Below are 72,089 nucleotides of genomic sequence, written 5' to 3'. Positions count from 1 at the left end.
ATTGACAGGTGGACTTCAACTACTAATTATTCTAAGTGGGCAGTTAGTCTTCTTAGCTCTTCTTAGAACAACAATGGGAAAGAACACTCAAGTTTATAAGAAAAGAAAAAGCTGTGATGTCTCATATTTGTACTTGTTCAAGTTCTGTGCCATCTAACAGTATCAGCTTTGTGTTTAAAAAGACCAGTTAACCAGCCTAACCTCAGGGTGGGCATGCAGTTCACTGTGAACATCCCTACAAACATGGTTTAACAAATGTTCTCCACTCAAGCTGAACAGATGGAAGAAAAAATACTCTAAGCATAAATTTTATGGATGCTTAGCAATAAGAGTGCTCAGGCTCAGGAGGATAGAAGTTGCTATAAAACTGACTTGCTTACTTGGGCATGCCAACCAAGGCCTTCTCCACCCTAAGGAACTACAGACTAGCAATGCAACTCCCATATTTTTGGGGTATACAGAGCCTTATTGGTAATTTCTAAAATATCTCTTGCTGAAGGGAATTCTATATCAGTATCAAAGAAGATTAACAAATCACAAAGGCTCTGATTGTGCTACACCCCTGTACAGTTTATTTTAATGTTTAAAACGTTAAAAGTGTAATTCTAACTGAGATCCAATCCTGTAAATAGATCTAAACTGACCTCCTAGAATCACATCAGTGAAAAGTTTTGTTCACTTGCAATAACTTCTCATAAATAGATGTTCTTACCACATATTACTGACAGTTTATAACATGCACCAATGCAAAGGCTTTAGAAGCAAGTATGGAAGCACATTAGTTCAGTTAATTTTGTATATATGCTTTACAATACTGGCTTTATTTGATTTCTTAAGGCAATGTTTAAGTGATTCTTTTGACTTGCAATGGTCACCTAAATGGTCACCTAATGGTCAGCTTTTGGGATTACATGTGGGAAATTTCAAGCAATCCCAGCAAGGCTGCTGTTCAACAATATTGTCTAACAGGATCGCTAGCTAGATTATGCAGTAAGAATACCCACAAGACATAATTAAAGCAAAAAAATACAACAGCTCTCCATGCCCAGAAGGTGTATCTTCTCACTGAATTTAAGAATTTGAACAATCTGAGTAATTTTTGCATAGAGGAGGTGGTACACTGGTCAAATAACTTGAGGCAGATAGTTTGCTGAAGGGCAGCTTAGAGAAACATAAAACTCAGCTGCAACTGGGGCTAGGCTCTTTTTTTTTTTTTTAAACAGTGTGATTTGCCTTCTAGAATGACCAGTTCCTGAGACATTTTGCTAAGGAAAGATAAAAATGGGGAAAAAAGGCAAAACAAAACAAACTCCCAGAAAAACTGTTGTTTCATTTGCATTTCTTAGAGCTCTCTGAAGCATCGGCTACCCAGAAAAGATAACACAGGGCATTATGGAGTTTTATCCATCTTTCAAGCTAACATATGAAAAAAAGAGAAACAAATATATTTTCTGAAAAGCCATACCAATCTTCCTTGTGGACTGTTGTAGAGGTCCTAGTTGTTGGTTAGCAGCATCTTTTAGCAAAGACAATACAGCAGCGAGGGTGGGCAACTCAGATAGCGAAAAGCTCAGTAGCAATCCATAGGAAGAGAGAAAAAGAAGTTTTTCACAGATTCTGAGATTACATGCCTATCAGTAATTCTGAGTACACAGGAAAGGTTACTGCACTAGGGATTCATATATTTATCAGTTAATCTGTCCCAAAGCCATGGAAGGTAATTAATGAAAAAGATAGTCAGGCATGGCTTCAGGCAGTAATTCAATATTACTCTAAATCTCTGCATGAGCAAACCTGTGAACCAAAGAGGAAATGCATACTGTACAAGGACACTTGTGTTCTGAAATGTGATCCCCTGTGGAGTTTTCAGATGAAGCACTTTTCCAGTGATTAACTCAGCACATTTGAATTTCATTACTTAATGTTTTAGGTGACTGGTTATTTGTGGTGCAGTGAGAGGAAAACAAGTTTTCCATGAATAAAATCAGAGCAAAAGGCAGATAACAACTAAGCCATCTCAGGTCATTCAAATTCCCATTGCTCCTTGCTGAGCTAGTAGGACATTCAGCATGTGTTCTTACAGTTGGGTTTTTTAATAATTACGCCTTATTTTTTTCAATCCTGGTGGCAAAATATCCATGCTAAGATAGAGAGCACTTATTTTCCATACTGGTAGACACTGTTCCACTGTTCTTAATGAACCAGTAGTGAGAATCATTTGGGCTCTTCAGAGCTTTTCAGTGTGCTCTGAAAATGTCCCAGTTACACCAGCTTCTACAGTGGCACTGCAGTCTTCTGCTCCCGGGCCCTGCACATCGAGCCAGCCAGGCAATTGAGCTCTCATCATTTTTATAAACTATGGGAGCCCTCAAAGCTGCCTCCCAGGTGAGGCAAGGAATATGGTTGGCACACATCTCTCCACAACTTGGAGACAGGCAGAACGTTATTTATCTCTCTGCCCATTTATTCCTAAGCAAGAATCGGCTGAGAGAATCTGAGGTGTTCTTCAAATCAAAAGATCTCTGCAGAGAAGCCCACTGGATATGTACACTCTTTGCCAACAAAATTATTTCTTCTGCCATACTTCTTGGGAAAGAAAATACCAATTACTGGATAATGAGACTGGAAATCCAGCAAAGAAATTCAGATAAGGGTTAGATTAAAAATGAAATCAAATTTCAGAGCTTTGAAATTGTCCCTTTACTGCAGCATCAGTCTCCCTGCTAAACTCACTGGGCCCTACATTTTGTGGGACACACTCCATCAGAAAGTAGTATTTTAAGCCTGCTTATGTTCTTTTAGTTCAAGAGTATTTTCATGGGCTGCCTTTCTCTTTTAGAGATCAAAGACAGAATTCAGACTGCACTGACAAACTCAATTCTGGATTACATATGGATATGAAGTGGTGTTTCTGCACCATGAAATTTTTTCAGCTTTCAAGGAAAATATCTTCCTGTTCCCTGTTGGGATGAAAAAGAAGGCCTGAAAAAGTTTTATGCAAAAAACCAGAAACTCAGGGGAGACTGATGTAGTCCCAGTTAAAAACCTGGTGGTCAGTGTTCTCATCTTTCTGATTTGGACTACAGACTTGACTAAGTTTCCACAGATGAGGGAACACTGGTGAATAAAGGACTTCTGAAATCTCAATCAGTGTAAATTCTGACGTAGAACAGAAAGGCCCTGGTAAAAGTCTAATCAAAATTAAAATCATCACATTTGTATAAAAATACAAATGAAGGAAATTAAGGACAAATTCAGTCAAATGATGCCAGTTTTCATAATTGTCCTCACCAGAAGCAAAACAGACATTCATTACAGATGATGAGATACTTGAAAACAAAATAAAACAAAGGAAAATCCCCTCAAATCCAGAAAGGCAACAGCTACACCTATTTCTACCTCTTCTGGTATTCTGATCTGCAATACCCTTGACTTCTTAGCTTAATAAATTACCAGACAGTAGTGGTTATATTTTCAAATGTTATCTATAAAGATTTTCAGATTTTGGGCATGAAGATTTCACAGCATTATCAACTTAACTAAAGGCTTTCAAAGGTTGGCACTTAACCTACTTTCTGCACAAACAAACCAAAAAATACCTGCCTTTCTGACCTTAACTCCCTAGAAGGTCAGGACTGGAGCAGCACCTCTGCCCTCCACCCAGAAATCCCCAACAGAGAGCCCCTACCTAGGGTTGGTTTTGCCACCAGTGCATTAATGCAGCACCACAGAGATGCCTCTGTAGGATACTGGTCCCCAGGGAGATGAAGGTGAGGCAGCCCAGACAGCAAGGCCCTTGCAAGAGCTGCACCTGTGTTTAACAAGGTGGTGCAGAGCGATGTGTTTGTGTGCTGCACTGCCACTGTCCCAGGTGAGGTGGGACACAGCCCACCCCAGGGGTGCATGCAGGTGATCCTGATGTCCATGTGCAGCCCCAGTGTATGGCACAGCTGTGCCCAAGCCAGGAGTGCAGGAGCCCTCTGCAAGGAGGGCACTCATCACAGCAGCAGGGATTGGGAAAGCTTGTTCCATCTACACTATACTGAAAGCTGGCATCTGTCACAAGGACTAGATGGTGACTTTTGGTTGGCAAAAGATACCCAGAGTGATGAAATCTTTGAGATGCTCTGACAGTTCCATTTAGTTAATTTAAAAAAAAAATTAGATATATATACAACAAGAGTTCTATTTGTCTTCTTTTTAAGGAAAGCCAGGATATGGCACCAGGGATCTAAGGCCCCCTATGACTTATTCCAGAGCTGGAAACACCGAGCAGAACCTTTTTTTAATGTGCAAGTGATGACCAATATCACTCTGTATCATTCAAACTCTAAATAAGACTCATCATAATTTAATAAGAAAATTCATTAAAGTACTGCTACAATTTTAAGAAAGGTATTGTTTTAATAAAAAAAGCTAAATGTCAGAGTGTAACTATTGTGATGACTGTACATTTTCCACATTATAAATAAAATACATGTGTTTTCGAACAAAGAGTAGAGCATGCTTCAAATATTTCTTCAGTTGTTGCCTAACATATCTGGAATATATTAAAAAGTCCTATTCAGCTGTAACTCAAGCAATGCACACAAGCCATGAAATACACACGCTTTGTACAGAGGAGTAGTGTGCACTCACTTGTGCACTTTTTCTAAGGGACACAATTGCTGTGTGAGTGACACAGAACCCAGCACAGACACACCAAACTGCATGTTCAACTCCTGCATTAGGTGAGAATTCCTCTCCAAATTTCAAATTTCTTGGCTGAGTTCTCATTCCAAATATTCTCTTTAAAGAGTAAGGTTTGCTAGCAGCACAGTTTGCTTTTTCTACTCTGTTATGACAGCTTTACTCAACCTGAGGTTAATGGCGCAAAACCGGAACGACGGAATTTCTGTAAAATAACGACAGTAAGTTTCCCTTGTTCACAGGCTGTTCATTCATACCCTTCCAAGTCAATGACAAAGATTCCACTGATTTTAGCAGTGACAAACCCCTACCCATAGGAAACACAGGTTTTGACCCCATCTTTAGAATTCATATACATTCTTGGAGTTACATATTTCTCAATAAAACTTTGGAAAACAGACTATATCAAACTACAGAAAAATATCTGTATTTATCTCTCTGGGGAAATCACTTAGATGCACAGAGAAACACAGAGACTGTAGGGATTTGCTTATTTGTACACAGAGATGTTTGTCCTCAAATTCAACACACAAACAAATCACAAATCTAAAAGGCAGTGAGATAGCAATGTGATTAATCATATCTTGTTTATCTTTAGTGCATCCTGGGAACACAGACCAGCAACACGTTCCCCTTCAGGCTTCATTCAGCCTCCTTTGAAAATCAATGAGAGATGCCAAAGACTTCAGTGATGAGTTGAAATTGGACATACAATTTCTGAGATGCAGCTAAGAAGTCAGGGCTTCAGATAGGGTTTGTTTATTAAATAAATATTTGTACTAAAATAAAATCTGACTTCCACTATATTTAAGCTAAGAACGCCTTCAGTGTTCAGTCCAGGGAGACTGTTTATAGTTGATCAGAATAATCCACATACTCACAAATAAGATGTTGCAGAGAATAATTCTCTGATTTTTATCAAGAAGAAAGACTAAAACTGCTGCAGACTTTGGAAGTCTGACATAAACATTTATTTGTTTCTTTCAACAGTTTTATTACTTCCTTGCTATTTAACTGCAAGTTTCTTTAACAAAGGGAGAAAATACTAAAGTGCTTTTGTAATAAGTGCAAACTTTTAACATTAAATTGGCAGAGACAATCCATTTTTAATAAGTCTGTCTTGGTAACCTTGTATTTTGACCCAAGGTGAAAGGTGAAGATTAAATCTCTTCCACCTTTCTGAATGCAGCTGCTGTGCACACAGACTTTAATTGATGTGAGACTCAGCTTTGTAACCCAAGCCCATCTCCCGCCTGCAGCACTGAAAACGTGCGATTCAAGGCTCAGTTACTGCTGATAGCAGGGCCCTCTCAGCTGACGGTGTGGACAGGAGAATAAAGTCTTTGTCACTATCTATTCTCCATCAGAGTGACTTTTTTCTTCTTCATAACTCCAGTATTCAGGTCAGGCCTATAATGGTGGCCTCTCAGCAAGCAACGATCTAAAGTGAAGCAAACTGAAAAACGAGACAAACAACTCCTGGGTGAGCACAGTGGTGGTGCTGAGCACAGACCCACCTGACACAGCCTAGGCAATGTGTGCATGACTTTTTGTGGGAAGAGGGGTTTGGACAAATATAATTCCTTTTTCTTGCAATTCTCTTTTGCACCTGAGTGCAAAGATATTCCAAATCTGAGTTCCTTCTTTTTCTCTTAAGTACAAATACATTTGGGTACATTAGGGATGGTGCTGGTAGCCTTAGAATCATGGGAGATCTAGCAAAGTAATTCTTTAGGTTTTTTAACCATAGCCTTAACTGCTTGAACAACATTAGTATCCTGAGTGCTGGCTTAGAAATGTCTCTCTGAAACCAGGGACCAAATCAAGACACAATAACAGAAACTGACGAAACAGGGAAGGTTACTTGAGCCTTTTCTAAACTTAAACCACATCTACTGATATGCAAGAGTATCTAAAAGCATCAGGAGCTAATCAAAACCATTTTAGAAGTCTGACTTGAATTTGAATAAACTATACATACATGAGGGTCTAGTCCCAAAGTAGCATCTCTAACACATGGCAACCAAACACACTTGCTAAGTTTAGAGTGGAGGACCAGTATGTCGTACACACATTGCACTTATTACCTTAAAATAAGAAGAAATTGATTTTTTTTGATGTGTCCTGGCAAACATGAAAATTCTGCAAAAATATTCCCATAATACCACATTCACCTTTTAGATAGGAGACTTTAAACTTAAGATGTAATATATATCCATGATATAAACAATCTGCATTGTTTGCACTTGGAAAAGAAAGAATTAAACAAACAAACAAACAAAAAACTGGACAGCAAAACCACAGACCAGAACCAAAGAACAGCATGTGCTTTCAGTCTAGTGTTCCAAGTCATATCTTTCTGGCAGGTCAACTTATTCTAGAGAACCTTGGCTTCTATCACTGTGATTTTAATTCCAGCATTTGGCAAAATTTAGTCTTCTAATCACTGGCTGAGTTCACAGGTCCAAATTACAAAAGGGAAGACTTTTTCCCACCTCCTGCCAGGGCCAGGTGACAGCCGTGGGTCTGCTCTGGGGTTTCCAGAACACCCAACCCTATCTGTAACTAGACAGCATCATGTTTAAAGGCCAGCGTAGTATAAACTATGTTTGAATTAGGGGACATTTCTGAGGAGTCTTAAACCACTCCAGTAATCCCCTGAGACTGCAGATTCTTTCACAGAGCAGCATTTCCAGAGGATCACCAAATGCTCCGAGGTTTAGTGTAGGCAGTTCAGAGAGTGACTGGTTTTTTTCCCTCCACTCTGAACAGAACCATTTAATGTGAGAATTATGAGCATTTTAAGATAAATCACTCTCCAATTATGCCTTATTATTCATTATACATCTCAAAAGACAAACAATGAAAACTGAATGTCACACTCTGAGAGTTAAAATTACGAGACAAGAAAATTAGGATGCCTAAGGATGCTGAGCTTTTGTTGTACACTGATGGATTCAGCAATGTCTTTAAGGGCCCTAGGCAATCAGTTTGGTCAGTGAATTTGTTAACACTTGCCTCTTTTTTGGACAGTGGCAGGAGCTGTGCCACTTAAGAACCTGGAAGACCTCAGAGAAAGGTCTGAAACACTGATGGAGTGTTTGTAAAACGTCATTCCCATGCAGCTGGCAGGTATGCACCAGCAGCAGCTTGCAGACACAGCTGGAGCCTAGCCTCTCCCTGCTGTCCGCTGCTAGTTAGATGATCATAATTATGACATCAAAGTTATCACTCCATGAGATTTTTTTTTTCCAAAGGCTGTGGCATTTTGTGCACTACAATTATTCCCACAGCCTCCTCAGAGCTAATTGCCAATCAGTACCTGATTTTACATGGCACAGTTTTGGGTTTTTTAAAGGCAGAAAAATATCTTTCTAAGGGGCTCTCTAAGAAGAGTTATATGAAATATAACTTACTGTATAGCTGATTCCAAATGACTTGCTAATTAAGCACCAAGTCATCTGTTAATAGAAGTAATTACAGACGGTTCAAGAGACCTTGAATCATATTACTATTCACAGCCTGAAATCTGCTATCCTGCTATGTTATGAAATTGATGACGTACTGTCTACAGAGGCCAGAGATGGAGGTGAAGCGACAAACTTAACACCACTAACCTAGTCCTAAATTACCTCTTGAGTCATTACCAGCATCAGCTACTATCTGAAAAAAAGACAGGAGGAAGAGACAAGAACAAAACCACTAGGAATAACTCCTATTTTAATAAAAAAACCTGATTCAGGAAATAGGCTGAGGTTGTGGGGCATTAATCCATTATTGTACTGAACTCAAGGTTAAAAGGCAGCCAGTTATAGAAAAAGAATTACGTACCTATAGGGTATAATATGGTCCATTTGTCAGAGAAGTTTTGCATTTACAGCCATAGACCACTATAGACAGTGCTGTTATAGGGCATAAACTAGCTTTATTCAGACCAAAAACTCCTTATCCCTTTTCTTTTCCTAGAGATGTAATATGCTACAGGACAGGATTTAATTCACAAGGGTCCTACGAAAATGAGGTGTGTAAAATCAGAAAGAATCAACCCACTCCTTTCTCTCCACTCCTTACACTAAAAGGGCAGCTTCTGGTTTGCTCCACAGGGTATTATCTTTAGGGAGGAAAAAATTCTTGAGGAAAAAAGCATAAATGGACCCACCATCTTTTTACTACAGAAATATTGAATTAAATGAGGAGGTGGGAATATTTTTACAATTCTACTTGTACTAACTGCACTAAATTGAGCCTTGCTTTAGTTTCCATGGACTTATTCAATTCCATTTTTCTTGATAAGGGGATCCAGCAAGGTTCACCATCAGTTTGTATATGGGCACTATATGTTACTGAAGAGAAAAATCCTATATGTCTTAAATACAATTTTCTTGTTATACCTGCTTGTCTGTTGGTTTATTTCACTGAGAAAAAGTGATTTTTCTTGTACTGCAGATGGTTTTGAGCAGTCCACACCTCCTCTGAACACCAAGGTCTAAGGCAGTATAATGAGGCAACAGTTGTGAGAACACTGGCCTTGTTCTCTCCAAACTTCCGAGCCCTTTTTCTGATGTAAGTTTGCTCCACTGCCTGTACACCAGAAGGAAAAGGCATTGCTGGCCAGAGTACTCTCAATCACCGTACGACCCTTGCATTTCCCAGGGCAGCAGACGGTGCCGCCTCCCAGGCACTGATGTTGAACATTGCCCGCAGACAGGAGTGTTTGGACCTGGCTGTTCACTCGTGGTACCTCTGCAACAGCAAGGGCAGGGGATACTGAGACAAGAGGGAGGGTGCCAAGTGCCATCCTCTCAGCTGCCTCACCACACCAGGCTGCTAGGGGAGACCTCTTTAAGGCTTGGGCAATAAACAGGGTGATAAAGACATTTCGGACAGAGACTTCCACTGGGGTGACACCAAGGCAAGTGCAGAAGAAATTGCCAAGGGGAAGGTTAATCATGCATCTTAGGGAGCTGTTATTGGGTTTGATAGACTAGAAGCAGAATTTGAGGCCCTTCCAACCCACTGAACAATGTGTTCTCAAGAAGGCTTAATTGAATAGGATTTGAGATTAGTATTGAAGAATCTTCTACTGGACCTTACTGCTTCACACATCCTACAAGGGGTTAAAAGGACTCAAAAGAAGATGACTGCAATCAAGGGCACTTACTAATGATTGAGATAGCACAAGTTGATCATGAGGCTTGAGTGGGATTCTCAGGTAATAAGAAATAAAAATGTAAATTTTAATCTCTTTTGCAGATTCAAAGTTACTTTTGAGGCAGATAGAAGCAATTACATACCCTCTTTTCCCAGGAACAAACAATTGTCACTGAATGAAAAAAGGAAGTAAATGTAAAGAACAGATGTTATCCATAAATGTGGCTCTGTATGATTTCAAATCTCTCAGTTTAACTTAATAAAAAGCACTTTTTAGAATTTCTTAACCCTGAGATAAAACATGTGTGATACAGACTGTGGAAACTTCAAACCAATAAACATTAATAAATTTCTGGTATCAAATTCATTTGGCTACATAATCATTTGCCAGGCAATACAGAGTGAAAGACACACTATTCATGCCATGGACCCAGCCTGCAGATTAATTTAAATGCTTGTCTCTCAGTGGGAGTTGTCTGTTTAAAGTAGTTTCGAGGGTCTGGGCTACAGCTCTCAGCTCTTCATTGGCTTAAAAAATGTGGTGTGGCTGCTTTATGCAGAAAGGGACTTTAACCCAAAACAGCATCTTTGTAAGAGGATTAGAAAAATTCCATTCTTTTAATGACTGGCTAGATGTTTGCTCTCCTTTACTTAATACTCTTTGTCTGTTATTCTTAATTATCAATATAAATGCTTTCAACCAGTGTTGTAAGTAATCTGTCATTTTAGCCAAGTTTTTGTTGAACGTTTCTTTTGAAATGATCTGATTATTGATTTCTGTAGGACACCATTCAGCTAAATTCCCATGCCTGCCCATATAACAGCCCCTCTGCTGCTTTTGGGAAACTCCTCTAAGATCGTGGTGGTGAGTTTAGGTTAGTGTTAGCCCAGGCAAATCAGGAACTTCACTGGACAGGAAAGATATGCTTCGTTCTGCCAGTAAATACTGGCACAAAACCTTTTTTTTAATGTCAGTAATAATACCTAGCAATTTGTGCCACTTTTTTCTTTTTTTGTTTTTTTGTTCCAAACATTAATGTTTTCACAGTGCTTTGATAAAGATGGGAACTTTTCCCCCCAAAATCTTGTATACCAATCAACTCCCTTGGATCCTAAATTACCTAAAACGAATATTAGACATCAGCAACTATTATAGCTCCTTAAAAATTCCTGGCTGAAGACTAAATTTCACACCACTAATATAGCCCTATGTTATGGGATACTGTGTGATAACAGAACTCCTAAAACAGCCAAGATATATTTTGCAATTTAGAAAATTACTCTGAGGAACCATTTGACAGTTTAATGAAAATCTGAAACTACAGGTTTGCATAATAGAATTAATTGTAATGGCTCTGCTGGAATGATTTCTTTCAGATGGGTTATTTGAAGGATTGAAAGAGGGATTTCACAGCTAAAAGAAAGAAAGGATTTATCCTAAGACCCATGTAAGCAAAACACGTTTAAATTTCATAATACAGTGCCTTTGACTCTGTGGGACTATTGTTTTCACGTGTCTTGAGATGCAGGAGATACTTCTATTCACAAGTCTGTTCAAGAATATCTTGAAAGAATTCCATGCCCTCCTAATGCAGGTGTTCTTCACTCACAGATGGCAAAGGAGTCAGTGCATTTACTTATTACATGGTGACCTTATAGAGTTACAAAGAGTCACACGGGGTTGTGTCACATCCCTGCCAAGACAGAGCTATAGAGTAAAGAGAAAATTTATTTCTAAGACAGAGGAAAGGTTCAGGTCTCAAAAAGGAGAGACAGATGCAAAAATATATTTAAAAAAATACATAGCTCAGAGTGACAGCACTGTCACACAGAAAGCTGCCAGGAATCATCAGTCTCTAAATTTAAAACATCATTTCACAACAGGGGAGATGACCCTATGGGAGAAAATAAGTCTTGATAATCCCCATGTGTAAGTGTGCTGCCTAAGTCTTCAAATTAGCATCATTACTAGCAGCAACTCACACCCGTTCACCACTCAATATTAACTTCAGAACTCAATGTGTGTGTATGTGTATGGTGCTGGGGGGATTTACAAAAGTTTGGGTTGGGGCTCCCCCTACCCATATGATCGTTCCCTTTCAGTTCTTCAAAGAGAAGGTAATTTCCATTCCTCATTTTATTTCTTTCACTGCAGCTCGAATGGTTTTGTCAACCATTTGGTGGGGAACAAAACCATATTCTATCTTGATAATCCAAGAACATCCCAATGCCAGGTCCATGTTAACAACAGACTGCAAAAAGTGTTATGAAGCAAATATTATTATGAAGCACTAAAACAGAAGAACTCAATTCCACACAGCTTCTGCTCTCACCAGCAACTTTTTGGCCAGTGAGCTGTGCCCGTGACTGGAGAGTGGCACTTAACAGACAGGAACAAATTATATGGACACAGATGCAACAGCACGTCTGATGCACTGAGAAAAGGAGCAGGTGGGATGATGGTCCCAAAGCTCTGCCCAAAATTGCAGCAAATAAACAGCAACAGTAGGTAGAGTGACATGTGTAAAGGGCGAGAGGCAGCGCAGTTTGACATCTCTGCCATAAGGGCTAGCTGGGCCAAGTGACAGCTCACATCCTGGCCTCTCACAGCTGCAGTTACCATATTGAACCCATTCTTCTCCTAAAATACTGCTGAGTAGTCAATATGCAAACATTGCTGTTTGGATTCATGGCAAGAAGTACTTTTTAGAGCACAGACTACCAAAGGATATTGAAATACAAGTTCTGTTATTGTTATGGGACTAATTCCCTACCCCTTGAATCGAAACCTTCTCCATGTTACATAGACTTTGATTGTACTATACAAATATATTTTCAGGATGTGCAGTGTTGCTCTCTGGCCTGTTGTAATGAAAGTGCCAATGTGTAAAGTAAGGTGTTTACTTGCCTTCTGCTACTTGGGCTATAATTTTCTCTGGGGGGAAAAAGAAGATTAAACCACATTTCTGAACTAGAAGTCTAAAGTGTTATTATGGTCACAGCCATAGCAACACTAGAACTATAAGAAATGTAGCTACCTCCACTATATGATTTAAAATAAAAACATAATTATCATTGTCATCTGGCAGCTAGGTAGAAAATTATGCATTGCATTTGTGCCACTTGTAATTCTACACAATTTGCTCCAAATCTGTTATTTGACGAGGGTAGGAAAGCACAGCCAGTGGCTGGTATGCAAGGGAGTGTCTTGGGAACTGCCATAAGGCAAATAGATGTTAGTGAGTCCCTGGCCCCAAAGGCCTCTCTGCAGAAGCTGAGCAGTGTTAAACACAGCACACTTGCCAACCTGTGAGCCACCTGCAGCTTCCTCCCTCTGAGGCAAACAGCAGTGCTCAGCAGACCCCAGCTGCATGGGAAGTATGCTTATGCCCAACCTGTTTTCCCAGAAGGGTACAAAATACTGATTTGAAGCAGCTTAACAACAAGGCAACTATAATAATAGGACATTATCCTCCTTAGCACAGTTCTGCAGCTAGAGAGTGAATTTTTGGTTCAGCTGCCTTCTATAGGAAAAAAAAGGTCACCTCTTAGATTACAATTTACCCTGTATTGCTTTGTTTATAACATTTCTCCACCCTCCATGCCACCCAGAGTGAAAGAGAGTTCATGACACTTTTGATGTGTATTTTACAAAAGACTGAATTTTAAACAAGCCCGGGAGGTTAACTCAAGATCCTTTAATCCCAGCATATATCTTTGTTAAGGAAACATAGACCAACCCATTGAAAACCCGTCAGAAAACAGGTTTGAGAAAATCCCTCACCCTGGAAAAAAAAAACAAAAAACAAACTCAGACCAAATTTAGTGATGTACACTCAGTCATTCAGATCCTTTCTGCAGAAAACCCCTTGGTGGTGGCCAAGGGGACAGAGGGACAGTGCCCCAGCCAACAAGGGCTGTTGCTCTCCTGCCCCAGCAGCAGCCTGGCACGGCAGAATTGGATGCTGTGCCCTCACAGGTTTGCAGAGCTTTGGGGGTGCCTCAGGTGACCCCTCAGCTTCATTCTGTCCCCAAGAAGCTCCCAGCATGCTGCCTTACAGAGGAGGCCATGGGATCTTGGGAGCAGCTCAAGGTCTGACAGGAGAGCATCCCACACCCCTCGGGCAGCTCTCTGACAGGAAAACTTGCAAAGATGAACAGGTATCTCTGATCAAGACTGACTGAAATTAATTAGCCTGTCCCTCCTCCCTGCTTTTTTTTTTTTTTTTTTTTTTTTTGTACTCTAATGTTTTTTCACTTAAAGGATACCAATATTTATGAATATAAGTAGGCGTTGCCCTAGGTTGATGTTGACCCCAAGCCATGGAAAAACGACCCATTTTGATACAAATGACCTCCCTTACCTTCACTGACAGCTAAATCTATGTCTTCTATTCATGAAGTGAAAATGACTGGGCTAATGGGCTGGCACTGTTGTGTCCATGTCGGAAGAAGGTTTTTTTGGGCCACCACACAGCCTAGTCCAGTTAAAATGCTCCCCAAGACCTTCTGAAGCCTCAGCGCCTCTTCCTTCTGTATTTGCCTCTATTTTGGAACTATCAGTCCCAGGGAAGAGCAGGACATAACTGCACAGCAAACTGAAATGCTTTGAGTCTCCAGTTTAGTTTTTCTGCGACGTTTCTTTTTTACTAAAGTACCATAAAGACTGAAACTAGTAGTGCACATTGCATGGGAATAAACACCTTCTCATACAAAGAACCACAAAAAATTATGGTCAGCCTTGGGAAAAGAGGAGTGTTTTCTCTGTTTGACAAAAATGAAAACAAATCGATTTGGGAGGAATGAAGAAGAGAATTCCTCACTATTTTTAACCAAATCCTAAAATGTTTCAACAGAAATATCACTTTACTAATAGAATTGTTTGTTTTCTGTAAAATGATCCAAACTCAGTTTTACTATCATTGATTTGTGATGTTTTCTCCTTAGCATGGGCTTGCTTATTTTTCTCTGAACTCTAGTGAAGACTCATCAAAGTAAATATATCACAAGCCAGAATTGGATCTAGTGATCCAGCACAACCAAACTAACATTTCATAAAAGGTTTCCAAGCCTTTTTAATAAAGACCATTTCTAATCAATAATATTTCTTTTTTGTTCTTTTAATGTCAGCCTGGGAAGAAAACCAGCATGGAGAAAGCAGTAAATAAAACAAGCAGTATATAAAATATGATAAAAGATATAATAGAGGAACTTATCCTCTTTTGGAAAATGAGCTTGGCTAAAGTAAACTGCAGTCTCTACAGGCTAAAATACTTGAATTCCTAGAAATATTTGCATGCCTAGAGGTAAGCCCTTACCCTTTGCTTTGGGTTTGGTAATTTTTTCCACCACAAATGATATGCTGTCAAGATAAGATAATAAATTTTCAGTATAGCTTTTGTGCACTGCTCATTCAATCTTTGATTAATTAAAATGTTTTAGCAACTTAATTTATATTTCACTGGAAATGCAGCTTGCTCTTTTTGGGTCTCCTAAGAAGTGTCACTGGCTTGCTGTGTCTTATCTTTTTGGAATCAGGATGCAATTTCTAACAAGTTTTTCTTTCCAGTAACTTTGCATTATCGCTATTTTGCGGTTTTCCAGAACTGATGGGAAGTGTTTACAGTAAAGAAACACTACCCACTTAAAGTAGCTTTGTCTGTCTGGAAGTTGTGCACTACACCACTTTCAGCCCTGAAGGTTAGCAAGGGCCAGACTCCTTGCAAGAGCCAGGAAACCCAGGAGCAGCTCAGGGTGATGATTTCTGGCACGTTGTCCTCCTGCCAGGTGTGCAGCAGAGAAAAAAAACCGTAATAACTTTCTCAGGGTTGCAGATTACTTGCTGCTGTTTGCCAGAAGCATTTACTAATGGCATCACAGTTTCTCCCATAAACTGAATTAACCTGCCAGCAAAGCAGCTTACAGGAAGGGCTCAGAAATACCAAACACCAGAAATATACAGTGGGGCAGAGTACCTCAGTTTCAAAATGCAGTAACAGCAACAAAAATGGACCTCAAAAATCTCACCTAGAGTAAGAACTTTCCTTCCTCTCCCTTCTCAGCCCTGGCTCAGCCGTTGGCAGAACACATACTTGGGGAAAAGCAAGTAAAATCAAAATACCAAAAGCCCCAGAAAGGGTTATTTAGAGATCTGTTTTTCCCTGCTGCCAACTAGGCAGTTTTAGGAATGAAGCACAGTGGTGACACTAAGTTGAGGATTTTTGGACCCACATCTGAAACAACTGGAAGAGCCACAGGACAGGATAACTCCACAAAAGGGAAACAGCAGAGGCAGGGAATGGATTACGTAATTTTGATATTAGTGTGATTTTTGACAGCCACTTGTACTAAATTTGAATGAATTTCCTCTGATACAGCACCACTGGAGGGATGGCTCTCTGATAAGTTGGGATGGATAAAAAAGACTAAAAATGAAATTATCTGCATCTCTCGCCACAGAACCTGAATGTTTTTTGCATTTGTAGGCACGCCACAGTCTAGGTTCCAGTGTCCCTGGGTCTGTTGGCAAGTCCTAGGTCACACAGGTCCTATGTGTGTTGGACAACCCTGTAGCTGAGAAAATCCTACTGGAATTTGGCCTTTGCAATATCTGCCTAGAACCTCTCAACGTCTGAATCATTGGATCAAATGTACATCCCGTATCAAGTGATGAAGAAACCCCTCCCCACCCTCGATTTCATTTAGTGCTTGGGGTTCAATAAACTTCCTTTTGTAGGAAAAAATGTTCTCAGAAGTCCCATAAGCAAGACTAAACCCAAAGCTTTCAAAACAGCATTTGCCAGGAGCATTTGCTTTCCTTCGTTATTACTGTACCTCTACTTTTAACTGGAAGTCTGTGTGTGGCCTTCATTTAAATTCTGCCTTTAAGGATAAAAAATAGAATTTTAAATATTTATTCGTTAAGGGCCCCAACTGCCTTTTAAAAACATAAATACACATATCCTCTGCAGAAAAATGACAAATTCATGTTTGCATAGATGATTTTCCTTCCCGCTGTGTCCCCTCTCCCCCAGTCCTTCAAGGAATATTGTCTAAATACTCTCCAAGGGTTTTCCCTGCTCCTGGCATGCATATGAATCTCCTATTAGTGTCAGTGAGAGTTATGTCTGCATATTGTAAGAAGAATAGATAGCTAAATAATTCATTAGACCCTACACATAAGTATGGTTGCCTTGATGAACAGTTACTATCAACATTCGTGGAAAGGCCCATTTCTAAATATTTTTTAAAACTGACCAAGTGTTTCAGGTATTAAGACTCTGCTTACAATGTAAGTGATTTAAGGCAGAGAAGTGTGGGCAGCACAGATTCCTGAGGATTTTCTACACCAGCATCAGTTACTGCTGCTGACACAGGAAAAATACGGGGGAAAAGGCAATCAATGGGGCTACATTTTTGACTTGACTTAATTCATTAATATTTGAAAACAAGTAAGTCTGGTTTGCCCCAGGGATCGGTAATAGGATACAAGCCTTTCACCTCTGGGTCAGCAGTTCAAAGCCAACTTTGGGCAGTACTGACTGAAAGTCATTACTATCTATCCGAACACTCTTCAAGAGTGTATGTAAAATAAGTTGGTGGTCTCTGTTTATTTCCTAATGGCTAAGGCCCTGATTCAGCAAAGCTCTTAAGCATGTACTTAATGAGAAGCAGATGTTCAAATCCTTTTGAATTTAAACATCTGAATACAGTTAAGCACGTTCTAAGCAGCCTCACCAGCATGGGCAGGCTGGAGCGTACACAGAGGAAGGTTTGCTAAATGAGACCCTCAGTGTCAGTTGTTTGTGCACACACACACAGAGGGAACAAGCAAGCCAGACCATTTCCCCTTCCCCCAAATAATACTGCCCACATGCTGCACTGTATGCTAATAATGGCACAGCACAAGAATGAGACTGTCAGCCACAGAAAAGTTCCCCCTTTCACTCACCCGTACTAATGAGACCAGGTGGGGAAAAAATGTTTGCATTGCCACTATAAAGCAGAATATAAGGCCACAGAACTGTATTGCCTTTCTTGCTCCCCAGCCCATCAGCTTTCACGAGCGTGGAATGTGCTTTAAAAAGGAGTGGAATAGGAACGTGGTATTTACATAACCTTCCTGCTGCTTATTCATGCATGTGCTGTGCTAAAAAATGTGTGTATATATGAATCCAGTCTGGAAGAATGCAAGCCTCATAGCCCAACCACAGGCAGTATTTATCTACAGGTAAAGGCCATTTCTTAAAAGTTAAGGCTTTTCAAGAAGGAGGTGGGGGTAACATACTTGGGAATTTAATGATTTGAGTGCTTATTTGTGCTTGAAAATCATTAGGACTGGCATATGAGTAGAAGTTTTTAAGCACTCCTGTTAAAGCCGTCACCTCACTGCTAGATTAAATACCTTCTAAGATTACCAGTGGATCAGATTTGTTTTGCTTCTTTTAAAGAGAATTGTATTCTGGGACTTTTCCATGGTGTTGCTGTTTATTGTCTTGCACGATCAAGGTCAACTGTTGTGAAATTAAAGCTAGTGTTTCAAACCACAGCAGGCTGAGAAAACCACCATTTCAATACCATGACTGTGTGTTAGTAAGGCAAGTAGAATTTCATCAGCTACAAGTGCTGCTCCCTGTCCCTACAGACCTCTGAAATGGTGTTAGCTGTACAGCCCAGTAAGTCCTCTCACAAAGGAGAGATGGTCCCAGTACTGCAGTACTGCTGTCCTTCAGCTGAAATCAGTGGAGTGAATTATGTCATGGGACTGAGATCAACATCCCGAGCAGCATTTGGTAAATCTTCTGGCTGGTTTGTGCTTGAGCTGCAAAGAGATAGCCAGCAATCAAATCAGTTCATAATGAAATGATCACACCCAATTTCCTGCAGCTTAAGCAACAGTTTTCCAAATATGTAATCTCAGAAGATTTCCATCTCACAGTACTTTGGGTAAAGTTTTAATAAACAACCTTTACTAAAATGCATGAAACCGCTGGCCTCTATTAAATTTGCCCATTGCTAGTGGAAAATCAACATAAAAAGTCATAATAATCAAACCTTTGGCATGACTAAGAACTCCTCAGCTTGCAGGAATTCTCAGAAAACACTTCCTACAGCATGGATGATCAGTCTTCTTCTGGAACAATCGAGAAAAGCTACTTCAAAAACTCATTCTTCACTCAGTAACAGGATGCTTCATGCTGATTCCTGTTTTGGGACTCTTTAGTACTTTGTTAAGGCTCTCCAAGACAAGCTCTGAGCTCTTGTGTTTCAGATGAATGCACAGAATTCACCCACTTCTTTCTTTAATCATAAGGTACCTACAGTTTTGATTACGATGACTATATTTTTACACAGATGTGGTAATTTCAAACTGAATGATTTCGAAACAACTTACATTGGCTGGTTTTTGATCATCTCAAATTGATCAGTTTTTGTTCTTTGCAGCCTGTGATCAACCACTGACTTTCACAAAAGTCCAACACAGCAATTAAATAGAACACAAAGTGCCTGCCACTCTGACTGAACTGAGAAACAAATCACTATTCAGCCAAGTGATGCTATGGCTCTTCTCTCATTTTGCACAGTTCTGTGCTAGGAGAGCCCCATAACTCTGTGAGCAGAGTTCATGTTTATCTGGGATGTTGTTGCTGAGCTCTCAGGCCAGAGCTCTGCTTCTGCTCCTTTATTCCAGGAACTTTTTTGTTTTATTAGTCATAGTAGCCACAGGAAATTACAAGTACCACCAAGACACACTGATGATAAATAAAGGTTTGGAGCTGCCTTTCCTTTCCCTTTCCCGTTTATGGGAGAGCTTTATCTACTATGACAGTAACCGCCAGGAGAATCAGCTTCACTCCAGTCCTATATTGTATGTTAGACTTTCCTGAGAACAAAGAGGAGGTCCTGGTTCATTATTCAAAAATGCTGTGACTGCAACTCAAAATAGAAAAGAAAGTATAACAATAGGTGCTCAATGAAGGAAACACCTGCTTTCAATTTTCCTGTAGTGTTTAAACGAAGCAAATTAGATAACTTAATTGAGGACAAAACTTTAAATCCAGGTTAGAAATCAGAGCTATGTTACACTGCCTCAGACTGACAAACAGGGTGAATGCTTTATTTAATTTAATTTAATTTTGGGGAGTTCTTGATTAAGTTTAAGAACTTGAATGGAAAATATGCTATTACCCATCACAGTCCCATGACAGAACTTCTGGTATCTCTCTGCAAGCGTGTCACACCAAGACACTTGTATAACAGAGCCACCCCTTACCCTAGAGGGGGCGGCTTGCAGGGTCAGTGTCCTCCTTGAAGGGGTGTGTGGCACTGGGCAGACCTGCAGGAGACACCCAAGCAGACACCCCGGGAGAGGCACAGGCACGGTTCTGGCACACAGTTTGGCCTAACCAGCCGTGATCAGCTATAGCCTGGGGCAAGCAGCTCCCCAGGAACAGGCTTAGCCATGTAGACAGCCTTCAGTGAGATAGGAGCAAGATCCTTGCCTCGGGGAATTCCAGCATCCTTAAACACTTAAAATCGTCTAATAATGCCAAAATACCTCTGAGGCCTCAAATTTTAAAATATGAGTAAATAAGACAAATAAAGCTCTAGATGAAAACACATTCAAGCACACACACAGGAGTCAAGGGGCTGAAGAACAAAGGAGCCACATTTCCATGACTTCCAAGCCAGTGAATGGACCACTGGGGCAATCGAGCTCTGATGCTATTTCCTCCAAATTCCATCCAGCCCCTACCCCAAAAGCTGATCACTAGGCTGGAAACAGGGAGAAGCCATATGCAGGAGCCTCCTCAGCCCGTGGAGCAACACTGGGGGCCCTGTGCAGCTGGTCACAGCACTCCTGCAACCACAGCAGTGCCATCACAGCCACCAGTGAATTAACCCAGCAGCTGGACCACTTGTGTCACCAGCAGTTGCTCCCCACAAGCCATAAGAGGTCCCACGGTCCCCATGGCTCTGGGATTTGCAGTGTGGTAGGGGCAGGCAGGGAGGTGTCTGAAGCCCCCCAGAGCCAGAGGCTGATGCCACTTCCTCACCAAGGGAGGAGAAAGGGGCACACTGAAGCACAGCACTGTGGAACTGGTGCAAATCCCACAGAAACCTCAGTTCTCAGGGGTTGGATGCTGCACAGCATGAAAGTTGCACGTTTATGGGCTAATCCTTCACTGTTCACTGATGTAGATTAATGTTCTCCATGTTTTCCTTTCTGCTAAGTGGGAAATGGGGGGAAAGATTAATTTGACTTCAGATGTGTATTTTTCATGTTTTGGAGGGGACATCCAAAACTGGAAAATTTCCAACTAAAAAAATGTATGTGTATCAGTAGTTGTCCTTCCCCTTCCTCATAACTTGGACCATTTTCAAATTTATAATGAAATGTGGAAAAGATTTAAATGTGAGCAGTTTTGCCTTTCACTAGGAATATCCTGAATGACATTAGCTGGGAATAACACAGGTCTGTGTGTTTTTCTTGGAAAGCCAAAATTCATTTACTACAGACCTTTGAAAACAACACCTGTGCACTCTCCCATCTCACTCCTTCAGTAGCCTCCAAAAGTCCCCAGACCCCAAATTCCTCTTTTGGGTGTTTTCAGCAGGGTTTCTGTGACCCACTTAGAGAGGGACCCCCCTTTTGAGGAACTGTGGAGGGTTGGCTGGCATGCAGGAATTACTGCCAAGGCGTTAAAAAAACATCAAGCCAATCTTGCAAGGACAGACTTGTTCTCTGATAAGAACCATTTTGTTAAGCAGAAGGGCACTTATGAAAAAGATACTTTCTATGCAAATTTTCTATTTAAACACCTAAGCACTTTAACCAAATTTGCAAAAAGGCACTTGTAACTTAAGCTGACAGCCGGGGTTTGGAAAGAAACTTCTCTTTCATCTGTTTTTACCCGTCTTTCAAGTCATATCTGCAAACAGAGCATGGAGAAAAAATGTTTCTAAAGGTTTTATTTTGAAGCTCTTGCCTTCCTCCTGCCTGTTGCATCATCTTCACTATGAAATCAGACTGAATGCTCAGTGACTGTCAGTACTGTGAGCCAGAGTTACCATACGTGCCCATAAACCTGAATTTTGCTTTGAATATAACAACAAAGAATGGTAACTCTGTTAAAGAAAAGAAACTCTAAAAACCCTGTGAAAACACAGCATTAGATTCCATTCTCCAGGTTCTCAGAAAGCAACAGCATGGATGCATTACCAAATTCAAAGATCCTCACCAGGCACACTTAGTGTTCTACACTATCAGAAATCTCTACACGGACCAGCTGTGGGGCTGGAATCAGCTCAAGGGATACAGGAAGGTATGATTACACAAGATTTCTAATTCAACTTTGAAGATTCGGTAGGGATCTGATCCAAAGCCTACTGAAGTAAATGGAAAAAAATAGACTTATATCTTAGTTTAGACCTATTCAAGCTGGATATAGTTCAGAGAAGTACTCATACTTGGCAGCTGATGTAAACTAAACACATTAACCTATCATTAGAAAAAAAAGGTGCCAGAATAGATCTATATAAGGACAAATCTGTGAAGTATTGCTTTATGATCTGTCTAGGCATTCCAGGATTCCAGCACCTTAGCAGAGAGGTAAAACAAACTTTTGGTCTATTTATAAATGTGAAGATCAAGGATCTGATCCTGCCCCTTTGTCAATTATTGCCACAGATAAACGCAAGTCTACAAATAAGTAAGGACTTTTTGTGAAATTAGTGCTACTCCCAACACTACTTTCCATTAACTGCTATTCCTTGATACTTTCCTTCCATGTGTGAAGGAATAAATAATTTATCACATCAATGAGATAAAACTCCATGAAATCGTTCATAGTTTACTTATATATTTGTATTTTAGCAGCAAAGTATTATAGAAATTGACTCTTAAACCATAGCAGAGTATTAATTGCTAATTAGTTTACCATTATGACTGGAATGCCTTCTAGCATTCTAAGTTTTAATCCATATAAACAGCTAAGGAATGCTCTATCTCAAAACATGTAATTATGGGGGATTATATTACACCTCCAGCATTTTGGCAAAAGCTTGCAATGGCAAAAGATATGAAGTAATACCAGTCTTCTTGTGATTTCATAGAAACAGGAAAAAAATCCTCTCTATCACTACAGCACATTTGCTGTTTAGTGGCTCCCATTTTATTTTTAAATTCAGAGACAGAGGCTTTCTGTCCTTCACAAAGTTTTTCATTTACATTGTCTTTTGTTCATGTCACTCCTAAAACAGAAAATCTAGCAGAGCTGGAATTTATTCTCAAAATTTCTAAGACAATTCCTCTATATCCCCACCATACATGCTACATTCTTATAAATAAGAAAAATGAAAATCCAAACAAATCAACAACACAGACCTTTGTTTTTTGCCAAGAATTAAGTGGCTGTTTCAGGCACTGTCTGCTGGTTAAGAGACAGCAGATTTAAGTCCAAATCATACTTACAAGTGCCATGGTTCTTTTAGACAGAGCTCAATTTAAATCAAAGTATCTAGCTCATGGACATTTAACTTTGTTTCTGAAGCATTTATTGTAAGGGGTCTAAACCACAGAGATATAAAAGAGCAGGAGACAAACTTTACTTCCCCTTCTCAGGATCATTTACTGGCTTGACAAAAGAGATATCTGCTCAAATATCTGAAATATTTAGGTCCTGGGCAACTCTCTCCCTTTCCACAGAGTAGAACCCTCACAAGTGGGCACTCCACAAGAGTGAGATGAGACAGGGAGAGTGGCCACTGGGGAACAGCAGGAAGGAGAACTCCCCATCCCCTTTGTCCTCCGTTCAACCCACTCCTTTAAGATTTGTAGTTTCCCATCAATTTGAGCCCTGGATTTTCCTCAGCAGGATGTGAATGCAGGAGTTCATGGCCCTGCTGCCAGGTCATCCCTCCCTGGCACTGGTGGCCCTCCCAGCTGTAGGCAGCAGCACACAGTGCTCTGCCTGTGAACATCTCTTCCCTGCACACCTGCATCTCCCCAGCTCCTGCCCTGCCCAGGGCTCACATCATTTCTTGATTCTGTTTCTTGCCTGTAGCAACCAACCAGTGTAGTTCTTGCTTCTTCCCAAAAGGCAGAAATTCTGTTTTCAAAGGGTTGGAGGCTTTGCCCATGTTAGCAGCAAGAGACCCTGCTGTCCTTTGATGGTTGTCAGCTGCACCCGTGGGCCACAGAAGTGTCCCCTCACTTCCTGGCTGCCTTTGGACCTTCTTGAAATTAAGTGATAAGCTTGATTGTCCTTCTCCCCAGCCAACCCTTAGCCTTCTCATTGACTGTACTAATGAAAGCCCTGATTTTCAGCATCTGGGTTACAGCCCTCCAAGAGGCTTCTCTTTCTTTTCAACCCATTCAGAAGGGGTGCATTTGACAAGATATACCAACATTTTGCAATAAATCGATATAGTCAGCTTTTCCTATTACTTGACCAGTGAATGAACAGAGCTTTTATGAATTTTAGGCCCTGTTTTCTCCTTTTCACTTTAACTGAAGCCATGGAAAAACTCCCAGACGGATGGCTTGAAATGGATTTCTGGTGGACATGTTTTTAAATCCAAGTCTTTTGCACTTTGGCAACACAGTGTCATTTTCACTTAATTTTCCTGACAACCTGCCAATAAAGCCAAAACTCTGTTTAGCAAAAGTGAATTAAAGTGCACCTTTCTCATCTGAAGAAATAACATCTGCTGTTCTAAAGATAACTTGTTATTTCTCATGGAAACAAGATATTTAATATCTGAATCTTGTTTGTTTTCATCAAAACCTGGAAAAATAACAATAAACTGACTTATTTGGAAAAAGAAGTTTGTTTTTGAAGCACATGCTTTAAGAAATGTAAGATCCTGCCCTTCCTGCTCTGCTTGTCACAGAAGTTTTAATTTTGAATCTTTCAGTATTCCAGTATTAAACCTGAAGAGTTTGATTCCAAGTGTAAGAAAGTTCTTTCATCCCGTGAGTCATTCAGCTTCTCTCTGGATGGGAGTTTTACTGATTCAAAGTTTTCTGTTTCATAAACAAGCCCATCATTTTTCTGTGGAAAATCATCACCTTACAAATAGATCTTGCAAGGGCTCTCTGCCAGCTGACCAGTATCCTGCCCCCAAAAATTACAACAGTTTAGGTGATTTTTTTCTTAAATCCATTAAGTTAACCTAGAAGAAAATCCTTACAATCTAAACCAGTGGAGATTTAATGGAAGTCTGTAAATTTAGCTGGAAAGATTTTTTTTTAGCATTTGGCAGATTAAATTTCTCAATATCAACAAACCTCTAATGTCACTTAAGTCCTGGAAATAGGGTTTATTTGTTTTATGGATGAATAAACCTCTCTCTCTCAAGCACTGGATTTCATTCTTTGTGAAGCCAGTGTCTTATGCAGCACTGAGTGGATAACAAGGCATGCATTTAATACATAAAAATCAGAGTCATGAGACACTGAAAGTTAATTATAATGTAGCAGAGTTTAAGGGTCAGGATTAGCAGGCTAAGATTACTTGTCAGTTGGAGTAAAAAGACCAGCGAAGAAGAGGGCCATCGCAGTAAGGTAATAGGAGAGGGCATTAAAAGGACATTTTTGGAGACTATTTGTTTTGTTGCTGGGGGGCTTTGGGGGTCTTTTTGTTTGTTGGGTTTGTGGTTTTTTTAAAATGAAAAATCTGCATTTGAAAATTGGTCCCAGGTATCCAGAAACTGGAGGAAGTTATTTGATTTTTGAACTTTAAACTTTGTGTTCTTTAAATCAAAAGCTTTAACTTTGTATACTTTTCTTTTCCTGGCATTGGTGCAGCACACTTTTCCTCTCATATTATTTCCATTCCAGCCTTGTGCTATGAAAGGAAAAACCTTATGGAAAGAACATAGTGCCTTGATTGTCCCTACATTCCACATAAATAAAAAAACTAAACAAGCTGAGTAGCATTTAAGACTAGATACATATTAAATAGATGCTACAATGAGAAACAGACTGTACCAACTATAGGCTGAAGTGACATTTCACTTTCAGATGCATTCCACTTCCATGTCACTTTAGCAGCATTTATCACATCAATTGCTAAAAATTAGATTTGTCTGGCAAAGAAAAAGGTACAGAAGAAAGGTATTTGTCTTGGCTTATCCAGAAACCTTCAGCTGTTTGTATTTAGGGGGTAGAACTATTTAACATGGGCCTGGTCTTTAAGACTGTCCTCAGTTTTATATTCACTCCCTACTCTGGAAAACTTTCCAGTTGACTCCAGTGGGTATTTTGCCGAGGTTTAAATTTAACAGAGAGCTAGTGCAGAAAGCTCTTCCTCACGTGAATACTGCTGGTAATCGACCTCCTTAAAGTCAATGAGAGTATTTACTTGCATTGTCTTAAGCGTTCTTTGTAACTTTAAACAAAATTTTTTGCCATGAGGTCAAGAGCCTTTGATAATTCACCAAAGAAGAAAAAATGTATCCTTCAGAAACCTTCACAGACAATTAAAAATATTACAAAAAAACCCAACAAAACAAACAAACAAAAAACCCAAAAAAACCCAAACAAACAAACAAAAACCCCAAAAAAAAACCCCAAACAAACAAAATTTTTTTTTCCTCTTTCAAACAAATCAAATGTAATTGGCTGTGCACTGGCTACTTAAAATAGCTGACAGGGTGTCCTTGAGATACGTGGGACCAGTGACAGCCTTAAAAAACAAACCTTCCTTGCATACACGAGACATACAGAATTTCTGGGATTTGTTGCAATTTTGTCCAACTGTTCTCTGAAGTGCACACATGCCACTATTCCTATTCGTAGCCTTTGTGGTTAGATTGCCTCTAGCCAAGTTTCCAAAATAAAACCTGTAGTTCCTACAACAGACAAAAGTGTCCGGTAACACGGTGCAGTATAGTTAGAGATTAGACTAGCTGGTAAATAAAATAATACATCACTTATTAGTTGCAGGCTGGGGGAAGCCAAGCCCAGGAGGTGGGGAGGATCAGCACAGGCTGCCAGACACCGCTGAGCCGGCACAGAGCGCTAAGTAGGGCAGCAGCAGCCGAAATCAAAGGCTCACAAATTGGCAGGACACATTCTTTTGTTGCACGGTCACTGGTGTTTGAAGGGTGAAATCCAAGCTGTGCTGAAGTCACCAGGAAAAGTCTCTGTGAGCCAGGACATCACCTTAATGGAAAGTAATTAACCTCGCTGTTCCTGCCAAGAGTTTGGGTCTGTGGGCATCAACCCATTAAGCCCTGAAACTCCCCTGTGCTACAAGAGCAGTCGTTGCAAAAATGTGCAGAGCACGGCAGGAAGAAAGGTTGCCCTGGCAAGGTTTGCACACTGTGGTGCTTGCATGATTATATAGGAGAGAGTCTCCTTTTCCAAGCCAATATCAATGATAATCAGCAGTGATGTGAAAAGAGATGATGAAAAATTACAAGAGGGCATTTCAAATTCAGTTTTGGCAGTAGGCAAAACTCACAGCTTCCAACAGCTCTGTCTGCAGTATGGAAAGCAGCCCAACTCTGTGCCCTGGGATCTGAGAATGGCTTAAACTTGTGCCCACATTTTAGGCACCACATTTCTCCCCTGGTGGAAAAAAACCCAGTAAAAGCTGAGTTATCATATTGAACATTTTGTTTACTTCAAGATCATGTCTCTCTTTGTTAGGACAGGAGACCTTTCATTGTTCCTGCACAGAACCCAGAGGTTTTCTGGAACTGCTCCTCCAGCATCCAGTAACAAGGATAACACTGAGCACTCCTATGCACCATTACTTTATACTGAGTCAGGCTAGAATAACTGAAATTGGTAAGGAAATCCATTCAGTGAGGAAGAGGTCTTGACTCATTACCATGGGAAAGACCACAATCGAGCAGATTAAAAACAGTATGTGTTCTAAAGCATGAAACAAGGTGTTGTCTCCTCTGTCACTGAATAACATCTCCAAAAGGAGCGGTCCGAAGTCTTTGTCTGGAGGGAGGGATAACAGAAGCATTTTGAAAACATGGCAGTTTTTATTTCCAAGTTTACAGAAAATATTGTCCCTTCCTGTCAGATGAGCATCTGGCCATAGCGAGCCAAATAACTGTTGATTATCATAATTCTCTGTCTCTGGAGCTGAATGTGAACATCACACATTTCCAGCTTCCAGAAAATGCCCTTTCTCCCCCTCTCCCAGCAGAGACCACTACATTTCCACCAGGCCCACATTCCACTGGCATTCATCCAGCTTCCTCATGTCAGTGGGGCTATGCAGTGTTGCATTTCATTGCAGCCCTCAGGCTGCTGTTTGTCTTAGAAACACACTCTGCTCAAGGGCACTATGAAACCTGAACTCCTGTGATACACACTGGATCGCAAAACCCGGGAGAAAGTACACAGAAACAGCAGAGAAAGCTTTTCTGACTCACTGAAATCACTCCTCAAAGAAGGTCACAGACAGGCTCCGGCCACTCAGAGGAGACGACAAAACTTTCCCCTCTTCTCCCCTCCCCTTTACAACCAGAAAAGTAAACAGCAACCAATCAAAGTAAACTTTAAAAAAAATTAATTATTTTAAAAGACAATTTTAAAAGACAATCACTACTGAAAAACTAAAAATCCATCCCAAACGCCAACTCTCTGCTAAACAGAATTTTAACCCTGAGAACACTCCTGTATGAAAAGTTCAGACTGCAGCAGGGGTTTTGTCAGTAAGGCAGACAGGATGTAAGTGTGTATTAGCACAGAGAGCAGATACTCATTACAGTGGGGGCTTGGGTATGGTTCTGCTTTTGCAATCACAGTTACTGCTGTGAAAGCACAGCCTTCTTTGGGCCCTGTATTAGGATGTCAAATAATGTTCTCCAAAGTCAGTAATGTCTAGGACCATATGGAAACCCTGAAACTCTTATCAGCACTATTATGAATGTGTTTAACTCCTAAAGTTTCCCTTAGTTCAGACAAACATGCTACAAATTATTTTCTCTGAAGGGGATGTGTGAAACTGTTTTTATTCCTGTTCAGAAAGGGTTCTGATGTTAGGATTCAGTGATTAGAAGCAATAAATATTCATAATAGACTTTTTCTGGTACAATAACTACAGATTATAAAGGATATAGTCAAGTGAACATTACTGAAATTGGCCTGATATTAGACACCCAGAGCATGTTTTCAGACTTGTTGGTTCTGATGTTAAATGAGCTTGTCTTCCATTTTAACTACAGTTCATTTCCAGGGAGCAATTTCTACTGTTTTAAAACCAGTCTGTACATGTTGTACCTAAAAGCAAATTAAGAACATTCAAAGGTGGGAAGCAGTATGTGTATATTTCCAGAGGAAACAGCCATTTCAGCAGAAAACCATGCCTGACAGTAAATACTTGACCATAAGCAGCCTGGCAGCACTTACATGCCACGGTGATGTATCTCCAAAAGATTAACCTGATTGATAAAAATTACCTAAGAATCTTATTTTCCTTTGGGTTTACAGGCAGTTTCAGAGAGTGTAAATCCTTCTTGGACTGAAAAAAATCTAAAAAAACCCCCAATGAAGTCAAGAAGGTCTTTTAATAATGCAGCAGTGTCCATGTATTTTCACACGTCTTCCAGATAAAAAAATATTCTAAAACACCTTCTCTGTGTTTCTGCATGAGCAGAACTATTTCTTGGGTTACTCACATCATGCTTGCAATATCCCAATTCCACCTGTTTTATAACTTACTGTCACTTCTTTTATCCATAACAAGGGTGCAACGCCCACCTGAGACCTGATCTGCTCCCTTCTGCCTTTGATGTTCCTCACTCAGTGCCAGGGGTCACAGTGCTGGCAGACATGCCATGGGGTATGAGTGATTTAAAGCAACAGGTGAAAGTCCTTAAATGAGTGTATTTACCAGCACCTTTCAAGGACTCTGTATCAGCTATGCTTGATCATATTCCATGAGCGTTCTCAGATGCACTCTCCTTTGTGTTGCTGTTTAGTGGCATGGTCACATTTCGTGTAAGTTTGCTATTCTGTGAATATCACATGTTCATCTTGTAAAGCTGGACTTGTGTTGATGGTTAATCTCCAGGGCTTTCATCACTCAATAAGGGACAGATGCACTTCAGTGTTAAGCAAACTATTAATATTTCCTACATTTCCCATGAAAATACATCTGCCTGCGTCTCATCCACTTACACTTTGTCTTTTACAGTCACTTCTGCTGCCTCCTCTTACAGCAAGTCTGAAGTCTCCTATGCCCTAAACAATTTGCTAGTTTCCCTAGCTTCCGTCAAATTTTTTTCTTAAAAAACACTTCTGGAGCTACATTATCCCACAAAGCTTTGACGGCTCATCACCCCCTGAGGCATGGCACGACCTTTAGCTAGAATTCCAGCACTGAGCTATGATCATATGCTCCTCTTTTGCACAACTGCAAATTAGAAGATTCCCTACTCTTATCTTCAAATGCTTCCCAAGATGTTACATTTACATGACAGGTGTAATGATTGCAGACTTAATTGTGAAAAAAAAATTAAACAAATCAGATGCAAAAGCTGCCAAGTCCCCTAATGCAAGGAAAAAGATACTGAAGACTATAAAGTGGAAAGAATGTCATTAGAGGTCATCTGTAAATATTGCTCTGTCCACTAAAATAACAGACACAAAAGCAACTGTGAGAACATGCACCCCTGATCTCAGGGTTTCAGTACTGAAAATATCTATATTCAGTAAGGTAATAAAAAAATTCTCCCTTTCTTTCTTGCTCTGCTTTCATTTATCTCATAGCAATATAAATGTGCCTATCATGCAAAGTAAAGACTAAACAAAAGTTATTCCCAGATAAGAGAATTACTCCCAGTCAGTCAGGATTTCCTTTCTAGACAACAAGATATTTACTGTACATAGAACAGCAAGATTGCCTCCTGATGCTGATAATAGAAGCAATGCTGATAAAAGGCTGGAGAACAGATCAGGAACCAGGAACAGTCTGTTTTAATCCATGCTACGCCACTGTTTAGTCACAATGCTGACCGGAATGTTACACAACTCAACACCTCTTCCCACTACAATGAGCTTCTAGTATGTAGCTTTAATGCTGTAAATAATTCTTTAGTAGTTCCAGTAGCCTCAAAGAGAAAGATGAAGGGACCACTCATACGTGTCCTTGAGCTCTTAGCAGCATCCTGTAGCACATCAAGAACTTAATGTTTTCAGGTGTTTAAATATAGGTGAATTATGTTTAAATTAAAGATTTTTAATAAAAAATAAATAATTAAAAGCTGCAGAAATTAAACACGCACTCTTGGCTTCAGACCCCATTTGCAGATTGATAATGATCAGCACCTATAAATCCTCATGGGCAGTGAAATGCTGGAAGGGAGAGAGAATGTTTTCAACAATAGCTGATGTCTGCATCAGCAACAAAAACAGTCTCTGAGCCCTGGCATCAAGGAGCATTTGATGTGAACAAAGTGACATCTTGTTTCATCAAAGGTTAATGAGTACAGCAGCTCTGTCAGCAATACATTAAGACAGCAGTGTCACTGTTGGTCATACTTGGTGAGTTCAAGGCAGACTGCAAGCATCACCATTCGCCGATTTGTGGGGATTTCTGTTCTCTCCCGGCTCAGTAAGTTTAATGTGACAAGTTAGAATTTCCCCATAAGCAACTCTGTAGGCTGTTTTTCTGTGGAGCAAAAGTGTTTTTGTAAGTCTGGTACTTGTTCTGACTGGAAAACTAGAGGCTTTTCTCAGTAAATTTAGTTAAACTAGAAAGTATTAGAGAAGATGTTATAAAACATTATTAACCTTTTCTTTTGTTTTACAGTTTTCTGATAAAAACCTGCTGATGGATTTTTTTGAAAATGTAATATTGCTGAGTCCTTTCCAAGTAAATATATTTGTGTAAAACTTAAAGCTTGGATATTTATGCATAAAAATGAATGGAAAAGTATATATCAGCATTAATGGGGAGACAAAAAAAACCAAGCAGCAGTGAATTGCTGAAGAGCCAAATTTCAGGACTATGCACAAATTCTACTGCTAGATCCAGTGTCACTGGGCAGTGCACAAAGATATTACAACTGACTTCTGGGATGGTAGTGATTTATGTCAGTACCTCAGGAAACTATTATGGGGCTGAGCAAGCACCTGTCTACAGGGAAGATTAAATAAGACTGCATGTGTGAGTAATGTGTGAGTTTGGGATCAGAACCTTTGATGCAATAGCACTTGTTGAATTCTGTCTTCCAAGCTCACAACAGTGACTTGTTTCCCTGATGGATAATGCCTTTCTCTAATACTAAAGGCTTTGGTTCTCCCTCCTCTGAGAGCTGAGTGACTCACTTAGGACAGTGTTTCTATTAGCAACTTTGCTTTGCATAAGACAAACTTTCAACTCTGTCAGTCTCCAGCTAGACAAACCTCAACAGCTTAGTGCACAAAGGTCTTGTTTGCATCTTTGCATACCTGTGTTTCACAAGACAACCTGTACTTTATGGGACAATCATAGAAAAGGTGGTTCAAATGGAGCTCAGGAGGCCTTGCAGTTATCAGGTATTCTTATGTAATTCCTGACAGACACTTGCATAATCCTGTTCTAAAAACCAGAGGTTTTTATAACAGAGGTTGTAGAGGTCCCACTTAATCCATTCAACCTTTGCATCAGAAAGGTTCCCTCTCTCCCATAAAATATCTACCTGCTGCTAAGGCTTGATTTAGTCACTGTGAACAGGAAAGTCAGACTGTTGCTCTCCTTCCTGCTGCCCCTTGTAAAGCTAACCAGATATTCTTTCATCTTCTCTGCATAGCTACACAGAACTAGGAGTCCGATACATAACTTTTCCCATTTCCTCTGTAGGAAGCTGTAGCAGCTTTACTGAATGAGATTATGCAGTGATAAGGATTTTAATTTGTAACTCACCTGTTCTATTCATGCACAAAGCAGTCCCATTTGTGTTCTAAGTCTTACTCTTTTTGGCTAGAATTCCATCCCATTTGCTAAGGATAGGGATAGCTTCAAGTATGGAGATATTCTTTTGGCAAGCCCTTTCTACAGTTTTCAAAGCAGAGGGCATGAAGGCAGGCATGACTTTTGCCCTGGTTTCCTAAGGATAAGAGACCTACAGAACCATGCTACACAAGACTCTCTGTCCACTCATCCCACCCCCATAACAACTTCTGATCCTTTTAGGTCACGTCACCCTGATTTGACAGGAATGAAGGGTTCAAAGACTGAGTTTCTGCAAGACTTGGAGGGAAGGAGGGAAAAAAAAAGGGGGCAACAAAGCAAGAACAAGACTATGAAACAGAATAAAGAGATAACATTTGAGATATCCTTTTAGGAGAGAAACTTATAAAATATCTGTTTTTCAGGACAAGTTTCCCTTGAAGAGCTGGAGTAGCCTAGAGCACATATTGGGCTTCCTGGTTATAGTACTCCTGAATCCATTTGCACTAACATGGAAAATATGTTTGAAAATAAGACATTAAATTCTCTGTGAATAGGGTTATTATTTCTGTGAAGCACCTTTCATCAACAGATCTGAAAGCATGTGACAAAAGAAGGCCTTGAGCATTATCTCTGGTTCATGAAGAACTGAGAGGTGATGCAACTTGCCTGAGGTCACTAGATCAATGGAGAACCCAGGTGCCCCTGGAGCAGTTTTCCATACTGCTGCAGGAACACCTCAAATAGAATCAGGTTATTTTTATTTTGCTATTCTATTTTTCCCTCTGTAGACTTTACACTCACATGGGAGAGCAATCTAAGTTATTTTTATTTTTACCTAGCAGACACAAACCAACAGAAAATAGTACATCTCAGATTTCGACAACTGTATTCAAGTGAGTATCCAAATGTTGAAGCATTCCAACAAAGTTGCTTTTAAAAATTAAGTTATCACTGTCCAAATTAAGCAAGATAGCTCCAAAATCATCTTCAGCCCCAGATGACTGAGGGCAGAAACTCTTGCTGAATTCTGGGTTGGGTTTACTACATTTGTCTAGAGAAGAACTATTTGCTTCCATATAAAAATCATGTGATCCTTGTGTCCTCCTAATCTCAACGTATAATTTGCTTACCTTTAGATATAGTCTAGGATATTATATAGCCTTAACAGTTGTATTCAGCTATCCTAAATCTGTTCCACAATCAATATCCATCCACAAGCGGTTTCTAAAAATCATTCTGTCTGAAAGAATGTCACACTGAAAATGAAATTTCATGGGGCATCCATACTCATTTTATCAGAACTTCTTTTATTATTCTAGACAAATCCATTCACTATCAAAGATTGAGGATAAAACACAAAACAGTGTCCTCCTGCTAAATACTAGCATCAAAGAACAATTCATTGGAAAAAAAGCTTTCCATTTGCAATTCCATCCAAATAGCTAAACAAATGATTTGCTAAAAGCACTGAATCCCAATGATGTCTCTAAGATATCAAGAAGGGAAGAAAAGCTAGCTCTTACCATACAACTGCATTTAAAATTGAATTACCCAGCAGCCTCCCCTACCCATCACAAGTGGTCCTTCTCCTATCTTCACTTCAACTATGCAGCTATGAAGAACCTTAAAATGGTAGGAGATGGCCATTGAGGAGAGCTGATAACAGTAAGTGGTACTTGAGTTTTAAATCTAGTTAGAGAAACGTTATTCTGGCCATACCAAGATCTTGGCATGCCTGTGCCTTCATCAACACAAGTACAGCAATGCTAATGTTGGGATTACTGCCCTGAGCCCCAGTGAAGCAGGCAGCCCTTCTCTCCAAGAGAAGAATTCACCTCTGTGACTGGCAGGCAGAGCTGGCCAAGCGGAATCCTGACTATAACTGAGAGGCTGCATCACAGCTATTCCAAATATATTTTATGCTTATACACTTACCTGCATCTGATTGGATGTTTTTATTTGAATTTGCTTTTTTAATTGTAGTTTTGGGCATTGTTTCACTAAGATACTTTAGCAAGTGTTTAATTTTCACCATGTAAGTAACAGAGCCATCTTGTACAAAGCGGGGCTTCCACAACATAGTCTTTTTCCATCTTACATGCAAAAAGGACTGAAATGTGTTTATGACTTATGTTGTTGACCTGGAAACATTATTCTAGGGGCAGAAGCAGAGCTACTGGCAGCAGTCACCATCCCAATACTGCTGCATCACTGGAACTCACACCTGATCTTGAAAGGTCCTTTCATTCAACTCCTGTGCCCTTTACTAAGGGCATCACCAGTAGTTTTGAAAAGGGCACTTCTCTTTTTGAATCCTCTGCTTCAGTTCCCTATCACACACAGATTTTAAACCAGTACACACACACAGTGTTAAAATGAGTACAGATACAGGAGAAAGAAAAAAGGAGAAAAATAAGATTTGTTTTGTGTCAGAGGCATCTTTAGTCTAATGTGGTGTCTCTGAAATTAAAGTCATGGACCAGAATAATATTCTGAAAATGACAGCACACAACGAGAATCTCCATTGATATGTAATATATAGAAATGTTCAGATTTCAATAAAGAACATACACTGTTAATTAAGTTTGAGTTGAAAATAATATCAAAGACTCTGTGGGGATTAGAACAAAGACTGTGAGCTTGCACTTACACTGAGGGTGATTTTAGTCAGTTTTTCTGTGGGTTAAAATTAATGAAAGGAGAGAAAGAGCCAACGGAAAATGAATAGAAACTAAATTATTTCATTAATCCAAGTGAGTTTTAGATGTATAATCAATTTCAGAGCCTAACACTTTCTGCTTTCAATAGCTGTTTGAAACATTACTTGGTATGTTAAGGATTATGTGCATGCTTGAATGAAAGCAGGAATTTGGGATTTGGATGATTTCTTTGATCATTTAGGGAATGGCATCGCTGCCCCACATGTGCATATCTAAATGGGACGGCTCACATGAGTAAGGCTGGTCGTGTGCATGTGTGGTGCCACAGCCTGCACACACAGCAGGGAGCTTCAGGGTGAAAGCATCAATCTGCAAGTTTGGTTGAAGTGAGGGACTCCCAGGATGGGAATTGTTACAACTCAAACAATCTGTCTCAAATAATCAAGCACAGAGACGGTGTTGCCAAATACTGGGTTTTACAAGTTTCCAAACCTGTGCTTCTAATGCACACAAGAGATATTCTTCACATTTTATTTCCAGGCCTGGGTGCCACCCTGGAAATCATCTGATGTCAGCAGATGAGCATAGTTGATGTCTAAAAAGAGGTGCACAAGATACAGAAGTCTTTACGTCAAATTTTGCCTGCTTTCATGGCGTGAAAATGTCAAAATCAGTTTAGAATTCAACTGATCCATGGATAATATACCAGTTCCACAAAACTATAAGGTAAAAGTATACTACATAAACCCTCAGCATCAAATAATCCACTAATATAAATGTACAACATATCCACCTTCTTGTCTAGTTTCTGTACATTTTCCACAAATATGTGTAATGGAGACTTTCTTTAAATAATGAACACTGATTCGAATCATGTAATCCAATTTTTACTTTGAAAACTAACCAACATGTAGGCAGCGACATTGCTATTTTCTCTCTGAGCTCCCTTCCAGATTTTCATGCATTGAAAAGATTATAGCACCATGTAACAAGCTACCTGTATCTCCATGCTATCTGACCTCACTCGCCTATACACACACACCCCTAAAATAATGAGTAGCTGTGTGTTCCGATATCTCAGTCTGACTTTCTAGCAATAACTCAACCAATCTTTTCACTAGGAGTCCTCACCACCTCACCTCCTTCTCCCCAGTCTGAACAGATACTTCCTGTGTCCTCACAAACGCTACAGAACCATGAAAGGTGAGATGGAGGATTGTTCCTCAAACCCAGCACATATATTCCCAGATTTACTCCAGTATACCACAAATGGGAAAAAATAAAAAACAAATCAAACCCAAACCAACCAACCAATCAAAGAAAAAACAACATTCCCAACTCTACAAAAAGGTTTTTTAATTGCCAGTTTCAAGTGCCATTATAAGAAGGACAGATTTTGTAGTTACCCCATCAAGATAACATTAAAGTGTTTGGGTCCTCCTTTACCCTGGATTTATCTGTGTTACACACTTCCAAATCAGGTCAGAGTGCTTCAAGCACATATGGCATGAAATAGAAGCTGACTAGTAAGATTTATACAAGCTCAGTACATTCCTTTTAGATGGGTGAATACTGAATATGAATCAGAATGTCCATGATGAAAATACAAGAATGCACAAAACTACACAATAGCCTGCAGAAATGAAGAGTGGTTATTAGCAATCTGAGCTTGCTTCTAGGTCTGCTTGTGACTTTGCATGCTGAATTCTATACAGACACTTGAGATGTTTTACCAACATTACATTTCCATCTGAGCCCTTTCACAGTACAGGAGAAGGAAACAATTTTTCTCATTCTCTTTGAAAGGCTGATGTGATACCATGCTTGCAAATTGCGTGCAATGAGGCCAAAGACAGTCTGAGATGGTAATTTTGTTTGTAACAGTGCTTGAAGAGAAATTTCAATTGGTCAAACTCAGTAACTGCAGTTTCAACAGCATCAGTTTGCTCATGTTCCTCTTAAAAAGAGTCAGCATCAGCAAGGACACATTGATCTCACCCACTAACAGAACATTCTTTCAGCAACTGCTGAGAGGAGAATTTAGGGTTGAGTTCTTTTTTTGTGTGTATGCATCTCTTACTAACTGTTGCTGTCTTCCAGGTTTTCCTGTAGTGCTCCTGTTTGTCTATTGACATTGCCTGCCTCTCATATATTTTTCCCCATGACTTGCTCTGGGACAGGCTCATCTTGCTTGCACAAAGTTTAGCACAGCTGAGTCCTGACCCATGATGCAGGCTCTGAGTGCTGAATATCGTTAAGAAAGAGTCAAAAACTTTCAGGTGCTATTCCCTTACCATTGACCAGTTTTGAAGTATCAGAGAAGTCACTGCAGCAGTTCTAAAAATAGGATACCCACCAACATTTTTAGAGCAATGACAACTACTTGTTTGATAGTCTGCATTTTAGACCTGCAAAATAGCTAGAGGAATCAATTCTTACTAAAAAATTATTTTTTTATCACTGTAGATGCCAAAGGAAATAAATGCTGACCAGGAGAGAGAAGATAGATGGATTATTCAGACAAGACAGATATCTCCAAATGAAAAAGCTTTCATGAAATCTGCTCTTGACCAATTCAGGAACAGAGTGGTGTTTAAACTTTTGAGAGTGCACAGAGGACAGGAACTAGACGAAAAGGGGAAGAAGGGATCACAGAGGGATTGCTGAAATCACAGTCCACTCAAATCTTGGAAAGGTTCTAGAGCAAATGATAAGAAAATCAACTTTCAACCCCTGAAATATAACAGTGACAAGAAGAGCTAGAAAAGGAACATGATAAGTCAGCTCAATTTCTGTCTTTGATAGATTACTAGGTTCAGTAGGTAACAGGAAAGCAGTAGATGTATTTCAGCTTGAATAAGAGCTTTGACATGTAGCACACAACTGTATAAAAAATTAATGAAAGAAATAGTTTAAATGAAAACATCACAAAGTATGTTCAGAGCTGAAGAACATTGATTGATGGTTCACTGCTAAAACAATTTCTACAGAGGAAGAGGTATCTGAAGTATCCTTGAAGCATTTGTACTGGAAATAATTTTGTTTAATAAATAACAACTCATTATATTTCCTCTACAATTGAAAAGGAATGGCAAAAATTGTGTAGATAGCAATCAAGAAAGGAGATACTGCATGCAGATTCATGACCTGATCCTGTACTCTAGAACCCTTGACTAGTATAGAAATAGTGGGATATAATAAGGTGATAAAACACTCCAGAGCAGTCAGTGAGTCCAAAACTAGAAGATGAACATTGCTAAAAATTGCTTTGAAATATTACAGTTGGGGGAAAACAAGTCACAGGTGCCAAGACAACCAGCAAGAGAAACACATGGTCTTCCTTTTCCCTAGTGGCAATTTTAAGCAACTGTGTTAATGGCAATTGCAAAAATTGCAAACCGTGAGTTTGGAGGTACTATATAGATACAGTAATGACAGTCTATTGGCCAGCACAGCTTCAGAGATGGTTGCACAGAACACAAAAATGCTCCAGCCAGTCACATCTAAGAAGGTGTTATGCTGGCGAATCCTGAGAAAGCACTTCCCAATGCACCACCTGGCATGAAAGCACCAGCTAGAGAAACATAACCAAGACACCCAGCAGGGCATATAGGAAGGAAACTTTTTACAACGATTAAATTCATTCACTTAAAGACCCATTCGACACTGTGAGGGGAACAAAAAATCCACCTAAAAACCCCCACAAGGTAAACTTCCTACACAATTAGGTTTTGTTTTCTCTGTTTGGATGTGCAATCTGTCATCACAATGTCTTTGAAATCTTGTTCACAATGAAGACAGGTTACAATGAAGCAAAGGAGATAAAAGTTGGTGACAGACAAGGTCCAGAAAGGATTTTTATAAGCTGAAGTCAATTTTATCAAGGAAATCAGGGCAGAATCATACTGCAAACTAATTCAAACCACATATATTTCTTTTTTTCAAACATTACTGAATATTTTGGAATAAAGGGAATAGTTCTGGCCAATACAACTAAATTGAAATTATATTCAGAATTTACAGGAGCACTCAAAAATTATTTCTTTTGCTATTTTCCAAATAGTTTGCTGAAGTTTCTTCTCAGATATGCATTGCCATGTGGCAGGAGAAAAACCAAGGCTGACTGGAATTTGGAACACAGGGTTGTTTGTGAAGCCACATGTGAGAAATATAGGTAACGCTATGCTTTGCTTTTGGCATCTAAGAAAATTGTCTGAGTGAACATACCTGCCAGAAGTTACATTAGCAACAAGGTATCTTGTGTCTGTGCCAACACATTTCCCTTCAAACATGGAAATAACTCACCCCGCGTGTCTGGCCTCCACTGATGCTTTGAAAGTCAAAATATATCTGCTGCAAATTAATATGAGTTTTTGCTTTGGATGAAGGGACCAGACTGCTGACTTGCTGGTATTCGGGGCACAAGGTGAGAGACTGAGAGAACTGGATTTGTCCTGACTGCAGAAGGCAAAATGAGTACTTATGATTTTATTCGTCTATATAACATGTGCTTCTAGAGAAGACAGCCAAACTTCTGGAGGTGCACAAAAAAGAGGCAATAAACACAGGCTGCAACCAAGGAAATTCCAATTAGGTTTTAGAATTTTTTTTTTCATCATCAGAGTCACAGACTCAAACAGGTGTGCAGGGGGACAAGGAGTCTCCATTCTTGCAGGTGTTTAAAACCCAACTGGATGCAGCCAAAGTTATCTTTGTAGCTGGATCTAATTTCAAAGTTGGATCTGCTCTAAACATGCCTGTTGGACCAGGCAGGTTCCAAGGACGAGTTTCTCCCAACAGAGAGAGCTGCTGCAAAGGCTGCTCTGCTCTATTAGAAAAGTGCCTCATAAGAAACAGGCCCTGATCTTAACAGCATCAACAACAAAGCATCAACTTTTAGATGCTTCTCTCTGGCCCCATATGCCAGCAGGTTATTAAGAAGGGTTATTGGATTGCAGATATGTCCCAGAATGTGGTGTGCATTCTATCAATGTATAAAAACTTTCTGTAGTTGTATTTTCTCAAATGGGAGTTGTTCCATCATGAGCACAGCTTCAAACATCTTACAAGAAAAGAGATGTGTAGGACTTGTTTTTTTACCTTGTACTGGCAGAAGAGAGACCTCCTCCCGTTATGCTTGCACTAGAATACAACAACTCTGAGTTGGTTTTATTTTTCTGTGTGTATGTTTGCTTTTGTTTTTGACATCCCTAAAAGCTTCCTAGTGTTAGAACTAAAAACAAGCAAACAAACAAAAAACCCAAACAGGATCTAGCTTCATGTTACATTTGTATCCAGCATCTGCAATCTGATCTCAACAAAACAAGGGGTTTGTTTAGAATGAGTCTGGATTCTAAACAGACAAGTGAAGAGTTAGAAGATACTTTTAAAGCACATACAAACCATACATTAAATAGACACTGCACAGGACTTGGAGATTTTGCTTTAATCTGCACACAAAAGTTCTGCACAAAAACTCTAAAGGAACTTGGCCAAGATATTTTGTTTTTCTCTGTCTCGCTTGTCTCTGATAAAAAGGAAACTGTTATCACCTTTTTGCCACTCTTTGCCTTTCTAAATACACAGGGCTGAAAACCCACGAGAGGAGCTCTGTCCTACTACACTATGAACTCACCAGTAGTCAAGTTACTAAAAAAAAAAAAAAAAAAAAAAAAAAAAAAAAAAAAAAAAAAAAAAAAGAAGTAACATATGGTGAACAGAAAGAGAAAGAAAGAAAAAGAGCAAGCACTCCCTTGCAAGTATATAATTGCTTTGGCTTAACTGAAAGACTTATGACTCTTGGAGGGTGAAGGCTTTTCCCACATCCTTATGCAGCACCGTCTGTCTGTTGTGCCATCGAGATTGTGTCCGTAAGTCGACAACAAGAGTGTCCCTCCAGGAAGGATACCTTCTTCTACAAGAAATAACACTTCCCACTGAGATCCAGATCTAGAAACACAATCCCCTAGGATCTGTGTGAGGAATCTGATGGAATCTAAGCCGGTGGCACAGAAAGCAGACACCTGACACACGAGGACAAGACACGGTGTCATGCGGAGCTGCATCGTCAGTTTGTCTCATCTGTTTGCACAAATCTGCAGAGCTGGCTTTGGGTTCTAAGCCAAAATGCCACATGCATGTAACGCTTTGCAGATCCTAAATGTAAGCATTTAAATTTATATGAAAGGTAGAGCAGGCCTCACTGCTGTTTTGGTTCCCAGAGTTCTTGAGAACATTCACTCTCAAGGCCCTATGGTGAAGTGGTTCTCCAATTTCCCCTCAAAGGAAGCCTTGCCTGTCTGTACATTCCCAGACATCTCATAATCCAGCTCTCACACACACTATCTGGAAGCAATGGCCACAGAGAGGGCCCTCAAGCCAGTGTGTCCTGCCTAACAGAAGAGAACAAGTCCTTCATTGTTGCCCAAGCATCTTATGTCAATACAATAAAATCATTGTTTCTCATCTCAATGTTACATTTGTTTATGATTACAATGTTTATTTCTTGCTGTGAGACTATAACTCTGCACGTTTTCTTCTGTTAAGATACATCTTATCACCCCCACCCTGTAATCCTTTTCCTGCCCCTCACCCGCTTCCCAACTTGTTGCTGGAGCAGGAAAATTCTCTTACGCATATGCAAAATAATATCATGTTTCTTTTATAGAAGTATTAATAATTGGGTTACAATGGCATGCCTGTGGTGACAACATTAAAAAAAAAAAAGTATTTATGTACTTGTATTACATAACTTTAAGGAACTTAGGCAAAACCAATGTGAACAACTGTATTATTTTTACCACATTGGGATAATAGTGAAAGCACCACAAAGGCCAGGAGACAGAGGCTTTATCCCAGCTTCTCTCCCTTGCCCTATAAATCTGCAGCAAGTCTGTTTTCCTACTCATGCCTTACAATCCAAGACAGAAAACACCCTGTGATTTTTTTTCCAAAGTGCTCTGAAACACAAGGATGGATCAACTCAAATACATCGTCGGTGTAGATTAAGGCAGCTGTGGTGCTCCAAAGTTTGCAGTGCACTTAAAGGACAAGGTCTGCATGGGAGAACAACTTCACTTCCAGGTTTCCACCAGTGAGCCTTTTCACAATTCAGTGGTACCTATCAGAGCCCTGCAGACAGGAACAGCAGAGGAAGCTGCAGAAACCTTCCTCCATGGCTTGCTCTGCCCAGCCCACAGACCTGCTCCCGTCCTTGAGCTTGTGCTCCACTGGGAGAGAGGATGTGGCTGCAATCTCACTGCTGACTAAGAATTATTTTCCTCTAGGTAAAACAATTCCATAACACAAAAGTGAGGCAAAGCAGACACTCTGGTGCCTGTAACAGAGTTAATGCAGTAAGAAGTGCTCTCTAGCAAAATCAGCTGCTCCACAAAGGATGCGGGATGCAGTGCTGTCAACACCTGTACCAGTAAAAATCTACCTTCCATTAGACTCCTCCAGAGCAATAATAAAGTTTTCTGTCATTTCCCATGGGAGTGATAAGCCTTGCCTCCCTGGAGAGGTTTGTGATAAAAGTCTGACTGGGGTTGGGATGAAAGTAGCCGCCAGGTTCTAGCTGCTCTCACACTATAGACTTTGTCTAATGTGTCATAGAGCAATACAACCTACAATATATCTAAAATAAATATTTGGCTAGTTCAATAATTATACTGAAAGGCTCTCTATATTTATTATACCAGAAAGAAATGCATAAATCACCTCATATTATATCTCTGAAGAAACTTCCTTTAGCTGGGGCACCGGGAGATGATTCACAGTTGTGAGCTGGAGTAAAGGGGAGGAAGAAAAGGCTGTAAAGTAATTTAAAAAAACCCAGCAAAACTAAAAACCCCAAACAACAAGCAATAAACCCAAAGAAGCTACAAAATTGTTTGCTGATACAAAACTGTTTGCTGATGCCACAAAGCTTTCTAAGAGGTAAAATGAAATGCAATTGCATATGAAAGGACAGGTGCACAGATGCATCACAGCTCCAAGGGATCTTCTAATAAAGATAACATCTTTACTAGAAAGGACAAAGTTCATCCTTTCCTGTTAAAGGTGCCCATGCAATACCAGTGCAACTTAAATAATCACGGCTAAATATTGACTATTTGTGGAACAGCTTTCATTCCTGAACTGTGCAAGAGTAATTCATGTAACTGCCCCACACCAGTTTTCAGACATGAATCTTTATGGAGAAACAGGGTAAAATTGTGGATTCTTGTCTGCCTTGGCTTTTTCTGCCTCCATTGGCAAGGAAAAGTCTAATCACAGTTTAAAAGAAGACTAGCCTCTGGAGAATTTGCTTGGATATGGGTAAGAAAATGCTCAGCAGCTAAATATTTCTATTTTTTCTGCCTAGCTCTTGATGTAAAACTTATTAATGAGGACATGTTAGAAAAACAAACAAACAAACAAAAACAAACAAACAAACAAAAAACCCCAAAAAACCCGCACAAAACCACATAAGACTGACCCAAGCAGCTTGAAGGCTTTGTGAACAATAAAACATCCAATATTTGAATTTAGAAATGTTAAACTCCTATGTGGCAAGGAAACTGTGACTTGTACAGACATTGATACTAATTCACAACCACCTTGTCTGGTAAAATTGTACTGATCATGCAGTTAAATTCACATCTAGAAAGACATAAACCTAGATACGTAAGAAGTCACATGAATCCAGACTTACAAAAGGTTGGAATAAATAACCTTACTGCACTAGAAAACAAAACAAGGAGCACAACACACTAAGCACAACTTTTACTTGTCACAAACAACTAGATGTATTCTTAACGTAGTCTCATTCCCATATTTTAATTTTCCAGCCTGGGTTTCTTATTTTCAAGTATAATTTACTGTCCTGATGTTTGCTGTTCTGATTTTTAAAACTATCTTTGAAATAAATCTTCTCCAAGTTTAATTTTCATGAGTCATTTATTATTTTGGCTGGTCTTTCTGATATTTTCAATTCTGTGTTGTTACATATTTAATGCCTCATGAGCAGTCTTGAGCCATCCTATCTTTCATGTGCTCTTGCTTTGTCTTGTGCAGGACTGCAGTTTTTGTATGGAACTGTTCTGCCTACTACTTTTTTATGTTTCACAATGAGTCAAACTAAGAGTTAAAAACTTTTCTAGCTTTAGGTTAGTGAAATTTCATCTTCTGTTTGCATTTTTAAGGTTCAGTTTGTTGAGGTTTTATGTTGTTTTTTTTTAATCCAACATACTCTTGGACTCCAGTGTCATACAAATATTTTCAATAACCATACAGTGCACATTTATTAATCTAATAACTGAAAAATCCCTCCTCTAGAGGAAACTGTGTCAAGAGCAACCTACAGGATTACTGACAGGATTTGTTCTGTTGCAGCGATCTGGAGATTACATATCTTAGCTGAGGAACTTGAGCACTAGCCTCTCTAATTTTCCAGGACAATGCTGGGCAAAGTTAACCATAAGGAAGTCATATTCTAACCCACTGCTTTGAACCACCAGATATTTGGCCAATAGTTCCTTTTGTCAGCATTGTGACTGGTCAGAAGCATCAATGTTATATTGTAGCTCTCAGTGAAAGGCAGTGAAAAAGCAAACTATGCCTTTTGCTTATATGTTACTGGAGAGAGCTTCCATGCAATCAGCCTGGGCAACAGAAGGGTAAGCAAAGTCACCAAAGGCACACAAATTAAGACCAGAGTCACAGCACATAAGCAGAGAAGTGGGTCAGAGGTGTTTGTGGGCCCCTTACTCATAGATTGTACCATCTCTAAATAATGGAAATATGGTTAAAAGATGGATGCAAATAACTGGACATGAAAAGCATGGCTTTGTTTCAAATAGAACAGAGATTCTCTTCCTCTGTTGAAATTCAGTTCATTCACACTACTGTATTTGAACTCACTGTTTGACTGGAGGACCGTGGTGGGATCTATTGGCCACTGTTCCCCTTACACAGCCTTTTTGTAAGTATGGGCACCACATCAAAGCTGGGGGCAGGAAAAGAGTGCCATTGAAAGAAAAGGATTTCAACATACATATAAGGATTGTTCTCATGTAAAATCAGAGAATAATTAGTTTGAAAAGCTAGAGGGAAAAGGTCCCTTCAATTTTCCAGCATCATCTAAGAGGCACCCTCCAGCCCTCATTAGACCACAATCAGGGTCATGTAACTGCAGGCCATTTACAAAAGCACTGAGTCAGGAGTTCTATTACAAAAGAAACAACATTGGAATGGAAAATAATTAGTTTATGGACTTAATTCAAAATTTTTCAACCCTCTTTATTTTGGGAAAAAAAGTATGGAAATGTATTTAACAGAAACAAAATGCATTAACCACGAACATCAGATGCGACTTTTCTGTGCAGGAAAAATACAACCTCTAGTTTACAATTTGAGAAAACTCATAGATCATTTACATATAGCAAACATACTGTCAGGAGGAACTGAGGATGCTCTTAATAAGATGGAAATTTCTTGGCACTTATTAAAAGTTCTTGTCTTAGTTTATCCCACTCTAGCCAAGAACTGGAGCCATTTGAAGCCTCATACTAGAATCACATCACACAGTAGTCACTTGCTCCTCTTATCTTTGTGTTGTAATTAATAAATGTAGAACTGTTGAGGTTTCAGAACATCCAACAATTTTCATTATTAACACAGCAAATAATTAGGAAACAATTACAAAGACAAACAACAGGGAAGAAAAAAAAGGAAAAAGCAAGCAAGTGTAAGTCTATTACTGATGGTTGCAGAGACACATTTTTAATGTTTGCACTCAGTCTGTTCCCCAACCACTCATGTATTTGACATGTCTTTTGAGAATTTATCGAGCTGATGGATTATGACTTTCTGATGTTGAAACAATTGATTATTTTCTACATTTTGATGAACTCTCTTAAGTTCTTGCCAACATCTTACAAGGCATACTACATCCTAAAACGAATTAGCATTTACAACGTTGTTTGTTTATTAAGAACAATGTTCTTAAGTTTAGAAATCTGCAAAAGGCTGATCTATGGTAATCATTTCCATAAAGTCGCTCTGCACATTAGAGAAAGGAGAAATCAGTGGGAACTAACTGAAAGAAGGGCCAACTTGTATTCTAATAGACCTCAATGTAAATCAGTCCTCTGATTCAAGGTTTCACATCTTTACTCCACACAGCTGAGTGCCTAGAAACTAGCAAGTCTCACCTAAAGGATTTTTTTAAAATTTGAAAACATGTGGAGTTTAAAGCATACAGGTATGACCAGGTTAGATCACTTCCTCTCAAATAAAATACATATAAAATAAAATACATAAAATAAAATCCATATAAAATCCATATAAAATACAATACAATAAAATAAAATAAAATACACTTTTCATGAAAGTGCCCATGGTAGCTTTTTTCAGGTACCAAAAAGAGAAGGTTTGAGAGGCAAACAGTCCAGCTGTTATGAATAATTATAGAATAGTTCAATCCAGAAGCTTAAAGACCTTGGATTAAATTTCAAAGGTAGGTATTGTAACTACTCTCAGTGTATATATATATATAAAACAGGGATATAGAAATGAAAATTTTCCTTTCACTTGTTAACATCTCTGTGTTTAACTTCTGCATTGTGCAATACCAGTCTACACATTTGATACAATGTTGGAGCTCCTATGTGGCTACTAAGCAGAGGAAAAAAAAAATTACTTAATTTCACTGATATTATCAGCAAATTGCAAAGGAAAAATTGAGCCTCTATTTCAATTATCATCTACCCAGTTGGAAGATAAACCAAACTCTTGTTATTGTTTAAATGGCATTTTATACGGAATACATTACACGCAATTCCTGCGGCTGCATGAGCCAAAGCAGGTGTTTCTGGTGGAATCCAGGAGAGCTCCTACCACCAGCCACTCAAGTGCAGACATAACCTATCAAATAAAAATTTGATCAATATATTCTCAAGGCGATAATACTTTTCTCAAATAGGACTTTGTTTCTTCCATAATTGAACAGCATACTGCATAAGCAGGTCCAATATCAGCTTTCCCATTTTAGTAGAAATTCTAACTAAGCTTATGTAATTTAGGAGGTCGCATGAAGCAATTGAACATATTGAGTCTGTTTCAGTGAAGTACTTGCCTGGTAATTTTATTTCCCCATGTTGCAAAAACAGGCTTGCTTTGCAAAAATTTAATTGCAGCAGAGTTGCCCACAGAAGTACACCCACCATGCTTTACTCTATATTCCCACGCTTTTTAATATTTGTCATATTTCATCTTTTAATGCAGTCCTAATGAGAGCATATTGGAACACCACAGAACCAGGCTCATAAGAATGTGGTCTTGAAATAAAACGTAGAACAGAAGGAGCATTGTACTGCAGCCTCTGTTAATGTTTTAATGGCTGAGAGATTTCCAACATGTTGGCAGTGTCAGGACAAACCAATTTAATAAATTATTAACACTAATCAAACATTTTTATGATGGCAGTCAAAACTTCCTTGGCAGTTAAGGTTAATTCTGTTGAAGTTTGACAAAGATGTTACTGTTTGATGGAAACCGCGTTTGAAACTATAGCCTCCTTCAAATCAAAACCTCGCAGTGCCCTGAGCAGAAATGGTTAAGCAGCACGTCCTGAAGTGCACAGAGGAGCCCTGAGGGCAGGGCTGCAGCCTCTACTGGCAGCGCAGCAGCACCAGAGCTGAGGAATGATAGCGAAATGTAAATTGATTGCAGCGTGTATAATTTGCCTGCCACTACTTGGGAAAGGGGATGGAGAGACTGTTATCGGGAAGAGATAAAGCTTGGGCTCTTGAGGGGAGAGCGCTAAATCAATATACAAAGAAAATCTAGGAATTCCAGGCACTTGACAAGGGGGACAGAGAGGAAAATAAAGAATCCTGCCAGTTTTGATGTATTAAACTTTGGAGAAAAGGTATTTTAAAACATCCTTTCATTCAAAAGGCAACCAAGAGTAACAACGCCAGACAACGCCACATTCTCCCTCCAGCTCCTCTAGCTTTGCCAGCGAGTTGAAATCCAGCACAGCAGAGGCTAATGAGGGGTGTGGATTAACAACACAATGTTTCTCAGGCCTTTCTTGAGTCTCCCCTGGGGCACCCACAGTCTATACATCATCAATCTACTGCAAATTGATGTAGTCAGCCTGTGACAAGGGTCAGGTTTCCAGGACCAGCTACGAGGCATGATCTAGTCATTTTGAGTTATCAAGGCAAAGCTCTGTTCTGCTGAGCTCTGGCCATATAAAATCCACAGTTCTACAGTTTTTCAGTGAGATGAAATCAAACCACAGAGCCCGCTCTGTTCTCCTCTATGCCTGCTGAGAAACCACCTCACCTTTCTGAAGCGCCACCACTGTCATTATTTTGTGCTCTCTTACAGATCATGTTCACAAACAAGAAAAACATGTGCTAAGCTACCAGTTTCTTAATAATAATAATATTTACTGTTCCTTTTTACTATATGCTAATTATAAAAATAATAACCAGAATGCACATACATATATGCCAACAGTATATATATATATATATATATGTATGTATGTATGTATGTATAACAGTATTTATATGTATATATATCAAGTATATATATGCCTACAGTTCAGTATATGCCAACAATGAAGAAAAATGTGTTTGCTGATGCATGTTTCTAAGTAAGAATTAAGGTTTATTAGAGTATCAAAACCTTTTGTTCGTCCACAGTATTTTTTCCTGGATAATCACATGTGGGATCTTGCTTTTATCCAACAGCTCAGGTGCCACAGATTGTCCAAATACTCTGTGGATTAGTTTTACCCATGAAAATTTGTGCTGGTGCTCCCTCAGCTTATCTGAAGTCTGTGGATTTCCATGCAAGCTTGATGGCAAGTGTGCCTTGGCTCACAGCACTGCAGCCTCGTCAGCTGCACCCAAAGGCACCCATTCAGGGCTTAGGAGACCTAGGAAACAGAGTATGCCACACATGACAAAAATGAGATCTTCTGTCACTAACACATGTGCAGTCCAAATTAAAGTAGATTTAAATCATTAGAAGGGCCTCTATTGATTTCAATGTCTGCTGGCACTCACAGTTCTATAGAAACTACAGCAGGTAGGATTTCCACAATAGTGATAGGTTTAGCACCACCTAAACTTACAATTACTAGTTCTTCCTGAAGAAAGCTTTCATGGCTGTTCATAGAATCATAAAATATTCTGAGCTGGAAGGAACCCACAGGGATCATAAAAGTCCAACTCCAAGCCCTGCTCAGGACAGCCCCAAGAACCACACCTTATGCCTGAGAGCATTTTACAAACACTTCTTGAACTCTGAGGTACTGATCTGCCTCCGAAAAATTAAAAAACAAAGCTAAACCAAAAACCCCAGCCTGATGTATAGGAAAAAAAAAAATAGGATTATTGGATCCCAGCTACCTATAATATGGCAGATATCTGAGGTATCCAATATGCTCAGGTTAGCTTTAAATATTCAGAGCTACTTGTGGTCCAACACAGGTGTGAACTACCAGTAGAAAACAGACTTGTTTATTCATGAAGGAACTTTAATGAAATTCAATACAGTTGCAACTTATGTTTCTATGAATGTATTCCCTTAATACCTTTTAGGAGGCGGAAAACATCCATAAAAGCATCCTTGGAAACATTACCTAGGCATTTATTAACAAAACCCAAATCCTCAAATTAATTTTGTTTTTTGTCTGCTAGAAATGGACAACAAGCTTTGAAAAGCAGGCGAAAGAACTGAGCAAGCCGCTTGTGGTATGAACATCTGATGAACATTTGCTCATATTTATTCATGGAAGCATTTTGGAATTTCTCAGTCATGGATGGCCTTCCAAACACAACGTCATGCATATGAATGTGCACGAAAACCAAACAGAAAGATGCACTAATACCTTGTAAGTAACTCTGGGGCTTTTATCTGGTAGATGCTTGCAAATACTTTGTTTCATGATTCAGTCAAGTTTTTCACGCTGCAGGCAAACTTCTAAAAGCAGGAAAAAACCCAACCAAACCAAAATCTCTAATTTGCAGGTAACCCCACTTCTTATTTTCCACATTCCCTTTACATAGCTTGGATAAGTTGCTAAAACATTATTATATGTATGTGTACAAACATTTGGCTTGAACTCAAGACGTTTCCATGCTCTCTCACAATGAGCTCCTGCCACATCCACTTTATTCAAGAACCAACACTTAAACCCTTTTGAGATTCCCAAAAAGGAATGCTTTTTAACCTACATTTACCTTTTTTTTTACACCTCTGCCTGCGTGAGTGCACACACATTCACTTTTAAGGGCCTGTGTAGTACTTTAGGAACATATCCCATCAGTTAAACGCAAAGTCTCAGTTTAAGCTGATATAAATGGAAGCTCAGACAGAGGATGATTGCAGCCCTTTCTTGTAGTATGCTATCACCCATAAATGATTTTATGTAAAAATTTTGCAGGTCTTTTGATTTTTTCTGTGCTAACGACAAAAGCTGCATTCATATTACTATAGGTCACTACTCTTGGTGATTTTACCTGGAGCAGACTCTTTTTAAACAGCTGAAAATATAAAATGAATATAGATTTTGGAAGCAAGCATCAGCACTTTATAGAAGCACAGGTTCACTCAAAGTGATCTATAAGTTTAAGTTACCCTCTGTTTATTTTTTTGGTTGTTAAAAACTACAAGGAAGAACAAATTTCCTCTTCAAAAAGAATTATAGGTAAGATGTGCTCAACATTAAAAAGCTAAGAAAATAAGATATATCCTTTAGAAAAGGCTTAGAGAAATCATTAATTATCCAATTAAGTACTCAGCTATGTGTACCATTAAGATATGCCAGAGGAAAGAATATTTCAGGTGTCTCAATTTGTGGGTGCAACTGGTGGCTTTTTCAAATTGTGCCTGTGCATGGAAGCTGTGGAAAATACATGTCCCCTGAGTGAGCTCTGCACTGCTGACCTGCATTCTAAATCTCTGCTGCAGCTTCACTACTGCTGAGAGTGCTTGCTGGCTTTGATCAGGAGTGAGGGATTGAGGCTGAAATCCCGATTCCCAGCTGGAGGAAATTTAAATCATCATCCAGACATGGAATTTTACCTATCATATCTGTTAATAGAGCACATCAGCACCAATCATTTCCTCCATCTAGAACATTTGCCTTCCCTCCTCCTCCCAGCTGTGGCAACACCTCCTACACAAGTAATCCCTACAGGAGTGGAAAATCTTGCAGCAGCTATTCCCTTGGAGGAAAGCTATTAAAAACCTAGCAAAGCTAGCCTCCAACCTCAGACAAGCTGCTCTGGTACAGACCAAAGGCTGCCTCTGGTCTGACTGCTCTCCATGCAGAGAACTGTTATTGCTGTCTTCCTGTGCTAAAGCTGAACCCAAATGCTGTTCAGCTTTTTAAGCCATAATAAACCAGAGTGGCCTGTCTGTGCAGCACACTGCAGAGAAGCTTCTAACACTGTTTACAGCAAAGTTCACTACTCCCCTCCCAGCGCAGTGCAGCTGCTCTTTCAACTCCAAAGGCTCCTGCCCTTCCTCACTCCTCTTCCCATCTATCTCTATTTGGCTGCTTTTCCAAGGGCAGACAAGAGCTCCGTGCCATTTTCTGAATGTCATATGTTTGGAGAACAAGATACCTTCCCCCATTTAAGAGAACTGATGTACTCTGCTGGCTTCGAACTTGTATAAAATATCTCTCTGTTGAAGCAGCTGCTGAATAATTTATATTTCTTAGAACCAAGCTGAGAATATGTACATTTTGCTTTGACACCTATGGTATAGTTGTTTTTTCTTTCTTTCCATTGCCATCTTGTTTTCCACTTTAAATTTCAATGTAGGAAATTCTGAACACTTCAGAGCCTGGGAAAATTATTTGGGTTTGGGGAGTGAAAAAGAAGGGGGATGTAATTTATTTGTGATTTTTTTTTTCAATGGAAGGAAAAATTCCTGAACAGCTTGCAATTAGCAGCTCTGAAAAGTTATAGTTTCTTCAATGGCACACAGCATGCCAAGAAAACCTACAAGAGATTCCTCAGCTTAACATGCCTGGAGCAGGATCCAGTTCCTCTAAATCAAAGCACAGCTCACACTAACAGTTGCAGTATGTTAGTGGCTGGATGACTGCTTTATGAAGAATTATAAAGTGACACAGCAGTCTGGCTGAAAAAAACACACGCCACGCTTTGATGTTTTTAACCACTAACTTCAAGAGGACCAACAGAAACCTTCCTGTTTTTATTGCAGCCTCTCTGTCATCCCTCCCCCTGCTCCCTCCCTCCTCTCCCACTGCTAGATGGGGGACTGTTATCTTTCAGTCACTTTGTAAGCTTGACTTGTTTACAGACTGGATGTCTCTGTTTATAGGCCTCTATCAGAGAACAAACAGGGCAAGTGTGACTTCCTAGGACCTGAAACACGATGCCTTTTCCTCTTGGGCAAAAGCAGGACTGGCAAAGGAGGGGGAAATGAAGGGGAAAAGAGAAATCCTGTAATTGTCCTTCTTGTCCATCTTCCCTCCAGGATTATCGTCTACACCTGTATGGTGCAAAGGTATTTTAAGAGTCAGCTGCTTAATGTTAGCTTACCAAAACTCTGTGAAAATGCACAGCAATTGTCTTGAAAAAACTAGATGCACTTCAGAACCTCCAACAGTAAAATCAGTGTTAAAGAACGGCTTTTCTTAAACTCTCTGTTTTTCAAGTTCTTTGTTATGGATCCATTTAGATGTTTATTTGGGGAATTTTAAAAGCTTATACTCCATTTTACTGGGGACATTTAAAGAGTGTCTATGTGGTAATTATAAGCATACACACTATAATGATGAAATTTTAGAAACCAATAATAGCATGACTTTGTATATTCATTCTTATATTGAAAAATATTTTACCTCAGGCATAACCCTAGTCCAGTCAATAAGGACAGTCCTTAATAAAGTACTGAAATGACATGAGAGTCAGCCTGCTTATATTGCTAACGGCAGATTTCAGCTCTTGATAACATTCAGATTATAAACACCCCAGAGGAGGTATGACTTTGTCCTTACTAAATGTGTCTTATTTTACACAGAAAAAAAAAATTTAATTGTAGAATTAATTTTTACAGGTTTCTAGTTTCAAAAGGCTTGCTTCTGCACAAACACACTCTGGAGAGCATGAGGAAATTTTAAGTATACAAAGGGTCATATCACATTATAGTACTTTATGGTGAGACACTGGGCCAGCCAGTTTTGAAGCTAGCTCTAGCTATGCTTTCCCTTGGAGGTTGTTTACCCAAAGAGACTGAAAACCTTTTGAACCAAAAGAGTAAAACAAAATCATGAAATCTAGAAAGTTAACTCTTTAAGCATAACTGCTTCCAAACAACTAGATCTGACAGGACAGAAGAGCTAAGAGTTTACGTGTAGCTCTTCCTTCAACAGCTGTGCCCACACAGGTGGGACCTTAGGGCAGTGGTGCTTGGTCACACACAGCCAGGTTACTGTCAGCAGCAGCAGTGCCCAGTCCCCCCTGGGTCCTCCCATCTGCTCCAAGACCTGTCTGCTCCCTGTTCCTCACAGCTGCCTCTGAGTCAGAGCTGGCTCTCCAGTCCCTACGAGCCCCTCCAACTCCCTCAGCAGCATCACAGCCAGCTCCTCTCTCTCCAAGGACACCCCTGCACCTCCATGCTTTTTACTGATGCTTTTTTATCCATGCCTTGGCAGACCACAGACAGGAGCATATCCTGCTGCTGCACACACCTCTGCTGTGCAGGGGAACAGACAGCCCAGTATGTACTGAGTCTGCTCAAATGGATGAAATTTTGAAATAAAAGGGAAAAGTTGGTCATCTTTAGAGTTCAGATACAACTTAATCAGTTTAAACTTCCAATTAGACATTACTTAAATGGTCCCAGTAATGGGACCATTAATTACTTTAATGGTCCCAACCCCGCTGGCAAGAGCAGAGTTGCTCCTCCTAAGCCAGCCTAGTCTGAAGACATCCAAGGGTTCTGGCCTGTCAGTCTTCTCCCACAGCAGCAGGTTTGTCCAGCAGACACCCTGTGTCCTCCTGCAGGCAGCCAGCCTCACCGATTCTCCATGTGATCTCTTCGCTTTCAGGTCCTGCCTTTCAGGAAGTGCAGGCTTGTACCTTGGTCTGACATTTAACACCTATGGGGCTTCCTCAGCACAAAGTGTGGAGAGCTTTATGCAAGATGAGGGCTTTTCCCTCTGTGGTTTCCTTACTCTGGAAGCTATGGAGACCTGTGAGTTCAGGACACACCAATCCTGTCAAAATGCAAGCGAGTAAGGAGACAAACCAACCCTGCACTGAGCACCAAAGCCTTCCAGAGCAGCTCAGCAGAAGGGGAAGACAGGGATTTGTGGCTGTTCTGTTTTGTTTTAAACTAAATGGTTTGGGCCATCCATACTATTTCCAGTTTTTGGTCTCATTTGAGAAAGACAGAGGAAATTAAACTATAAGAGTAGAAGGTGATTTTTTTAATCACAACCACTTTTCCCCTAGAGACTAAGAGCATATGTTTGAATCAATGGACTCTTTCCATTAATCGTAAAGGGCACAGGAAAGATGCAAGAGAAATTAAGTTTTCCTCATCATGCATAAACTTCTTCCAGCTTTCTTTACCAGTTTCTCACGGGGATGATGAAGTCACTTAACCTAACAAAAGACCTGGCTTGAATCCTGGACCAGAACTCACATACAAATTAACTTCTGGTTTTGGCATCCAGATCTGATTAACTTTTCTTCTGTCCATTTTCACATGCTCCTCCCTTAAGATGGCTGAAAAAACACTTTAATGCTCAGCTATAAGTATAAAAGTGGGGCTAAATTTGAAACACATGCCTCTCTTTATCATGGCCTGCCAGGATCCACAGATTACTCTTTCCCCTGGACCTCAGTATTGTCAGAACCTATTCTGATACATATAATTCTGTCTGTGCCAGAGGCACTGAACTTTATGTTATGGATTCTACTGTGTATGAAACACTGAGACACAACATGACAGGATGCTTAGCCCTTTATGCAGCTCTGGTCTTTACCATGGAAATGTGGCAAATCAGATGCTTCAATTCTTTTTCTGCCCCGTCTGAAAGTAAAGCCTTCACAGCCCTGCATGGTGGAGGAAGAGACAATCACATGCTATTCCTCATAGGTCTAAGGACAACCCAGACTGAACTCAGAGATAAACTATGTAAAATTTAGATGCACAAAGGCATAATGCAGTGACCTAATTTTCAGGAAAAAAAAAAGTGAATAGATGTTTTAAAGTCCCCAGACTCCAAACAGGTGGTATTCAATCAGTACCATTTCTGCAGCTAAAAAAAAGCTCAGGACATTTTACAGATGGACAAGAAAATTCACACTCAAACCTTCACCTTTCCTGCTTTTTCTGACAAATTCTGACAAATTGCATTTCCAGATGAGTATGCACTCCGCTTCCCTGTGATAATTACTCCCTCTCTGAATGTACCAAGATACAGGTATAAGAATCAGCATCCACTGAAGAACCAGAGATAGTGCGAGGGCTGGTATATCTCACACATTGTAAAGCTGGGTGACTAAGGGTTGTGTTTGAGCTGGGTGGGGTGTGACTGAGCCCAGCTCTCCTGAACTCTGCTCCTCTCAATAGACACTGTAAACCAACAGGTTTGTCCCCTTCAGAGTTACCTCTGGGTGCTTGCACAGTGTGCACCATAAAGTAGGCAATTCTGTTTCTAGAGCATATAATCATGTCACAAAAAGTATAATTTTCTTCATTGTATGATTTCCTGAGCTACTTTGCCAGCACACAGACACCCAGCATAGAACCTAGGACTCGAGTCTCGAGTTTTCCTGAAAGCTCAGGTCCCAGCTGTTGCCTGTGTTCCTGTGCATGTACCTACCATGAAATTCAAGATCTCGAAGAAGATCCAAGTTTTCATTCCACCAGTGGGAAATAGCTGGCACTACCCTGGGCATCAGGGCTGCAGGTCCCTTTCCAAAGAATGCCACCTACCAGTTCTGAGATCTCTGTGGATATACTGTGCCCTGCAAGACTGATTTGTTCCCACATCTTGTGGGCTGAAGCTGTGCAAGCTCTTGGGCAGGGCCAGCCCCAGCACCCGCTCCCCCTGCCTACATCTCTGTACAGTGCCTGGGACTCCACGGCTTTATTACAATGCAAGCACTAATTAACAGCCCAAGCAGGCTTTGTGCAACAGTTGCCAAGCCAAGTTCTTTGCCTTGAACTGAATCCTTCACCCTGCTTAGTGTTTTAAGTTTCTCGTTTACTGCAACGTAGCAGGGTATATCACAGAAATTTTTAGCGCCACAACTCCCCTCCACTAGTTACTTTTGAACAGCAACAAGTCATCATATGCTTGTCCCTGTGCTCTGATGAGCTTTGAACTTTAATAAATGATTAATCCTATTTAGAAGTAACTTAGCACTGCCTTAACTGCATCTTTCCATGAAGCGTCACTTTGACATCCTCTGTTGTGTGCATTCACGGCAACTTTCACACGCTGTAAATTAGGAACGTTTACACATGCAATTAGTGTTAAATAAATGCCCGAAGAACTCCTTGGGGATTAAGCAATTAGATGGCATCATGGAATACCCTTTGTACTCAAAGCTTATGAAGAAAATCATCTACCCATTCTGCACAAATTGCATACTGGGGTAACCATTGTGCTGGCAGGAAGTGCTGGGATGAATTGCCAAATGCAGCCTTGTGTTCATACACATTGCCTTCTCCAGCTCTCCTGGCCCTCCCTCTTCTCTTAGAAGGGAAATTAATAGAGAGAAATTTGTGACCAGGATAATACTTTACTATTAAATTATTTCGTCCATTAAAAAAAAAAACAACCCCACAGGAATTAGGAACTTGAATTTTTAATATCTGAGTTAAATTAATAATAAAAAATTTGTCTAGGAAAAAAAAATACAGCTATGTACACACAGGCCATTTGCACAGCCCGTGATAATAGAGACTTAATCCTTTGATATCCTAACCTTTATTTTATGGCACATGAAAACTGAAGTCAACTAATATGGCATAAGGATGCAACTAGTGTTGGATGAAGAAATACTTGGCACACTGGATCACCTTGCAAATGGGAGCATGTATTTTACACCCTGCACACACACCTAAAGCTTGCTGAAAGTAACAGCAATCATTTGCCCTGCTATGTATATGGTTGCTACTCACCAAGATGGTTGCTTAAACAGCAAAATGTAGGTGCTGGGAGAGAAAAGGACAGTGAATTTTTATGTCTTGAAGATCAAGGTTAAAGTGAATCCAGCTCTCATTAACACCCATCATTCACAGCCAGCCTAGAGAAGAGGGACACCTCACCTTGTAAAAGTCATACCTAACTCATGGAATTCGACACAATTAGGCTGGAGCTGGAATCAGCCACAAGCGAGCCACAAAAGCGCAAATCAAACACGTAAACAAAAAGAAGGACCAAAAAATCAGTGACACCCCGAGCACTTAAGGCAGCAAAGCTACATCCCCTCGATGCTGCCCCAGTACAGGGCACCTTGTCCTCCGCCCCACCAAAAGGGTGGAGGACCCAAAGACTGCTGCCAGAGGGCATCCCCACAGCCTGCACCCTGCTCACAAAGGAGCCCACTGTGGCCAAAGAGCTTCCCGAGCTGGCCACTGCCGGGATACAAAGAGGGCGGTGTGTGAGGAGAACGAGTGGAGCTGCATTCCGCGGGAGCAGACAGGACCCTGTTTGGAAAAGAGCGGGATTTCCAAGTGCCAAGCATTAATAAAGAAAAAAGAAAATCGGAACAAGAAAAAAATAAAAACACACCAAACCACCAAACCCCAAACAACATAAAACAGCTGCAGGGAAGTTGTTTTTCCACTTGAAGCGGCCCGAAGGAGCTGTTTAAAGGTATCCCTGAGGATGAGAAGTCCCAATCCCGGGCTGCCAGCGCCACCTTCCTGCCAGGGAGTTCAGCAGCAGCGGCCCGGGCTCGGTTCGTACCCAGAGAACAGCTTAGAACTCATGGGAAACCATGGAAAACTAGACCTAACCCAGCGACCTCAAATAGAAAGGAAAAAAAAAAAAAAGAAAAAAAAAAGAAAAAAAAAAAAAAAAAAGTAAATTCCAGTAGTAAACTTGTGCAATCTGAAGCAAAACGTTTCTCTGCAAGTAATTTTTTCTATAGGTAAATATTGCTAATTCCCACAGCAGCATTTAACCCCCCCCCCAAATTATTAGTGGGTCTTAAAAGAATTGTAATGGTATTTGTGTCTGGTAGAATGACATATTTGGGGATCTAGTGTTTTATAATCTTCCCCACTAAGAATCGGGAATTCGAGGCACTGTTAAATCAGCGAAGGGAAGACCAAAGCGCCATCAGCTCCCTGGAAGGGAGGCTGAGCTCCTCCTCATGAATCCTTCAGCCTCCCAAGGAGCAGCACTGGGGAGAGCCCCTGGGAAAAAACCCTCTTCCTGTGTCCAAAGGCTCATGGCTGCAGTTGGTCATCTTGTCTGTGTGAAATGAACTAGCAACATTCAAAAAGAAAAAACATCTCTTGAAGAATTTTGGAGTGATGCAATGTGCCAAAACTGATGTCCCCACAACTCAAATGCTTTGGTGACTTAGACCTAGAGCACAGAGCCAGCACTAGCACAGGGGAAGAAGATCATGAGGTAGATCTAACATGATGTGAAAAGACAGTCCTCAGCATGTGAGAATGACTCCTGAGCCTCTCCAGTTTACTTCTGTGAAGCAACCATCACCAAAGAGTTCCACTAATGCTATCTACAGTTTTTAAAAAATCTAATTTTTTAATATAAAAGTCTCTACATTTTGGATTCTCTGGTAATTTTTAGTCCATATTCCCTTCAGTCACTAGATTGCACAAGCAATAATAGCTGACACATTTTCATACAACTCCTTTTCCAATTTCTACCTGCAATGGATGTGAAAACAAGGTTCCAAAGCAAAAGTATACCTCAAGTATTTCTGTTCTAAGTGCAGCTAGTGAGGAAACATACTGCAAAGAGATGTTCTTTTACAAGACGGTTTTGCATCAGATGATTCATATAAATATTTCTGGATAATCATCCAAATAATAAGGCCTTGAACATTTCATGACTTGCTATTCACTTCTAACCTCAGGATTGCAGGGGAGTGCAACAACAGCAAAAGGATGTGACCTTTTAATTGCATCCAGAAATCTGGAGTTTCCCTATCCCAGCTGCATGGACTGCAGACATTTGACAAATGGGGAGGAGAAAAAGCAGAATCAAAAGGAAGCACATGTTGATCAATGTGCATACAGGGAAAAATAAAGGTTTTCCAGGGTAAATAAAGAAGTTTGCATTGAACTTTTTGTCAGTGTTGATGTTAAAATCTCTCACCTATATACTGAGTTCATCTTCCTAAGAACTGAAGTAAATTCAGCAAAACTGAGTGAGCTGTCTTCTGTTCTAAGAACCCACTGAGACTGCAGCCAGATTGCCACTGTTAGATTTTTATGTACATAAAGCTTGCACATACATTTACATACCCCTGCAACTCACTGTTAACTACAGAGGGAGAAAAATGCAAAGGCAAATCTAGAGAACCCTTTGAAGAAACAAAAAAACAACAGCTGAGAATTTGTAAAATAAAAAAGTAAAAATGAGTATTTTCAACCTTCGAAAACTCTTGAAAACATTGAATATTGTGAAATGTGCCTGTATTTCACATCCCACACCTTGACCTCAGGAACATTCAGTCCTGGTGGGCTAAGCTGCTTGAGAAGCACCAGCTAAGCTCTCCAGGGCACGATGCACTCCCTGGCACTCCCCAGCAATGGGCCCTGATGCGCGCTTCCCTTCCCAACACGGGCTCGGAGCAGCCCCAGCGCCATGGCCAAGGTAAATCCACACAGCACAACCCGGAACAGCACGGCCAGACCTGGTGCTGCTTCAAAAGCAGAGCAGCAGTGATGCTGCTGATGAGTGGTGGGGCTGGGGGAAGGCATCCACCTTGCCCTGTCACTCCTTGCTGACTGCAGATCACTCTTTGCCATCTCTGCAGAGGGAATCACACTCCCGGGGACCTTGCTCTCCCTCTCCAGAGGGCTGCTCCAATGGCTAAAGGTGCATCCTGCCTCAATCCTGCCTGTTTCCTGTTAAAATCTTGTGTATGTGCATATGGATGTATAATATGTGTATATATTTAATATCAATTGCAGGGAAGACAGGGCAGTCTTTCAAACTTCCAGTATGTCAACATACTGTACAAACAGGAAGCTGCACTGCAGTAACAGGTCATTAAAAAGACTGCATACCAACCAAGAACCAGGAGAGTCATCTAAAAAATAAAGAAAAAAAAATCAGGCCTTTTTTACTAGAGTTGGCATATTTCTAGTCTAAATCTCACAGGTTTCATACCCCACAGAAGAGACATGTGTGTTTCAGGAAACTTGCCCAAGTCAGCAGTGTTATAAATAATCACATATTTTCTTCCTGCATTTTTCCATAACACTCTCCTTATCTCTTAACTGCCTCTGCTCTTTTGCTCTCTCCTCGATAGACACAAAAATCCTACAAATGGTGGGGAGAGATGACTAGAAAGTGGTTCTCTCTCCTTTGGTGGGAGCCTTTCCATGGCAGAGCCAATCTGAAAGAAGAAATCTGTCTTTCCCTCTTCACAGGCTTTAGTCCCTTCCCTCTCCCTGCCTTCTACCTCAAAATGAAATTATAAGGGAAGTCAAGACAGTTTAGTTTCTAAAGAAGCTGACATGTAATAGCCAAAATTGGATGCCAGATAGAGGGACTCCAACAGTGGGTGAAAAACAAAAAAGCTCTAACCCACCCAAGTTCTTGTTCATGACAAAAGGTATCTGTTATAAGATGGACAAAGCCCAGCATTTGCAGTATTGCTGTGATCACTCTCATCTAGAAAGGGCCCATAATAGTATTTTCCTATCCCAAAACCAGCTGAAGCTGCTATGTGCTAGAAACATCTGAATGGCAGCTCCATTTCTTTTTTGTTTTTTTTTTAAAGTGAAATTAAACCCACCCTACTTCCCCCAAGTACTCACTGTTTTATAATCCAAGCTGTCCCAATACAGCAGTATCCACACAAGCAGCTATATTTTTTAACATCTGTTTTTCATTTTCTTTACGGGAAACCAACACAATTTCCATGACAAAGGAGGATTCTGGTGTTATGCTCTCATTTATCTGTCATGTCTACACTTGGCAGCATTTGATCTTTATTCTCTGGACACTTAAGAAATAATCTAGGAATTACTGCTTCTTGACAATACAAACAAATAAGGCTATCTATAAATAAACCACAGTGAGGATGGGGGAAGGGTTGCTTCGCACCCACAGAGGGCTGCCCCAGGGCTACTTCTTGTTTATTTTTTGGCCAGCACTGGGGATCAGGAGGTCACCCTCCTTTCTGAGCCCTTTTGTGCAAGCCTGTGCATGGGGAAGAGGGGCCCTCACACAAAGCACTTCTGAAGAAATTGGTTGACTTTTTTTCCTCTTCCTTGCCTGTCTCCCTGGCAGGGAGCTGGGTTTTGGTGGCACCAGGGAAGGTGATATCCCAGCTGGCAGCATGGCCCCTGCAGCCACCTCCCTGTGCCTGTGACAGGTAGGATTCACTTCCCAAGCACTGCTCACAGGAGGTAAGAAAAGAGTTTGCGTGAGATATTTAGCCCTAACTCCACCCTACCAATTTCAGTTTGAAAACCCAGGAAGTCTGATATTCTTTAAATAAATTGCAGGCACAAAAACACTGTTTATTTTATGCTATAGTCATGCAGAGCTTTTTTCTACTAGCACCCACCACATGCTGCCTAACCCTTTTTTTTCTTTTTTGCCTTTTTTCCTTTCAGATTGCACCATTTGTAGCATCTCTCTCTGACTGTTCTTGTTTGCCTTGGGCCTGATCCAAACAGCTATGGAAGGAAACAGCCAAGATGACTATTGACTTATATAAAAGTTGAATCAGGGCCATGGACAGTAATGGATACAATCCAGAGTATTTTTTGAAGGCTCTGAAATTAATATCAGTCCCTTGATATACTTAATATGACAGTTATTCTTAATATGACAGTTATTTTTTAGAAAGGACAATCTTTATTTTTATCTCCCTCCTCTTTATACGTGAAAATGTTGCTCATTATACAAATATACATTTGTAAAGAAACACTGAGATTCCATCGAAGACAACTTTTATAACGAAAGAATTTTGAGACAGAAAGTTAGGGACGCTAGTTAAAATTGTTCCACCGTTCAAGATCTTCAATGTTAAATTATCAGTTTGACCCTTCAAATGCTTCATTACAGGTGGGATTTTCTTGGAAGCAAAGAGCACAAATCAAAGAATGCATATTCTAAAGTCATTTGTAGGCAGAGGCAATTAAAAGAAAACGGCACATTGCCTACCTCCCTGTGGCATCGAGAGGCTGGAGGTGTCTCAGATTTCTCTACAGTTAATGAGAGTTAGGAGCCTCAGCAGAGAAGCTAAAGCAGCCTTTGAACCAGGAGACACAGCTGACATAAGCCTGTTCAGCATGCAGCTACTCGAAACCGCCCAAGAGGAAACACAAAATGCGAGGCACTGCCCCACATCTTTACCCCAAGTAGAGTTTTGCCCATCCCTCCTTGCTAGAGCAAGGTTGTCTCCCCTATTTGAGATCAGCAGCCTGGGATGTCCCTCCACGAAAGTCTTTGCCATGTTTTTCAAGGACTCAGGTAGAGGTTAGCCTTTTAAATGACATTTGGTAGCACAAGCCAGGTTTAATGCAAGGACTCGGTGGGAGCATTACCCTGGGAAGTGGGAACCTGGAATCTTACTCTCTGTCACCTGGGATTGTCCAAATATGTGAGCCATTAAAAAGTGGCCAGAGAGCTTATATGCCCAAAAGAGTACTATCCAGACACAGACTAACAATAGCTCTATTTTTACATACAAACTTATTTGTACTCATTTTACTTCAGCTTATTTCCTAATTAAAAAATGGCTATTTTTGTCCAAACAGATCTGCTTGAGCTTTGCCAAACCATAACAATTGAACTTTTTTAAAGCAGAGATTTGAAGCCAGATATGATCCTACAAAAAATAAATATTAAAATGACAAGAAATCCCTAATTTTTGTAAGCTCCCTAAAGATAGAGAAACAAAAGCTTTGATCAAATTGAACCATTAAAAAAAAAAACACAAAAAAGGTTTTTTTGGGTCAAGGAATTAATATCACCCTTCAAGGATGAAAAAAGGAAACTCATCCAGGATTTGCAGTAATATTTCAGTTAATAGAAAGAGGAAAAAAAAAATAATAATAAAAAAAACCCCCAAAAAACCCAGAAGGTTTTTTAAAATATAAAAATTATATATATAAAATATAACCCTAAAAGTGTTATATTTTCCGCTCTTTGTAGATGGTAATTACATGAGCAATTCACTACATTTTCTGAGTATTTCTCTTAATAAGTGCTCAATATTGTAAATAAATGGCATGTGGCTTGGCCTACAGGCCTGCATAGCAGTGATAGCTGGAGAAAAAGTAATCCTTGTAAGCACACATATTAGAATTTGTGCCTTTATTAGTATGTCTATCATGTTAAAAATACAACTAAGCAAACAGCTGATACCTTGTGGGAACAGCAGCAGTGAAAATATATAATAGGTTAGAACAGTATGGCCAACTAAAAAAAAAAGAAAAAAAAATCTCTTTAACCACTATTGGTAGTTTCTTTGCATTTTTACGTATCCTTTTTTCTAGTTAAAATTATATTCAACAATTTGAAATATGCCATGCAGGAAAAATTACGTAGAATAGGTGGGAAGTAACAGTACTTGAGAGGCAGTTTTCTATTTAAACTCTATTACTTACAGGAAATATTATATCTTTAACTGTCCACCTGGAAAATTTTAACAACACATGCAGTTTTAGGTGAATCTAAGTCAAGATATTTCAGCTATAGAGAAGCAACAATTTATTTGGGGTCAGCTCAGCAGTAATTTGCTCATGACTGAGATGCTATAACGATTCATGGAAAGGTATAGATTGAATGTCTCTTTCTGTTACCTCCATGAGCTGGCTCCATGCTAGATTTCACCTCCAGTGACCTCCAGAGTCTTCCCTTTAGCTGAACTATAAGTATCTGACAATGGAAATCCCATGGACATAGTATGTTTGGGAACTGCAGGCCAGCTGTGAAGAGCAAGCGACTCTAGTGAGCACAGAAAGTAACTTCTAGTTATCACTCTTCAGTCTTCAAGCTTGGTTTCCCTTCTCTCAAGTCTCAAACATCTCAACCATTTTGCACACGACTAAATGAAATAAGTTTTCACCTATAAATAAAATCATTAAATAACCTCACATTTAAAAATAAGTCTGTCCATATTTGCTACTCTTCCAACCCAAGCTGCATTTACTTCCTGTGGCCACTTCTAGCAGTCTGTGCAGAGTGCAGATGGGGATCTTGGTCTGGGAAACAACAGTGGCACTCCAGATCATTTTTTCTGACTTACACCAGCCTTATAACCTCTGTGTTTGCTGGCTCCATACAAGTGCTGCTATTAGCAGCAATCCTGCAGAGCACTCATCCCTCAGGACCTCGTGAGTGGGGGTGCTGTTAGGGTCAGTAACTAAAAATCAAGTAAAAGGAAGCAATTGGTTCTTCCGGATACCAATACGTGTGCTTTTATAGCGTAGGTAAGTTCTACTAGATCTACTCTAATAAGCAGAAACTTACAGTAAAAGCAGGCCTAGAGCATCATTCCACTATCCTGTCTCTGTCCACTGCCAAAGCAAGTAATGCATCTGTTGTTACAGGTGCATGGGCAAGCACTCCCCACATGCACCTATAAATGCACCTTTGTGTGGGGAACACATGAACATACACATGTGAATGTAGGAAACCAACTCAACATGTGGCACTCAGACAGCCCTTCCTGCCATCTAACTACGGTTATGAATGAATCATAACTCCAGTTAAAATTTCTGCTTTCAGACTCATGGAAAATGTTATATTATTTTTGGCTTATGTCAAAGAAAAGCAGTGTGATAAAAGAGGAGGTCCAGTAAGGTCCAAGTTCATCTGCATTTTCATCTGTACGTGTCTTTTGAGGTCTCTCTAGGTTCTGCTTACTTTCATAAATTCAAGAAGCATACTTCATAATTACATTTATTGTGTTTTATCACATTGCAGATATAAAAAACCCATTTATGAACGTGCAGCTTATATATTTGATACACATCTAGTGAATATAACGATCGACAATTTGATTCTATGGCCTGTATAAATATTCATCTGTTGCACTGCAAATGCAGAAACTTAATATTTTCTTTGGTTTTGCACCATTCTTCATCCATACTCAGAGGAGGGAACTTCATCCTAAAAGTAAAATTACCCCTAGCTTTTCACTTTGTTGCCATAAGAACGAATTCCAACAATTAACAGAAATAGTTTTCCAACCTATCCCATCATCAGTACTCCCAAAGATATTGCAACAGTGCTGCTATCCAGGGGAGAAAAGACAGGTAAAGGGCAGATAGCCTTAACAAATGGGAAATCTCACCCAAAAGGTCTTTGTCCATGATGATACTTCCTCTGAAACAAACTCACAAGAAACTCTAGTGCAATCTTTTTGTTACTGAATTTTATGCCACTCCTTCTTACAGCAGCCTAGCCAGACTGCACATTCAGAGCCAACTCTCTCTGCCATCATTCTGCAAATTCAAGATACTAAAGACAAAAGAGAGAAAATTTAGATCCAAATACTCCAGAATATGGGGAAATAAAACTATGAGATGCGTAGGTCATGACATGGGCTAGCACAGTCTCCTTGGTGTCTCAGAATACTTTGCTTTTATAACTGTGCTTCCTCCTTTTCCTGACAAAAAAAAAAAAAAAAAAAAAAAAAAAAAAAAAAAAAAAAAAAAAAAAAATCCTACAGACAAGCACTTCCAGCCATCTTTTTTCTTTTTTCATTACTACATACTAGCAGTGAAATAACTGGCTTAGGTCTCACCTGACCTAGCCCCAGACATCCAAACTAGATCTTCGCCATCCAGCCATCCTGTGAGCACCTAGGAGGGGTGGCAGTGCAGAGTCAGACTAGGTGGATCCCTTCCTTAAGTCCCTCATGAGGTTTCTGAACCTCTTTAGACCCAGCCTGAGGCAGGAAGACAGGGCAGCTGCATCCGGAGAAGAGTCTCCTGAGAGGAAATCAAAGCCTGTTACCCTTGTTGCAATAGAAACTGCCTTGCATTTTCAACAGAACATGCTCTTGATGCATTATGGTACCTAAAAACTGTCCAGAGGGGCAGAATATTTTCCTAATGCAGGAAAACCTTCCAGTTGTGAAGAGTCAGTCTAGTTTCATGTCATTTGTCTCTCTCTAGGGACTAGAGAACACAGGGCATTACTCGAGGGTAGGATAGCATGGCAGCTAAAAATCACTTTCTTTCTCTGCAAGGTTGCTGTTTGAGACAGGACATGCACTAACTGACAGGGAAGCATTTTTACTTCTGCTGTCAGCTGAAGACTGAATGATGGAAGCTGCTCTTCCCTGAGACCCAGGTTCTTCCCTAGCCCCGTTGAATGCTGATGAACTATAAATGCAATACTTCTCCTGTAATGTATGATGCACTTAAGCAGTTCATGTGAGGATGCAAAAATTCCTTAGTTTCAGACATCTGTCTAGGCTGTGTCAGGAATAAAAGTCAGCTATGAGAGAATATAATAATTAACAGTTAGTAATTATGAGAATTCAGAAGCAGAGAAGGATAAATAAATTATGAATCATATCTTGGACATTCTTCCATACCCACAGACCTATAGAAACCATACATCCTTGACATCCTTTGTCATCAAATCACATACACATTTCCATGCTTTCTACCCCCTGGGCATTCCTACAGCAGGGCCATTAATTTTTGAGCTGTAAATCCCAGTCAGAGCACCCACTTTTATGAGCAAAAATCCACAGGCTGCTGTCTGGCTGCATGGAGTAGGTGCACAGAGTCCAATGGCGCAATAATCGGACGAGCACCAACCATCCTGCTCCCTCCTTTATGCCACGGGGAATGAGGAAGAATGGTTATGGCCTCTGGCAAAGAAGAGTGCTTTGATGAATCAGCTTCAACAGAGGAGACACTGACTTTCAGTCTGAATGAGATATCCGTGCATTCATGCTAAGGTTTGGGCATTTCTCCTACGGTTAGAAAAAATACTTCTACACATGGGCTTCATTCCTATAACAGTCAGTGGAATTTCAGTCTTCTTAATCCAGAGATGAGTTTAGTTCCATAGAGTTGAAAAATAAATTTGTTCAGCCAGTTTTCAGCAGCATACCAGCCACCAAAAAAATAGTTCCTATTAATGATTGAATGGGAAATTTTACAGCTCACACTCCCAAATGTCTTTGTAGATCCTTCTGGCGTGACATTGAAGAAATAAAAAAAAATAAAAATTGTGTAACTACAGCTGCTTTTCCTTTAGACTGAAAACTATATTTTCAGTTAGTAATGTTTACACATTTGGATTGGAAAAAAGTTGAAACAGAGTTTCACTCCAGTAACTGAGTCAATATACAACATGCTCTTGCTTGTGTGGAAGAAAGAAGTACGCAAAAACCTACACAAGAGCTTCCAGGAGTAATGAATGCTTGCTTGTAGAACCTGCCAGGAGCAGATGGGGGGTAACAGAGCTCACCTGCAAAAGACCTTGTAGGCCAGTTGTATCACTTTGATCTTTGGCTCATGCCCTGTCTGAGGCTGTATCCTGAGCTGTAGCGCTCTGAGGGTGCAGGACCACGGCTCTCTCGCATACAGCAGGGGCACAGCTCATACAGGTGTTCAAGGGTCTGAGAAAACTAAAGCAGCTGTAGCGTTAAAGAACAATTTGACAGGGCTACTGTGGGACAGTTCAGCCGGGACTGCTGTGCTGACCAGGATCCTGCCTGTGTGTACACAGACTGACAGAGCTGTGCTGGCAGATATCCCTGGTACACAACTCGCCCCAAAGGAGACGAGGAAAACGGAGAGGGAAGTTTATGCTTCAAAACCCTCCAGCATTAAGTACAGTGCAAAATCTGAAGTGTTTTGTCTCTTCTATTCCAGGAACCTCAAGAGCCCCAAAGGCACAAGGAGCAAGTGGCAGGACACAGTTCACTTCCATATAGCTAAACCTTCCCTGCTCTAAATGTGTGCCATGCCTCAGTGTCTGGGGGATATTGCCCCAACCTTTGCTGTTCCTTGGAGATTGCCCAAGGACTTCCGAGGAGACTGCCAGCTGGCACAGATCAAAATCACACCAAGAAACATGCTAACAATTAAAACAGTATAGGACAGCTGCAAAAGAGGGCTCGAGGCTATGAGCAGGACCTGTTGAGTTTCCTGGCACAGATTTTCCATGCATTACTGTAATAACAGTACACAACACATAGTTTGTCTTGGAGATCTGTAGGAAATGTAGCCCACACTTGCTTCTTAGACACCTCTGTACATCAAGTAGCTCAAAAAATGTGAGCACTTCACTGGAATTCAAGTTCAATATGATGAGTGAACTATTTTGGAGTTATCATTCTGTCGCTGTATAGACACAGAGACAAAACACATGAAAACTGTAGTGATTTATGTTGTCTTTACAACAATTCATTTACTCTGCAGATAATACTTCAAACACTCTACTAATTCAGATGCTACCAGAAATGCAACCTTATCAGCTGTTCTTTCTCCACAAGAAGTGTTTTGCAAACATATCTGGTGCAAGTTTCATGGAGTTAGTGAAATGTTATATAATCATATACCTTTCACAAAATGCTTTGGTATAAAGAATTTTCAGAGCAAGAAGAGCTCTCCTACAGATGGACACTGTCCTAGCAAGCAGAGAGAGCAACATGTGGGATGATGATTTTCACAGAATTCTGTGGGCTGGGGAAATGACCAGTCACATGAATGAAGGAGTCTAACTTCAGATTTGCATACGGCTCTCCACGTTCATTGCATTCAATTCTTGGCCTCCAGAATATATCAGCTCTATACTTCAGCACAGAAATGTCAGTATCCTGTCACCTGCTGAGGTCATTTAACTTGTCATGGAAAATCATCACTTCCTGGGTATCAAAGCTTATAAACTGTTTTCCTCTGAGCCAAAAGGATTAGCCTATGACTTAAATGTACAGGCTGCAGATCTAGAGCACTTCTCAGAAAACACATAAACGCAAAACCAAGACTGGGGCAGATTTCTGTTCAGTCACTCCAAGCCCTCAGTCAAACAAAGCCAGCTAAAGAGTTACATCAGGTCAGTAAGTACCAGTAAAAGTTTAAATAGCTTGGCTTCCAAGGACAGGGATTCCACTGAATTTCTGATAAACTGAGCCAGTGTTTAACCAGCCTCTCTAGTCCCAGTTACCCAAGACGGCTGTTCTCTACTAAGCTATATAACTTCTGATTAATCAACAACTTTCAAAGACAATACTTACATACAAGATATTTTTTTCTACCTAGCTTCTGTAGATAATTTTTTACTGTCACAGAGAATAGGATTAGTTTATCCTTGTATTTTCACAAATATCATTTGAATTGTAATAGAATACTTTGATCCTATGAAATTGGAAGAATAAAACAATTGACACTAGGAACAGTTTACATTAGTAGTAAATGCCTCTGAACATAATACACATGAAATGCAAACCAGAGGTGATTTGGGAAGACAGAAGAACCAGCAGGTTAAGTCAGGACACTATATTTCCCATTGACACAAACCAACCATAGCAGTCCACTGCTACACTGCCACTGGTAGTCCAAACTACCATTGTAGTCCACCTTATGCTCTAAAATGAACCAAAATATTCTGACCTAGTCATGCCCCAAAAAGACACAGCAAAAAAATCAAATCATGCATTGATTATGTTGATACCTGTTTTCTCAACAAAGAGCAATAAACGTAGGAAAAAAAGGCAGTATTTCCTTTACTTATTCACTACCAGATCTGAAAGTCACAAACAGTGAGATGTGAGTTGTGCAGTTGCCTCGAATTTTCCTGCACCAGAGAAGCAAAGGGATGGGAGAACCAACAATGTTTTAGCATATAGTTGTACTGTGCTCCTTCTCCCATTATACCACTTTAGACTCATAACTAATAAAAAAGTGTAGCTCATAGCTACAGTGTGAAGGATCCTGATTTATAATGCCCTTCACTTTACTGTAGACTTTAAACCAATTCCTGGCTATTTTAACAATACATAAACCATCATACAAGTCTATGGGATACATCCTACCTCATCATCTTCTCCATCAACTTCAGCATCACTGCTGCCTTACTAGAAACATGAGGAAGAGAAGAATCACTTGAAGGAACAACAGCCTGCAGGACATCTTCCAAAAACTGTAATGATTTCTCCTCAGTCAACCACGATAAGGAGCCTGATTTTCACCCAGCTTTGCCGATTGAATAGTCACTCACACATTTATAAACTCTTACCAGTTGATGAGGTAGGATTCTGCAGCCACTTTGCCCTCACTCTGAGCAAGTGTAAGTGACTATGCAAGGTAGAAGGCATTGGCAGAGGAGGAAGAAACTCAGGTGCTTCCAAAGCTTAATTACTACACTACTAAAAGTCATGTTCTTCCTAAACAATCACATAATCTAGAAGTTTTGATATTTAAACCCAGAACTGAGATATCTGTAACACAGAAGATGCTGAAGTACAAAACATCAGAGAAACACTGATTTTAAGGTGTATTAAGACCTATTAAAATTTTTACTTCTGTTAGCACATTACTTAGGAACCCTAAGAACTGTAGATTCATCCTGTCCTCTGAGAAAGGACACAAAACATTAAATTAGCAGAACACAAACCAAGGAAAAAACCCAATCAAGCAAACCCAAACAAAACAAAATGAAAAATGATCAACAAAAAAAAATTACCCACTCCCACCAAATCCTGTTCTGTGTTAGCACACCCAACCAGTTCTTCAACAGATCAGAGAAAAATGAGATGGAGCTAAGGTGACCCAAGACTGACTATCAGGCCAAAGAATGGCCAAAAGGGTAAACACCAGTGAGTCACCAGATCTACTCTCCCATCAGAGCACCCTAAAGTACAGTGGAAGGTTGATGGAGCTATCAAAACAGGCAATTATCTTGTTATGACAGGCATTCTCCCAGTTTCCAAGTGTTTTCCTCCTCACTTATATATTCATAACCCCAGTGCAGAGGTACAGGTCTTTCAGTGCTTTGCCATTTCTGTACATTTAAATATCTCAGATCATGCATAGAAAAACAACAGACTGGGGGATCTGAAGGTCTCAAGTGGGCATGAATTGACCTATACACACTTGCTATCAAAAATGGGGGGATTTTATTTAATATAAAAAGTAAACAATAGGGTTTTTTTTTATACAAAGGCATAAAAAAGGTGCTTACTGCACATAGTCTAAATTGTGATTTAAGATTTTAATTTGTCCCAGTTGCACTTCTGTGTTCAAGGAGTGGTGTGGCAATTTTGCCCTCTAAAGCTGTTGTTCCACCTACAGTTAGTTTACAGCAGCTCCTCAGCTGAGAGGTGACCACGGTGTGCCCTGTCCTGGGATCTGCAGCCCCAGCACTGTGTCTTTGCTGTCAGTGACTGTTTGTGTGGCTCTGTTGCAAACTTTGTGGCAGAAGACCAGGAGGCACCTTTGAAATCCATGCTACTTCATCCCCACTTAACTAAGTGTA

The sequence above is a fragment of the Prinia subflava genome, chromosome 2 (genome assembly GCF_021018805.1).
Source record: "Prinia subflava isolate CZ2003 ecotype Zambia chromosome 2, Cam_Psub_1.2, whole genome shotgun sequence".
NCBI lineage: Eukaryota > Metazoa > Chordata > Aves > Passeriformes > Cisticolidae > Prinia > Prinia subflava.
This window is presented reverse-complemented; position numbering follows the sequence as displayed.